The sequence below is a fragment of the Homarus americanus genome, unplaced genomic scaffold (genome assembly GCF_018991925.1).
Source record: "Homarus americanus isolate GMGI-L3 unplaced genomic scaffold, GMGI_Hamer_2.0 scaffold15966, whole genome shotgun sequence".
Classification (NCBI taxonomy): Eukaryota; Metazoa; Arthropoda; class Malacostraca; order Decapoda; family Nephropidae; genus Homarus; species Homarus americanus.
Genome location: NW_024741224.1, coordinates 42,492 through 110,000, shown reverse-complemented (window position 1 = coordinate 110,000; position 67,509 = coordinate 42,492). Strand labels below are relative to the sequence as shown.

Below are 67,509 nucleotides of genomic sequence, written 5' to 3'. Positions count from 1 at the left end.
CCCAGAACTTTATATCTTAATTATCTAAAATTACCTTCAGATAATAGACCAGGATTATCGTACATAACCCGTCTGGATAATACCCCCTTCCCCTTATAATTCAACCCCTTCCCCTTATAATTCAACCCCTTCCCCTTATAATTCAACTCCTTCCCCTTACTTATAATTCCTTCCCTTATGAGTCAAACCCCTTCCCCTTATAATTCTCCCCTTCCCCTTATAATTCAACCCCTTTTCCCTTTTAAGACTCTGGGGTGTGTTTTATCTCCATTATAAGACTCTGGGGTGCTATCTCTCCCCAGACAAGAGTGATGATGATTTTTGAGGCGGGTGGGTCATATTGTTTCTTTATGGGGATAATTGTAGGTAATGCTCGCTAATAAACTCTTGGCTGAGGCTTGGTCGGTCCGCTGAGGGTAGGGGAGGGTGTTGGGGAAAGGGGGTGTTGGGGTGGAGGTGTTGGGGGAGGGTGTTGGGTGGGGTGTTGGGGGAGGGGGTGTTGGGGTGGGGGAGGTGTGGGGGGTTGGGGGAGGGGTGTTGGGGGGGAGGGGTGTTGGGGAGGGTTAGGGGGAGGGTGTTTGATGGTGTGGGGGAGGGTGTGTTGGGGGGTGTTGGGGAGGGTGTTGGGGTGGGGGGTGTTGGGGAGGGGGTGTTAGGGGAGGGTGTTGGGGTGGGGGTGTTGGGGGAGGGGTTTTAGGGGAGGGTGTTTGATGGTGTGGGGAGGGGTGTTAGGGGGAGGTGGTATTTGATGGTGTGGGGGACGGGGTGTATGATGGTGGGGGAGGGAGGAGGGGGTGTCTGTCAGTCCGATTGTCAGTAGATCAAAACATTTATTTCTTTGTCTATAGTAAATACGTGAACGTGTAGAGCTGTCACACACACACACACACACACACACACACACACACACACACACACACACACACACACACACACACACACACCTCACTCACCCTTCTGGCCAAATAGACCAAACCACGCAGACAATAATACCCAATCATCAACAAGCGCCCGCTGACCACCTCCCTGCCCCTCCCCCTCCCCATCCCTCAAAGCCATTAGCATATCAACTACCAATCAGAGTTCGATAAAACCCACCTTGAATTGACAATCAGGTTCCTTTGTATGCCCATAACAAGAGTGTGCCTTTATCAGTCCTTATTATCATCATAGATATACTGACTGGTCTTATCGCCTCAAGAGTCCCGGTGTCTCTCCTCTCGGTCTCTCCTCTCGGTCTCTCCTCTCGGTCTCTCCTCTCGGTCTCTCCTCTACTCTGATGTTGCTCAGAATATGGTGGATCAGTTTACTTTCACCCGTCTGATTATGGAGGCCTCATCTGGCGTCGATCACACACGTACACACAATTATACATACACAGACAAACACACGCACACACGCAAACATACACACGCACATATGAGGGTGTTTATGAAAGCCTACTCCCACTGTGACGTCATCAGTCAATGTCTGTCATTCGTCAGGGTCACACCTGGTCTGGTGAGGGCGTGGGAGTGTGTACAGTAGGAGGGAGGAAGGAAGAGGAGAAGAAGGAGGAGGAGGAAGGAAGGAGGTGGGGAAGGGAAGGGGAGGAAGAGAGAAGGGGGAGGACGAGGGGAAAAGAGGGAGGAGTATTAGGTTGGGTTGGGTTAGGTTGGGTTGGTTAGGTTAGGTTAGGGTTAGGTTAGGTGTTGGTTAGGTTAGGTTAGGTTAGGTTAGGTTAGGTTGGTTGGGTTGTTAGGTTAGGTTAGGTTAGGTTAGGTTAGGTTAGGTTAATTAACAACCAGGTAAAATAAACTGTCTATTCTTCAGGTGATCCCCCCTCCCCCCCCTCCCCCTCCCCTCCCCTCCCCTCCCCCCCTCCCTCCACCTACACAACATATTAAAGATTTCTCACCTGGAAATAAAAGAAGAAGTTTGGGGAAGTCTGGCCTTGGGGAGGGGGGGAGGGGAAGGGGGAGGGGGGAAGGAAGAGGTGGTATTATAAGACTCATAAAGGAGTTTTAAGTAGTTAGCTGTGTGTGAGGTGACAGCCCCCTCCGCCCCTCTCTCTCTCTCCCTCCGGCCCCCCCCCTCCCCGCCAGTCCATCACTGAGAGTGGCTCTTCAGTAACACACACCTGCAACTTGAGCTGGGCCAAGAGGGTCAAGTTGAACTTAACCGAGTTGTTAACTTTGTGTGTGTGTGTGTGTGTGTGTGTGTGTGTGTGTGTGTGTGTGTGTGTGTGGTTGACCTAGGTTAGTCAGGTTTGGTTGGTTGTGTGTGGGGGTGGTTGAGCCAGTCAGTGCCGAGGTAAAAGCATATACATTACAGGTGTCACTGCTCTCTCTCTCTCTCTCTCTCTTCTCTCTCTCTCTCTCTCTCTCATTTCCATCACCTACCTCCCTCCGTAGCTTCACCTCTCCTTCTTTCCCTTCACCTCCCCTTCCTTCACCTCCCCCTTCCTTCACCTCCCTCTTTTCCTTCCCCACTCCCTCCTTCTTCACCTCTCCCTCCTCCGTTCACCTCTCCTCCCTCTTTTCCTTCCTCTCTTCTCCCCCCCTTCCCCCTCCCTCATACTATAACCCTCCAGAAATATATCTTTAACCTGCTTTAGATTAAAATCTAAAATGCAAATTCCCCTTCCCTCTCCCCTGTATATAAATAAGCACAAGGCATGAAGGGCTGGGTAGAGTGGTCTCTCTCTCTCCCTCCCCTCTCTCTCTCTCTCCCTCTCTCTCTCTCGCTCTCTCTCTCTCTCCCCCTCCCCTCTCTCCTCCCTCCCCTCTCTCTCCTCTCTCTCTCTCTCTCCTCTCCCCCCCCCCTCTCTCTCTCTCTCTCCTCTCTCTCTCTCTCTCTCTCTCTCTCTCTCTCTCTCTCTCTCTCTCTCTCAGGCTGGTCGTGACAGGGACCACTTCACGTCTCCGCCTGAACCAACAAAACACTATGTCAATAGATTTTGCAAACAATATCTTTTCTGGGAAACTCTGGTCCTTCTCTTCTTCCCTCCCCCTTCCCTCCTTCCCTCCTTCCTCCTTCTCTCCTTCCTCCTCTCCTTCCCTCCTTCCCTCCTTCTCGCTTTACCTCCCACCTTTCCCTCTTTTTTCTCTCCCTCCTTCCTTCCATTCCCCTTCTTAAACACACACACACACACACACAGACAGACAGATAGACAGACAGATAGACAGATATATAGACTCACCTGGTCATGGTTCGGAGGACACACACCTGTCTACACCTATGTATCACTGTCTCTGTCCACACCTGTCACTACACCTGTCTGTTACGTGTGTGTGTGTCTGTTGTGTGTGTACGTGTGTCTGTGTGAAAATATGTAAGCATGTGTTTGTATGTGTGTGTGTGTGTGTGTGTGTGTGTGTGAAAATATGTAAGCATGTGTGTGGTGTGTGTGTGTGTGTGTGTGTGTGTGTGTGTGTGTGTGTGTGTGTGTGTGTGTGTGTGTGTGTGAGGCGAGGCAGGTGTGAAGTGCAGGGCATGACCGCATGTAGGAGCTCCGGCTGTTGAAGATAATGTAATAACGCCGGGCTGAACATGGTTTGCCCCTCCCCCAGCCCCTCCCCTCCGGCCCCTCCCCTCCGGCCCCTCCCCGCCAGCCCCTCCCCGACACTCCACGTGGAGATTCACCAACATGCCTTCTCATTGGCTACTCCCTCGACCAATCCCGAGCCCCGCAGTCCCCCATCAACAGAGATGTATTGATTATCTGTCTTTTCAGAGTCTTGCGCCACCATGTGGTAATTGGCTTCTTTCCTCTGACGCCTCCCCATTGGCGGGCCGGCCGACCAATCAGAGGCGAGAATGAGCTCACTCCGTGGAGGGCGCGGCTCTCAGGGTGCGGGAGAGACGTAGTGAGGAGGAGGAGGGAGAGGGAGAGGAGGGAGGGCGGAGAGTTAGTACAGCTCACACCGGGGGATGGTCTCAAAAGCGGTCGTCGGTGTGGGTCGGTGTCAAATCGGGGCGGAGTCGGGTAGCATAACCGACCGAGGCGGGCCACCACCACCACACCTTCCTTCACCACCACCACCTTCCTCACAACCACCACCACCCCACCCCACTTCCTTCACCACCACCACCACCACACCTACCACCACCACCACCACCACACCTTCCTTCACCACCACCACCACACCACCACCACTCACCCTACCACCACCACCACCACCACCACCTACCACCACTACCATCACTACCACCACCACCATCACCACCACCACCACCACCACCTCCCACCACCACCACACCTTCCTCCAGCCACCACCACCACCACCCCACCACACCTTCCTCCCACCACCACCCCATCACTACCACCACCACCACCACCACACCTCCACCACTACCTCCTACCACCACCACCATCACCACCATCACTACCACCACCACCACCACCACCTACCTCCACCACCACCACCACCACCACCACCACCACCACCACCACCATCACTACCACCACCATCACCACCACCACCACCACCACCACCATCCCACCACCACCACCACCACCACCACCACCCCCACCACCTCACACTAGGGTCATTTACCACACTACATGGGCAATAGAAGGACTAAAGACTATCGCCTCTTCACACAATGTTGCTGGGAATAATACTACTAATTTTACCTTCCCAACCATTACCTTCGTCCGTTTTAGCTTTTTTTTATTATGCTTTTTTAACTTCTTTTTTAGCTGACAACTTCACGCTATTGTATTTATCTTCTTAGTCTTGTGATGTTGAGGTTTAATGAGCTGTGACGTTGGGATGTTTTTATAGCTTATTATGTCTAGCTTTTTTATAGCTTTATGTTTAGCTTTTTTTTTAGCTGACAACTTCACGCTATTGTGTTTATCTTCTTAGTCTTGTGATGAGGTTTAATTAGCTTTGATAGGATTTTTTATTTTTTAGCTTGACAGGTTTATGGCGTTAGGTTTAATTGTGTGTATTAATTTAGCTTTGATGTGAGTTTGAATTGTTTGATGATAAAGCTATATTTTTATTTATCTATTTATTTATTTTAGCTGTGGTCGGTTGGTTAATTAGTCCGACTCAAGTTGTACACACACACACATACACACACACACACACACACACACACACACACACACACTTTTAATCACCGCTAATAAATAGGTAACACGCTCACTTAAGTCAACTTCTACTTATATGCAGAACACATTTGTAAGTAATTATACCTGCTTGTACCACCACTTATGTACATACAAGGTGGTAAAATGATTGCCTAGTTAACTTCCTGTATCTGTATCTGTACTTGTAGGTGTGTGTGTGTGTGTGTGTGTGTGTGTGTGTGTGTGTGTGTGTGTGTGTGTGTGTGTGTGTCATTATCTTCACCTGTACTTGTACCTGTGATATAATAATAATAATAATAATAATAATAATAATAATAATAATAATAATAATAACAACAACAACAACAGTCACGCACAATAACCACAGCAACAACAACAACAACAACAACAACAACAACAACAACTCGTCATTACAATACATCAAAAAAAAAAAAAAAAAACACTCAGGGAACTTAATTAAGAAGGTAAAGGTGCCAATTACCTGCCGTGGAAGATGATAAACACACTGGTGGTACAAGGTATAGTCTCTCAACCTTCACTACATATCGCTGTTGGGCGGTAAGGATGACTCTCTCTCTTTTTTTTTTTTTTTTTTTTTTTTTTTTTTTGTTTTTTATTTTAGGAACTGAAAGAAAACCAATTAGTGTGTGACAGTAGGGGGGAGGGTGGTGTGTACGGACGAGCACCTGGTGTAGTCAGGTGTGACCTTAAGGTGGTGTGTGTGTGTGTGTGTGTGTGTGTGTGTGTGTGTGTGTGTGTTATCTACGAGTTGTTGATAATTTTTACAAGGGTTGGGGAATTGGTCTGTTCTTATAATGATTAGCAGAGGTCGTTTGGTCTGAATGCGGTTGTGGTATCTAACAGTAATTCGCGGACGAGGGATCTCAGGTGGCAGCAGGTACAGTAACTTTATCCCTAACTGCCAGATGGGGGTCATGGTAATAATCAGGAGACAGTTGAGAGGGTTATAGTCAGTGCCTGGTGTAGGAGAGAGAGATAATAATTCATCCACTCCTTCAGCGCCTTCTTCAGCAGACTCTTTTTAGGAATCCTGGCTGTGTAGCATTAAATGAAGCGGACCACAGGCAGGGGAAGCATAGGTGAGTTTAGGAAGTATTAATGTTGTGTAAACACTTGAGAACTCAGATGCGGGAGCTCTTGAAGGACTTAAGTCGACGGAGAGTAGGAGGAGGATTTGATGGTTGTGCTGACGTGTGTGTTTACCAGTTCAGTCCATAGTGACGTCGAGGAGCTTGGTGTGTGTGAGAGAGAAGAGAGCTCACAAATATCCAGTAGTCAGTTCATCTTACTCCCTACAAAGGCTACTCAACTTCCCCCCTTCCTTCCCTCCCTCCCTCCCTCCTCCTCCCCTCCCTCCCCTCTCTCCTCCTCCCTCTCACCCACACCACCTCCGCAGTGATTCCACCACACTACCACCACCACCACGACACACCCAACACCACCTCAGTTCGTATCAGATTGCTTGAAGACGTTAGTTGGTGGCCTCTGCCGCTGTCTGGCCACTCCTGCGGAACTTGCGGCAGGGGCGGTGTGGCTGTGGCCATTGTGGCGATGTGGCCTCACTAGGAGGTGTTGTTCAGGCTGCTGCGGTTTATGAGGGTCTACTGGGGGCGGGGGGGGGTGGGGTGTGCGGAAAGGTCGAAGGTGAGGTAATGGTTTTGTTGGGTGGTGAGGAAGGAAGGGGGTGTTAGGTGATGATGGTGGTGATAGTGGTGGCGATGGTGGTTAATTTACTGTTCACACCCCCACCCCCTCACCCCCTCACCCCCACCCCCCACCCCACCGAACAGATGGTGAGGCAAATTATCACATTACAAAAATACAAACCAATACAAAATCTTCATTACGGACAAAAACAAAAAAACAGAGGTGGATTTTTATAGCTAAGGACGAGGTGTTAAATTTGTCGAATAAAACACAGATAGAATCAATAGGTCTCAGTAATTGGATGAAAACAAATCAAATACGATAGATAAGAATAAATAATGAGAGATAAACACGATAGAATAAGGAAATGAGCGATATAATGACGATAGAATACGATAAAATACGTAAATATTTGGAATCATAGGAATTGATATACAAAAGTAAAAAAAAATCCCACAAAAGTAAACAAAAGCTACAAGTTAAACAAAATCCATAAAAGTAAAAAAAAAAAACCCAAAAGTCAACAAAAATCCCATAAAAGTAAAGAAAATCACAAAAGTAACAAAATCAGTAAACAAAATCCCCACAAAAGGCAAAATCCCAACAAAGTAAACAAAATCCCCACAAGTAAACAAAATAAAGTAAACAAAACCCCAAAAAGTAAACAAAATCCCCACAAAAGTAAACAAAATCCCAACTAAGTAAACAAAATCCCACAAAAAGTAAACAAAATCCCATAAAGTAAACAAAATCCTCACAAAGTAAACAAATCCCACAAACACGGTACCCCTCATGCCTTCCCCGCCTCAAAAAAAAAAAAAAAATTACAAATCAGACGAACATCGGATAAAAAAACCGTGGACCGAGAATTAAACTGTGAAAAAAAGAGTCAATCAGACGCCAGCCGCATCAACTCATCAACCCAGCTTATTCAGGTTTGGCTACCGTGAACACACCCTGTCAATTTCCACCCACGGGAGAATGGGGCGAAATGGGGAGAAGGGGAGGGAGGGTGTTAGTGGATGGTATTAAGTCAAGGGAGGTGAAGGGGGTGGTGGGGGGGTGAGGGTAGGATATTTGGTGCTTTTTATATATTGTAAACAATGGGATTAAAATAGGCATGGAATAGGCAGGGGAGGAGTTGAAAGGAGGTGGAAGAGGAAGGTTTGGGGAGGATTTTGGAGAAGGAGAAGGAGGGAGGTTGTATTGGTGTTTTTGTTATGTGTTTGTAAATAAAGGGGTGGGGAGTGAATAGGTATGGAATAGGGAGTTGAAATGGGGATTGATGAAGGGAGAAAGACAGAGAAGGGTTAATATGTAGCTATGGTGTTAAATCACTTTGAAAAATAGGGAGGAGTGGATGAATAAGAGGAAAAGGGAGAGAATTGGCTAACCATTATGGCATGTAGGGTGAAGAAGAAATAGGTACAAAATAGGGAGTTGGAAGGAAAATTGACGAAAAAATTGGTGGAAAGGGAAAAATAGGGAGTTGGAAGGAAATTGACGAAAAAATTGGTGGAAAGGGAAAAAATTGGGTACCTATTTGTGTGACTTGTAAATAAAACAGAAAGGAATTGGGGCAAATTATATTGAAATGGTAAAGAAATAGGTTGAGAATATTTCCAATTAGATAATTTAGAATATTTACCGTCTCGTTGGTTTACCGTCTCGTTGGTTTACCGTCTCACTGGTTTACCGTCTCGTTGGTTTACCGTCTCGTTGGTTACCGTCTCGTTGGTTTACCGTCGTTGGTTTACCGTCTCGCTGGTTTACCGTCTCGTTGGTTTACCGTCTCACTGGTTTACCGTCTCGTTGGTTTACCGTCTCGTTGGTTTACCGTCTCACTGGTTTACCGTCTCGTTGGTTTACCGTCTCGTTGGTTTACCGTCTCGTTGGTTTACCGTCTTGTTGGATATAAGTGTTAGAAGCAGGAACTGAAGGGAAGTGGAAGAAGAAGAGAGAGAGAGAGTTGGTCGGATGTGCAAGATAAACAGTCCAGATAGGTATAGAATAGGGTGATAAAGGAGACGAATCGGAAAGAACAAATGAAGGTAGGGAGGAAGGGAGCTTACCAAGGAGTTAATTCTTTACTACAAGAAGAGAGAGGTCACGGGATGCCTTTTGTGTTGTGTAGAAACAATGCTAAGAATAGGGTCACTTTAAGGGTATGGTATTGTGGTGGTGGTGTGTGTGGTGGTGTGGTGTGTGTGTGGTAGGTGGTGTGGTGTGTGTGGTGGGTGGTGTGGTGTGGTGTGGTGGGTGGTGTGGTGTGTGTGGTGGGTGGTGTGGTGTGTGTGGTGGGTGGTGTGGTGTGTGTGGTGGGTGGTGTGTGTGTGGTGGGTGGTGTGGTGTGTGTGGTAGGTGGTGTGGTGTGGTGGGTGGTGTGGTGTGGTGTGTGTGGTAGGTGTGTGGTGTGTGTGGTGGGTGGTGTGGTAGGTGGTGGGAAGGTGGTGTGCTGGTGATATAACCATCGCTTGTCATTTTACTCACGTGTAGAGATCAAGGGGCTTCCACTCTCTCTCTTCTCTCTCTCTCTCTCTACACACGACTCGGGTACTGATACGACCAGAGAGAGAGAGAGAGAGAAGAAGAGAGAGTGTCTTTATCTGACTTTATTTACCTTAATGGACACCCACCCAGGACTCCATCTAATGGGCCTGTGTATAGGAACCCCTCCATTGTCCTTTAAAGTCTTGTCAAAGTCTGTGTTTGACCCCAGTACTGTTCGTCTTTTGAGTATGTTCTTGGTCCGTTTGACCCCAGTACTGTTCTTGGTCCGTTTGGTACTGTTCTTGGTCCAGTTTGACAGTACTGTTCTTGGTCCCGTTGACCAGTATGTTTTGTTTGACCCAGTATGTTCTTGGTCCACAGTTTGACCTCTTTGGTCCCTGTTTGACTATCTCTTGGTCCCACAGTTTGACCCCAGTACTGTTCTTGGTCCCATAGTTTGACCCCAGTACTGTTCTTGGTCCCAGTTTGACCCCAGTACTGTTCTTGGTCTAGTTTGACCCCGTATGTTCTGGTCCTAGTTTGACCAGTACTGTTCTGGTCATTGACAGTACTGTTCTTGGTCTTTTGACGTCTGTTCTTGGTCCGTTTGACCCCAGTACTGTTCTTGGTCACTGGTTTGTTTTAGTTTGACCCCAGTACTGTTCTTGTCCGTTTAAGTACTGTTCTTGGTCTGGTTGACCAGTACTGTTCTTGGTCCAGTTTGACTGATACTGTCCCATAGGTCTAACCAGTCTCTGTGTGAAGACTCCTCAACCTCCTTCCCCCCTTCCTCCCCTCCTCTCCCTCTCCCCCTCCCCTCCCAGCCCCTCCCCTCCCATCCCTCCTCCCTCTCCCCTCCTCCCCCCCTCCCCTCCCATCCCATCCCCCTCTCCTTCCCCTCCCTCCCCTCCCATCCCCTTCCCTCCCCTCCCCTCCTCCCTCCCCCAAGGTGAGTCACTCTAACCAGGTCTATTCACACCTTTGCGTTAAATCTCACCAAATAGACCCAGATCTCAATTCATTAAGGTGGTAATTAAAGGTGAGTATCAGGTGTTCCTACAGGTGTTATCTTGACCTACATCATTCACCTTGTCCTACCTGAGTGGTGGATCATAAGCTGGTAAACAAGACTCACCTGTAACACGTCTTCACTTACCTTGACTCCCTGGTACCAATGATGTCTGGTTAGGTTAGGTTAGGTTAGGTTAGGTTAGGTTAGGTTAGGTTAGGTTAGGTTAGGTTAGGTTAGGTTAGGTTAGGTTAGCTTAGGTTAGCTTAGATTAGGTTAGGTTAGGTTAGGTGTCTTTCCAGTTATCTACAAACCCAACTACATTTCTCTCTCTCTCTCTCTCTCTCTCTCTCTCTCTCTCTCTCTCTCTCTCTCAGATTCTTTATAATGAGGTTGTCTACATCTGTTTACCTTCAATTACTCTTTCAACCCCTTTATAAAGATTCTATCACCATCACCCCCGCTGTCACATTATCAGTGTTGTCCCGCTGTGGTTGTTGATTTAACTGTGATTTTTTTAAGGGTGATTTAATCCTTCTTCCTGAGGTGATTGATGGAGGTGTTGTTATTGTTATCTTGTTCTTTATCTCTCTTATCTGTCTCCGTACCGGTAATGAGAGACAGAATGAGAGAGGCAGAGACAGACAGACAGACAGGGAGAGACAGAATGAGAGAGGCACAGACAGACAGACAGACAGACAGGGAGAGACAGAATGAGAGAGAGGCACAGACAGACAGACAGACAGGGAGAGAGAGAATGAGAGGCACAGACAGACAGACAGACAGGGAGAGAGAGAAGATAGAGAGAGAGAGGCAGAGACAGACAGACAGACAGTGAGAGACAAGAATGAGAGAGGCACTGACAGACAGACAGACAGGGAGAGAGAGAATGTCTTGTTGATGAGTCTCTACAGCACATGAAAGTCTTTGTTGTGTTCTCACCTCACCCACTGTGGCCAGGAGGGGAGGGAGGAAGGTGAGGGAGGAAGAACGATGAGGAGAAGTAGGAGAAGAGATAGAAGAGGATGAATGGTAAGGAAGAGATAGGAGGGAAGAAGATGATAAGGGAGGAAAGAGAAGGAGGAGGGAGGAGGAGGAGGGAGGAGGAGGAGGAGGAGGGAGGAGGAGGGAGGGAGGGGAGGAGGAGGGGGAGGGAGGAGGAGGGAGGAGGAGGGAGGAGGGTAGTAGAGGAGGAGGAGGAGGAGGAGTAGAAGGAGGAGGAGAGGAGGAGGAGTAGAAGGAGGAGGAGGTAGAAGGAGGAGGAGGAGGGAGTAGAAGGAGGAGGAAGAGGAGGGAGGAGGAGGAGGAGGAGGAGGAGTAGAAGGGAGGAGGAAGAGGGAGAGGAGGGAGGAGGAGGAGAAGAGGCTTTCCCGCCTCTATTATACTCTAAAGCTCTTTATTCCTATCATACCTTGAGCCTTATTACCTGTATCACTAATCACATAATTAAACTCAATACCTCACACAGATTAAGCTCTCAGGACAAAGCTCTTATTAAGCTCTTACATAAAGCTCTTTTTAAGCACTCTATCCAAAGCTCTAAACAGTATCTCTCTATAATCGTACTTCATAGTTTGTAAAAAACAGTAATACACAAAATTATTTATACTTTTATATACTTTTGTTGAGACTGAAAATATATAATACTCTACTTTGGCGTTTTCTCTTCACAAGAGGAAACTATATTAAAAAGTTTGTCCTTAGGTGAAAAAGTCAGACTCTCTCTCTCTCTCTCTCTCTCTCTCTCTCTCTCTCTCTCTCTCTCTTCTCTCTCTCTCAATTGAAGCGTGTAACTGGCAAAACAACAGTAAGAGGAATGCTTTTTTTCCTGGTCTAGTTGGAATGTACCTCGAGTCTTTGAACTTGCAATCAGACCACAGCAATTTTGGCACGATATTTCTGCCTTTTTCCATACTCCTATTTTTGTGGACTATTTTATTTTTTACTGTTTTGCCTTTTTTTTTACATTTTGTTTTACTTTTTAATTTTTTTTTTTACGTTCTCTTGCCGACTGTGATGACTTCAACCAATTTTGGGGGTTATTTTATATTGGGATTCGAGTGAGTTTTGTGTTTTTTTTTTATATATATACGTGAAGGTTTTATTTTATTCGTGTTTATATGTACAGACACACAGACAGATATATGTACTGGTATATATACAGTTTATTTATTGCTAAGGGTGTTTCAGGGTTGGCCTACTGTGGGTTTCTAGTTCACTCGGTCGCCGTTGTTTTGATGAGGGGCGCTGTTGTTGCTATTAAGTCAGGATAGGAATTCGATTCAAAGCTTTTTAATTTTTTGTATATGTTTGTATGTATGTATGTATGTATGTATGTATGTATGTTACTAAGTTTTTGAGGTGTGCTTTTCCACTATCGTGCTCTAGTTCAATTACTCGCCGCTGTTTTGATGAGGGCGCTGCTGTCAGTCCTCCTGGGGGTTGCCTAATATAACCCCGTAGTTCATTTTCACCGTCGATATGGCGAGGGCGCTTTGGTCTGCCAATTTTGAATGGCTTAATATAACTCTATAGTTCACTTGACCACCGTTGGTTGGTGAGGGCGCTTTGGTCATTCCGCCTGAGGGTTGCCTACAGTAACACCGTAGTTCAATTACTCACCGTTGTTTTGGTGAGGGCGCTGTGGTGACTAAGCCGTGGGTTTAGCAGCATTATACCGCGGGAGGCGCTGACGAAGAGCTAATGAGGAATTTCATGGTTGCTGAGACCCAGATGGAGTGTGTGTGTGTGTGTGTGTGTTGTGTGTGTGTGTGTGTGTGTGTGTGTGTGTACTGTATTTATTAGTAGTTTTATGTGTGTGTAAAATGAACACACACACACACTACACACACCTCCATGATACATTCCTTTAAAATATTTATATATCGAAATCTTCATCATCATCAACAATAAAACAAAACCGGTATTGCCTTTCATAAACATTCAGAAATATTCATGTCCTATTTTTTACTTTTTACTTTTTACTTTTATTTACTTTTTTCTTGAGTAACAATATGAACTAATTGACTGTAGTGTCTGAACGAACGTCGTCATATAACATTAAAACAGTTCATAAACCATCTATTTGTGTGTGTGTGTGTGTGTGTGTGTTTGTGTGTGTGTGTGTGTGTGTGTGTTTTCATTACTCACATCCTGTTTACTCACTAATGTGTACACCTGTTAAACCCCGCTGTCTCCACTACACACCTGTTCTACCTCCACCACACACCTGTTCTACCTCCACCACATACCTGTCACTCACCCCACTCTCCCCTCTTACACACACACACACACACACACACACAAACGCTACTAATCCTTTGATAATAATTAATCTTCTTATATCAATTATAACGACTCATGTGAGAGTTTTCGCAACACAAAACCAAATTATTTATTAAACTCAACACAGGAGAGTAAAGTGAGATGCATAGTTAGGTTAGGTTAGGTTAGGTTAGGTTTGGTTTGGTTAGGTTAGGTTAGGTTAGGTTAGGTTAGGTTAGGTTACGTCACTAACACGTCACATTTCCCACTCGTCCATAATAATTACATCCCGTTTCATAATTTTTACACAATCGATTTTTTCTAAATGATAGATGAAATGTAATTAACTTTAACGTAATACAAATAATTATCTCTTTAGTAACACTGGAATATAATTTTTATTACTAATATTTAAATGTTTGGTGATAATTACTATACATAATTTGTTTCAGTGTTAAATAATTACTTTTTAATAAGGTGATTACAATTATCTTTTAAGTGAAGATTTATTTAAAATTTTGTGTTAGAAAATGATGATTATTCTGTACAGTAAAATATTTTTTAGATAATTATGATAATTAAGCACAAAAAAAATTAAATTATTTATATCCAGGAAAATACTTTAATTACTTTGTAAATAATTATCTTCCTTGTAAATTGGAAAAATCCTTTTGTTATTCTGTTATATCCAAAGACTTATATAAATAACTAATTCTATTATGCAATAATACGCAATACGCAAGAATTATATTTACATTCACACTAATACGTAATAAGCACCTTTGAAAATAAATAAGACTTTTTTCCATTACGATACAATACATGGTTTTGATAATAATTACGCTTGACTTTTAAAATACTTTCAAATGCACATCTTCAACACTTTCTGAACTAATTACTCTTACCCAGGTGTGTGTTGTGTTGTGTTGTGTTATAGTGTTGTGTTAGAGACATAGTAGGGAAGACGGGGGTAACAGACAAGAGAGAGAGAGAGAGAGAGAGAGAGGGAGAGAGAGAGGTTCACCCAGGTAGCTTGCCAGTAATGACCTGTTGATTGGCCACACCTGTCTCCCTCATCGATTAATCTTATGTTAAGGAGAGAAAGGTAGAGTGATCACACACACACACACACACCCACACACCCACACACACCCACACACACACCCCCCACACCCCACACATCCCCCCACACCCCCACAGGTGAAGCAGGTCGATACTCACTTGTTAACCGTTTGACCTTCTCTTGGAGGAGGAAATTGGGTTTCCTTTGACGACTTAATGAAGCCTTGCTGGGCCCGCTGAGGAGGAGGAGGAGGAGGAGGAAGAGGGAGGAGAAGAAGGAGAGGAGCTAAGGGGGTAGGAGAAGGAGGGAGAAAGATGAGGGAAAAGGAGTAGGAGAATGACTGGACTAGAGAAGGGAAATGAAGAAGGAACAGGAGGAGGACGAAGGAAGAAGAGGAGGAAAAGGAAGAAGATGAAAGAGATGGAAGGAGGAGGAGGAGGAGGAGGAGGAGGAGGAGGAGGAGGAGGAGGAGGAGGACTGATATACCTGTGTGGGGTTATGTTAACACCTTTGATGTACAGAATTACCTAATTAAGCCAGGTGTTAATGAATTAATAGCAAACGTGAAAGCTAATACCTGTGTTAATATCTATCGAGGATAATATAAGGTATTTCATATTTATTATATAGGAAAGAAAAACGAGGCCCACAATACGTTTTCTTTTACACTGTGTCGTAATAATGAGGTTATGATTAGACATCCAAGTTTATTTCACCTAAAATACTATGATAAAGATGAAATAAGGTTAATACCATCAAAAAATAAAAATATAAATGATAATAAATAAATAAAATAAATATGTTAATAATAAATGAAGAAATAAAGTAAAAACTAAATAGAACCCCCTTCGAACCCCCCTGTCTTGAAGTATATAATTTATTCAAAAGTAAAATCAAATAAAAACAAATATATAAACTTTAATTTTTTAGGTGTCAGTAAATTTTATTCCAAGTTATTAGTGGTTGATATTAATTTATTTTTTCCAGGTAAGTGTGACAGAGGGAGGGGGGGGGCCAGGTACACATCAGGCAGGTAAGACATTGATTAACACTACCCTGCCATTTAATTAGGTAAACAAAAGGTAAATTGATGTCATTTAATTAATACAAAAAGGTATATTGATGTGAAGGTTTGTGGTGTGTTGTTTTAGTCCTCCAGGGTGTGTCCGTAGGCTGTCCGTGATCTGTTCGTGGCGTCCGTGGCTGTCGTGATCTGTCCGTGGGCTGTCCGTGGGCTGTCCGTGGGCTGTCCGTGGGCTGTCCGTGTCTGTCCGTGGGCTGTTCAGATCTGTCTGTGTCTGTCCGTGGTCTGTCCGTGATCTGTTCGTGGCGTCCGTGGTCTGTCCGTGGGCTGTCCGTGATCTGTTCGTGGCGTCCGTGGGCTGTCCGTGATCTGTCCGTGGGCTGTCCGTGATCTGTTCGTGGCGTCCGTGGGCTGTCCTTGATCTGTCCGTGGGCTGCCTGTGGTCTGTTCGTGGCGTCCGTGGTCTGTCCTTGGATCTGTCCGTGGTCTGTCCGTGGGCTGTTCGTGGTGTCCGTGGGCTGCCCTGGCCGCTCTGGGATCTATTCATGGCCTCTAGAATGTTTCGTGTATTTCCAGAATTTTGCAACGTTTTTAAAATTGTAACTTTTTTTACTAGAATTTTGCAACGTTGAGAATTGACGTTTTGGGTGTGGTTATGTTAGCGTTAGGTTATGTTAGGTTAGGTTAGGTTAGGTTGTGCTAGGTTAGGTTAGGTTGTTAGGTTAGGTTAGGTTAGGTTAGGTTAGGTTAGGTTAGGTTAGGTTAGGTTAGGTTGTAGTTAGGTTAGGTTAGGGAGGTTAGGTGGTTAGGTTAGGTTAGGTGGCTAGTTAGGTTAGGGTGGTTAGGTTAGGCCAGGCCAGGCTAGGCTTGTGTTTGTGCTTGTGTTTGTGCTTGAAGTGGGTTGTGCTTCAGGCTCAGTGGCCAGGCCAGGCCAGCTAGGCCAGGCCAGGCCAGGCCAGGCCAGCCAGGCGGCCAGGCCAGGCCAGTGGCCAGGCCAGGCCAGGCCAGGCCAGGCCAGGCCAGGCCAGGCCAGGCCAGGCCAGGCCAGGCCAGGCGGCTAGGCTTGTACAGCGGTTTAGGCCAGGCCAGTGGCCAGCCAGGCCAGGCCAGGCCAGGCCAGGCCAGGCCAGGCCAGGCCAGGCCAGGGCCAGGCCAGGCATAGGCTTGTGCTTGTGCGGCCAGGCCAGGCCAGGCCAGGCCAGGCCAGGCCAGGCCAGGCCAGGCCAGGCCAGGCCAGGCCAGGCCAGGCCAGGCCAGGCCTGCCAGCCAGGCCAGGCCAGGCCAGGCCAGGCCAGGCCAGGCCAGGCCTGGTTGGCTAGGCCAGGCCAGGCAGGTTGTGTTGTGCCAGGTGGTTGTGCCAGGCCAGGTGGCCAGGCTAGGCCAGTGGTTGTGCAGTTGTGCTGCCAGGCCAGGCCAGGCCAGGCCAGGCCAGGCCAGGCCAGGCTAGCCAGGCCAGGTGGCTAGGCCAGGCCAGTGGTTGTCAGGCCGGCCAGGCTGGCCAGGCCAGGCCAGGCCAGGTTGCCAGGCCAGGCCGGTGTTGAGGTTAGGCCAGGCCAGGCCAGGCCAGGCCAGGCCAGGCGTTGCCAGTGGGGTTAGGCCAGGCCAGGCCAGGCCAGGCTAGGTTGGTTAGGCCAGGCCAGGCGGCTAGGCCAGGCCAGCCAGGCCAGCCAGGCCAGGCCAGCCAGGCCAGGCCAGGCCAGGCCAGGCCAGGCCAGGCCAGGCCAGGCCAGGCCAGGCCAGTGGCCAGGCTCAGGCCAGGGGCGGCCAGGCCAGGGCCAGGCCAGGCCAGGCCAGGCCAGGCCAGGCCAGGCTCATGCTAGCGCCAGGTTAGGCCATGTTAGCGCCAGGCCAGGCCAGGGTTAGGCCAGGCCTTGCCAGCACCAGGCCAGGCCAGGCCAGGGCAGGCCAGGCCAGGCCAGGCAGGTTGTGCCAGGCCAGGCCAGGCCAGGCCAGGCCTTGCTAGGCGGCTAGGCCAGGCTAGGTGGCTAGGCCAGGCCAGGTGGCTAGGCTAGGCTAGTGGCCAGGCTCAGTTTGTGCCAGGCCAGGCCAGGCCAGGCCAGGCCAGGCTGAAGCCAGGCCAGGCCAGTGGCCAGGCCAGGCCAGGTGGCCAGGCCAGGCCAGGCCAGGCCAGGCCAGCCAGGCCAGGCCAGGCCAGGCCAGGCGGCCAGGCTAGGCCAGGGTGGCCAGGCCAGGCCAGGCCAGGCCAGGCCAGGCCAGCCAGGCCAGGCCAGGCCAGGCCAGTGGCCAGGCCAGGCCAGGTGGCCAGCCAGGCCAGGCGGCCAGGCCAGGCCAGGCCAGGCCAGGCCAGGCCAGGCCAGGCCAGGCCAGGCCAGGCCAGGCCAGGCTAGCCAGGCCAGGCTAGGGTGGCTAGGCCAGGCCAGTGGCCAGGCCAGGCCAGGCCAGGCCAGGCTAGGCTAGGCTAGGCTAGCTAGGCCAGGGTGGCTAGGCTAGGGTGGCTAGGCTAGGCTAGGGTGGCAGGCTAGGCCAGGTGCGGCTAGGCCAGGCCAGGCTGTGCCAGCCAGCCAGGCCAGGCCAGGCCAGGCCAGGCCAGGTGGCCAGGCCAGGCCAGGGTGGCTAGGCCAGCCAGGCCAGGCCAGGCCAGGCCAGCCAGGCCAGCCAGGCCAGGCCAGGCCAGGCCAGGCCAGGCCAGGCACAGGCCAGGCCAGGCCAGGCCAGGCCAGGCCAGGCCAGGCCAGGCCAGTACAGCCAGGCCAGGCCAGGCCAGGCCAGTGGCCAGCTTCAGGCCAGGCCAGGCCAGGCCAGGCCAGGCCAGCCGCCAGGCGCCGCCAGGCCAGGCACAGGCCAGGCCATGCCAGCGCCCAGGCCAGGGCCATGCCAGCGCCAGGCCAGGCCAGGCCAGGCCAGGCCAGGCCAGGCCAGGCTGTACAGGTTAGGTTAGGTTAGGTAAGGCTAGGTTAGGTTAGGTTATGTTAGGTTAGGTAGGCTAGGTTAGGCTAGGTTAGGCTAGGCAGGTTGTGCTTGGTAGGCAGGTTAGGCTGGTTGTTAGCAACTAGGATGCTAGGGTTAGGTAGGCTAGGTTAGGTTAGGTTGGTAGGTTAGGCTAGGTTAGGTGGTTAGGTTAGGGTTAGGTTTTGTTAGCACTAGGTTAGGTTAGGTTAGGTGAGGGTGGTTAATCTTCATGTGAAATATGTCAGGTGTGCTAATCATCAGGTGATTCCTTATATATTTTATTTGTCTTTTATAACAACGGACTATGTTGAGGGAAGTCCGTTATATCGAGGGTCTATGTTGAGGGAAGTCCGTTATATCGAGGGTCTATGTTGAGGGAAGTCCGTTATATCGAGGGTCTATGTTGAGGGAAGTCCGTTATATCGAGGGTCTATGTTGAGGGAAGTCCGTTATATCGAGGGTCTATGTTGAGGGAAGTCCGTTATATCGAGGGTCTATGTTGAGGGAAGTCCGTTATATCGAGGGTCCTTTCCTCCCTTCCTCCTACTTTCCTTCCCTCCTTCCTTCCTTCGTCTCATTCCTATGTCTTCACCACCAACCTCTCCTCCTCCTCCTCCTCCTCCTGACCTCTTTCGTAATACTGTCGTTGTGTGTCGTTCGTCCAGATTAACGAAGCCTTACGCAGTCCCTCCCTCCCCTGTCCCCCTCCTCCCCATCCCCCCTCCTCCCCCATCCCCACCTCCCTCCCCATCCCCACCTCTTCATCCCTCCCTCTTCTCCCCCTCCCCCTCTCCCTCCTCCCCTCCCCCCACCGGTGTATGGTTTATATTCGTGATCTGTTTACAGGTTGGAGGTCACGTGATAAATGAGGCTCTGATTAAGGAAACTGCCTAAGGTTTCTGGTTTTATCCTGTGGGGGGTGTGGGAGAGGGTGTGGGGGGGGTGGAGGGGGTGGTTCTGTGGGAGGTGATTTCTTTTACCCACGTACCTCAGCTAGTTCCATTGTGCAACCCATAGTCCTCCTGTAACCTGTAGCACCTGAAGTATTACAGAGTAGAGGTCACAGTTTATCAGACCCCAGTGTGTTTAGCATGAACAACCACTCCTCCACCACACCACCACACACACCCCTCCATCACACCACCACACACCTTCCACCACACAATCCCTGGTAGCTGACTTCCACCAACAACCACCATGAACCAATTAGCGTACACGACTCACCAGGTGATCAGCAGGACGTGACCTGACCTGACCTGACCTCCAAACTACCGTACCTGACCTTACATCCACTCTGTGTTAAGGGAGGAGACAGGAGCAGGGGGGGGGGTGTGGTAGGAGGGGAGAATAGTGGTTTTGATGAGGAGGATGGAGAGGGGAGGGGAAGGTGGGAGGGGTAGGGGGGAAGGTAAGACAGCACCTGTGAATTCATCCCAAATGAAGTCCGGGTGAGTTGGAACGCTGTTGCTGACATGACATTGGCTGACTTCTCTCACCAACTCTTAAATGTATATACCAGTAAATGAGAGATTAAGTTTGTTTTTCTCTCCATCACTTAATTCTCCCTCAGTGACGTAAACATTTTCTCTCAGTTAAATAAAATAGTTTGTGTTACTGAATGATTTTAACGCACGAGGTGGCAATTGGTTAACATTTCTGACAACATTTTTCACAACATTACTGACAACATTTTTCACAACATTACTGACAACATTACTGACAACATTACTGACAACATTACTGACAACATTACTGACAACATTACTGACAACATTACTGACAACATTTTTGACAAATTACTGACAACATTACTGACAACATTACTGACAACATTTTTCACAACATTTCAAACACTTGTCTCATTATACGTTAAAAACTATATTATTTTCTACAACAATACTTACGAGTGTGTGTGTGTGTACGTTTATGTAGACTTGTGTGTATATGTGTATGTTTATGTATGCATGAGTGTGTACATGTGTGTGTGCGTTTATGGATATGTGCGTATGTGTACGTATATGTAGGTAAGATTGTGATATATACACTACCCGGGGTCACTACTGAGGTGAGGGAGAGTAGAGATGGTGAGGGAGATAGTGAGGTGATGGATGGACTGAGGGAGGGAGGAGGGGTAGATAAGGAGGGGGGAGGGAGGGAGGGAGGGGAAGGCAGAGAGGGAGGGAGGGAGGGAGCCTGTTGACTCATCCTCCCTCATTGTGTTCAACCTGAAGGTCTAATCCAGGCTTTTGTTACGATGGACAGTGAGCCTCCATCACCCTAGTCCCTCCTCCATCACCCTAGTCCTTCCTCCATCACCCTAGTCCCTCCTCCATCACCCTAGTCCCTCCTCCATCACCCTAGTCCCTCCTCCATCACCCTAGTCCCTCCTCCATCATGCCTCCACCCCCCTCTCTCACACCTCTCACTTCCCCTTCATCTTTCCTCTTCACTCTCCCTTCTCTAACCCCTCTATACCGCCTCCTCGCCCCTCTCACCCCTCCTCACCGCCCCCCTCACCCCCCCTCATCCCTCCTCACCGCCCTTCACCCCTCCTCACCGCCCCTCACCCTGCCGACGCTTGCCAGATGGGTCCTATGATCAGATTTCGGGAGTCTTCCCTTGTGACTACCACCACAGGAAATGATTTTGGCCGCTTGGGATGGTGGTGGTGAGGGGGTGGTGGTGAGGGGTGGTGGTGAGGGGTGGTGGTGGTGAAGGAAGAGGGGGGGCTTATGTGGTGGTGGAATGATTTGGAGGTGTGTGTGTGTGTGTGTGTGTGTTTTGTGGTGTTGGAGGGAGTTTTGGGGTGTGTGGTGGTTGTGGTGGAGGGAGTGTTGACGATAATGTTGGGGTGTGTGGTGGTGTTGGATGTAAGTGGTAGGGAAAGTACTTGGTGATGAATGTTGAGGCAATGATAGTAGTGGTGAAATGGTGATGAAGTGGTAAGGTGTTGATAATGAAGGCGGTGCTGATAATGGTGGTAGAGTAGGTCGGTGGTGTTGATGGTGAAATGGTGATGAGATTGTGGTGGTGAAGTAGGTAGGTAGTGGTGATGAGGTGTTGTTGGTGGTGATAGTGAGGGAGGTAGGTGGTGGCTTATGGTGGAGAGAGAGACGCTTACCTGGTGGTGTGTTGGTGTTGGAGGTGAAACTGAAGTCAGGTTTAATTACAGTGGCACAGTTCATTATCAAGGGGAGGATTTTACCTGACAGTGACTGAAAGGTGTGTGTGTGTGTGTGTGTGTGTGTGTGTGTGTGTGTGTGTGTGTGTGTGTGTGTGTGTGTGTGTGTGTGTGTGTTTGTGTGTGTGTTATCTAATTTAATCTCAGGTGATTGAGTGTAAGTTGATTAAGTCCTTCAGGTGATAACTCTCTCTCTCTCTCTCTCTCTCTCTCTCTCTCTCTCTCTCTCTCCCACACACAGGCAGGGAGGCGTGAGTGTAATACCATTATGTGGCTGACTTTAACACTGGTACCAGAACCCCCTACCTATTTTTAGATTCACCTTCCACTACACTCAGACGGACACGACCACACACACAAGCATACGATAAATGTAATGTATTGTAATGGAATGCGTGTAATGCTTGTAATGTGACACTAACATGATGCACTGTAATGATGACTCTGTAATGTGGCTGTAATGTTATGTGGTGGTTTAATGTGGTTTAATAACTTACTATGAATTATATGTTGTTTTAATTTTGTGTTGTTTGATGTGGTAATGTGATACTCTTTTAATATTCGTTTTTAACATATTATTACCAGGTATGATGCTGTAATAACCTTGTAATGTAATACAGTATAACAATGGAGCCGCTGTTTGATTGTTTTATCCATTAATGTTAACAATTGGTGTTTTTGTTGAGTGTGGGTTTTGTGTCAGTGAGCAACATCTGTTAAAACGTGTCAACACCTGCCAACATCTGTAACACCTGTCAATACTGTAACACCTGTCAATACTGTAACACCTGTCAATACTGTAACACCTGTCAATACTGTAACACCTGTCAATACTGTAACACCTGTCAATACTGTAACACCTGTCAATACTGTAACACCTGTCAATACTGTAACACCTGTCAATACTGTAACACCTGTCAACGCCTCAACACCTGTCAGCACCTGTCAACATCTGTCAATCACAAGGGTACAAGCAAACTGAAACACGAACAAAATGCGACATGTTGGGTTTGGTTAGTGTAACGTTGGGTTTGGTTAGTGTAACGTTGGGTTTGGTTAGTGTAACGTTGGGTTGAGTCCAGGGATGGGGAGACATACAAGAGGCTAAGGGAGAGTGAGCTACAGGGAGTGGGGAGAAGATGGGGGGAGGATAAGTTAAGTACCCAGTAAAACATTTTGTCAGCTGAGGACCTCCTGTGTAAACTTCCGCCTTGGAGGGACGACCTAAGGGGGGAGGGGTGAAATACACACACACACACACACACACACACACACACACACACACACACACACACACACACGGAGGCCATACATGTGTCACATCAATAACACCAAAAACTGATTATTTAAGCTTGATCCAATTTTAAACCGTTTAGTTCGCCGCCTCTGTGCCAATTACCCTGAGAACTAAATTTCATTACCTGTGTCAGACTAATAAAATATTGGGGTTTAATTCATTTTTTTTTTATTTATACAACACTGGGCCGATAACTTTACCCCGGGCAGCAAATTATACAACACTGGGCCGATAACTTTACCCCGGGCAGCAAATTCCGACCCCTTAAAAGAATCACTGTGAGAGTAGAGAGAAAATATTGTGTTGGACCAAAAATTGTTTATTGGTTAGGTTCCTGCCTGAGGGTGTCATGGTGGAGAGTGTTGGTGGTGCCATGGTGGAGGTTTGGTGGTGTCATGGTGGAGTGTCACAGACAGTTACCAGGAAGGAGTGCTAGGAGGAGAGTGCCAGGTAGGAGGAAGGTAGGCACAGGTAGGAGGAAGGCCAGGTAGGAGGAGGGAGGAGGGCTGCAGGAGGTGAGTGGCCAGGTAGGGAGGTAGGAGGGCAGGTAGGAGGAAGGCCAGGAGGAGTGCCAGGTAGGAAGGTCAACCTCTGAAAATTTATTTGCATATAACTAAAAAAATGTAGCCTTGTAGTAGGTGACATTTTTACACACACACACACACACACACACACACACACACACACACATTCAAGATAGATTAGTTTACCCCCAACAGTTTTCTTAATCTCAGAAAATGGGTTGTGAGTTAGTGAACAGAGAGGTTATGAATATTCAAATGACTTTAGGGAGGGGTGAGGGGGGGGGGAGAGAGGGGATGGGGAGAGAGGGGATGGGAAGGGGGGAGGGAGGGGATGGGGAAGGGGTGAGGGAGGAAGGAAGGGGAGGGAGTGGGTGTGTTAGGTGGAGGAAGAGGTAGGGTATAGGAAGGGATGGGAAGGGGTGAGGAGGAAGGAAGGGGGTGAGGGAGGAAGGAAGGGGAGGGAGGAAGGGAAGGGGTAGCCATAATGACGTCAGAACATTAATGGCGCTAATCTACTATGGCGTTTATACTGTACCGTCATAGAGGTGCTAATCGACCTCGTTTAATCGACCCTCGTTATGTGTTATTTAAATCACAAAATTATATATAAAAATATATGAATAAATTTGTTAACTACAGAATATTTAGCGTTAATGATGTGTTTAAAATGAAAAGAAAATTAACTCATAATTTTAATATGAATTTGTTTTATTGTGAAAAAAGGTGAATAAATTTGTGTTAAATTTGGCGTTAAATTTGGCGTTTACCTTTCATGAAATTTTATTGTGTTTTTTATGATTTTAGTAATGTGGTTATGACCGTTTCTTGTCTTCTGTCGACGTGTGTTTGTGTGTCTGTTTGTTTGTGTGTCTCTGTGTGTCTGTCTGTTTGTGTGTCTGTTTGTTTTAGTCGTCCTTCCCACCTCTTACCACCCTGGCTTAAAATACTCCTCCCTCCCCACATCCTCCTCCCCGACATCCCTCCCTCCCCGACATCCTCCTCCCCCCATCCTCCTCCCCACATCCCTCCCTCCCCCCATCCTCCTCTCCCCACATCCCTCCCTCCCCCCACATCCTCCCTCCCACATCCCTCCTCCCCACATCCCTCCCTCCTCAACCTCCCTCCTCTCCTCAACCTCCTCCTCCCCCTCTTGTGGCTTAACTCTCTTCCTCAGGCCCCCCACTCTTGATGGGGCTAAGTGATGCCTCTGTTACGGCCTCTCCTCCTCAACCCCCCCCCAGGAAGGACTCCAGGCCCCGCAAGTGGAGGGGGCTGATTGAGGAGGACTGGGTGGAGATGGGGCTGGTGGAGATGGGGCTGGTGGAGATGGGGCTGGTGGAGATGGGGCTGGTGGAGAGGGGCTGGTGGAGGCTGATGGTGGGATTGGTGGAGAGGGGCTGATGGAGGGGATTGGTGGAGAGGGGGCTATGGAGGAGGATTGGTGGAGAGGGGGCTGGTGGAGGGGATTGGTGGAGAGGGGCTGTGGAGGAAGACTGGTGGAGAGGGGGCTGGAGGGGATTGGTGGAGAGGGGCTGATGGAGGAGGACTGGTGGAGGCGGTGGAGGGGGATTGGTGGAGAGGCTGATGGAGGAGGACTGGTGGAGAGGCTGGTGGAGAGGCTGATGGTGGAGGGGCTGGTGGAGGGCAGGGATGAACCGTGTGTGTGGAACGTTTATTGGTGTTAGGGAGAGGGAGGGATGGGGGGTGGACCATAACAGGAGGGGAGGTAATGGGATGGGGTGAGGGGAGAAGGGTGATTGGTGTGTGTGTGTGTGTGTGTCATGACCACCTCTCTTCTACTAGGGGTGCTGGAGATAATATTCTTAGAAAACATAAGTATTTCTGGGTGGCAGGTGGTGGTTGTGGTGATAGTGGTGATGGTAGTGGTGGTTATGGTGATGGTGGTGGCAGCTGTTGTTGGTGGTGGTGATGTGGTGATGGTAGTTGTGGTAGTGGCTATGGTGGTGGTGGTAGTGTGGTGGTAACGGCTGTGGTGGTGGTGGTAGTGGTTGTGGTAGCGGCTGGTGGTGGTGGTGGTAGGCTGTGGTGGTGGTGGTAGGCTGTGGTGTGGTGGTAGCGGCTGTGGTAGTGGTGGTAGTGGCTGTGATGGTGGTGGTAGCGGCTGTGGTGGTGGTGGTACTTTTGGTGGTGGTAGTGGTTGTGGTAGCATGGTGGTGGTGGTGGTACCCTGTGGTGGTGGGTAGTGGCTGTGGTGGTGGTGGTGGTAGCGTATTGTGGTAGTGGTATGCTGGATGGTGGTGGTAGCGTGTGGTGGTGGTGGTAGCGTGTTGGTGGTGGTAGAGGCTGTGGTGGTGGTGGTAGTGGTGGTGGTAGCGGCTTGTGGTGGTGGTAGTCGTGGTGGTGGTGGTAGTGTTGTAGTGGTGGTGGCCTGTGGTAGTGGTGGTATTGTAGTGGTGGTAGCGGCTGTGGGTGGTGGTAGCGGCTGTGGTGGTGGTGGTGGTATGGTGGTGGTGGTAGTGGTGGTGGTGGCTGTTGTTGGTGATGGTGATGTGGTGATGGTGATGGTGGTAGTGGCGATGGTGGTGGTGGTAGTGGTGGTGAAACAGCTGTGGTGTGGTGGTAGTGGTTGTGGTAGCGGCTGTGGGTGGTGGTGGTAGCGGCTGTGGTGGTGGTGGTAGTGGCTGTGGTGGTGGTGGTAGCGGCTGTGGTAGTGGTGGTAGTGGCTGTGATGGTGGTAGCGGCTGTGGTGGTGGTAGCGGCTGTGGTGATGGTGGTGGTGGCTGTGGTGGTAGTGGTAGCGGCTGTGGTGGTGGTGGTAGCGGCTGTGGTAGTGGTGGTAGCGGCTGTGGTGGTGGTGGTAGTGGTGGTGGTAGCGGCTGTGGTGGTGGTGGTAGCGGCTGTGGTGGTGGTGGTAGCGGCTGTGGTGGTGGTGGTGGCTGTGGTAGTGGTGGTAGCGGCTGTGGTGGTAGTGGTGGTGGTAGCGGCTGTGGTAGTGGCGGCTGTGCTGATGGTGGCGGCTGGCGGTGAGTTCCCGCCGCGTTCCCACTGTAAACATTGAGACATTTCTGCAAATATACTCACCATCTGTTTGTTCCGGAACTAAATGGTTTTATGTGCGCGTCCTCTGTGTGTGTGTGTGTGTGTGTGTGTGTGTGTGTGTGTGTGTGTGTGTGTGTGTGTGTGTGTGTGAGACGTGCTAAGCGGTGTTTTTTCATCCTGACCCACACGGTATGCAGGGCTGACAGTGGTGCAGGGCTGACAGTGTGGTGCAGGGGCTGACAGTGTGGGACAGGGGCTGACAGGTGGCAAGGGTTGACAGTGTGGTGCAGGGGCTGACAGTGTGGCAGAGCTGACAGTGGCAGGGGCTGACAGTGTGGTGCAGGAGCTACAGTGTGGTGCAGGAGCTGACAGTGTGGCAGGGGCTGACAGTGTGGGACAGGGTCTGACAGTGTGGTGCAGGGGCTGACAGTGTGGTGCAGGGGCTGACAGTGTGGTGCAGGGCTGACAGTGGGGCAGGGGCTGACAGTGTGGGGCAGGGGCTGACAGTGTGGTGCAGGGCTGACAGTGTGGGACAGGGGCTGATGGTGGCAGGGCTGACAGTGTGATGCAGGGCTGACAGTGCGGTGCAGGGGCTGACAGTGTGGTGCAGGGGCTGACAGTGTGGTGCAGGGGCTGACAGTGTGGTGCAGGGCGACAGTGGTGCAGGGCTGACAGTGCGGTGCAGGGCTGACAGTGTGGTGCAGGGCTGACAGTGTGGTGCAGGGCTGACAGTGTGGTGCAGGGGCTGACAGTGTGGTGTAGGGGCTGATAATGGTGCAGAGGCTGACAGTGTGACAGGCTGACAGTGTGGTGCAGGACAGTGTGGGACAGGGCTGACAGTGTGTGGGGGACAGTGTGGTGCAGGAGCTGACTGACTGTGTATGTGTTTGGTGAAACAATGACCACATTACCACCATCAGGAACCTCTCAAACAACTCTCTTACCACCCACACACTTGTTTTTACCTCTTGTTTATGTTGATGTAAACAACTATAAACAACTCAACTTTCCACTGGGAAGGTTGTGATGACTGTCTTTTCCTCCTCATATTGTTTACAGTTGTCAAGTGCATCAGCAAACAGAATCACTTTATTGTTTGCCGCCTTGTTTATTTGTTTACATTTTTTCAAGGTCAACAATTAGGTAAAATAATCCAATAAGTAAAATTAATAAGCAAATAAGCAAGAAAACAAAATAAATTACCAAAACAATCTAAACAATTAAGTAAGATAATCAAAACATACACACAGCCATTACTGCTAACATCATTTCATGTGATATTAATAAACAAGAAGATTATTATGTCCATTTACCTGTACGTGAAGCTCTTCTGCTCCACACACACATCAGTATGCAAATTAGATACCAAAAATATACCTTGAACTTTAATATTGTTGGGTTAGGTTAGGTTAGGTTAGGTTAGGTTAGGTTAGGTTAGGTTAGGTTAGGTTAGGTTAGGTCGATAGGAAAGCAAATTAATGGGGATGTCATCTCTCTCTCTCTCTCTCTCTCGTGTATGCAAATGTCAAGAACCAGTTCACACCTGTAGACACTGCTAGGATTCGTCATTGCTGTCATCTGATACTAATTAACGCTAGTCTGGAAAGATATTCCCTCAAAGTTCGATTGATAATGACACGTCAGTCTGTCTCTTGTGCCGACAGGTGTACGAGTCAGGTGATACGTTAATTACATTACACTGCCAGAACATTGTGTTTAATCATTGTGAATGAGGAAGATTTACACATAGGTAGATTAAATGTTTGTAAAAAAATAAGTTCGTCTTGGATCCGTTTAATGTGAGTGATTGTAAAGTGTCAGAGGTGTTAGAGTCAGGTTTATTGGGATCACAGGTAAGCATTGAGTTACCTGTGTGTTGAGGTTGTATTAACGCCAAGGTATACTTATAGGTGTATGTATGTGTGTGTGTGTGTGTGTGTGTGTGTGTGTGTGTGTGTGTGTGTGTACAGAGAGGAGAGAAGTTAAGACCTTACACCTGTGTTGATGGCCATGCTTACCTGTATTCTGGTGGTGGAGGGGGGCGTCCGTGGTGGTAGTGGTGGAGGGGGTGTCCGTGGTGGTGGTGGAGGGGTCGTCCGTGGTGGTAGTGGTGGAGGGGTCGTCCGTGGTGGTGGGAGGGGGCCGTCCGTGATGGTGGTGGAGGGGCGTCCGTGGTGGTGGTGGTGGAGGGGTCGTCCGTGGTGGTGGTGGAGGGTCGTCCGTGGTGGTGGTGGAGGGGGGCCGTCCGTGATGGTAGTGGTGGAGGGGTCGTCCGTGGTGGTGGTGGAGGGGTCGTCCGTGATGGTAGTGGTGGAGGGGTCGTCCGTGGGAGGGGTCGTTCGTGGTGGTGGGTGGTGGAGGGGTCGTCCGTGGTGGTGGTGGAGGGTCGTCCGTGATGGTGGTGGTGAGGGGTCGTCCGTGGTGGTAGTGGTGGAGGGGGTCCGTTATGGTAGTGGTGGGGTCGTCCGTGATGGTAGTGGTGGAGGGGTGTCTCTTTGGATTGTAGTCGATGGTGTGGTCCAGTGGTGGGTAGTCGATGATGTGGTCGATGGTGGTGGTCCGTGGTAGATGGTGTGGTCGACACGGGGTCTCAACACAGCGACGGGTATAAGTAAATATTATCCCAGCATTCCCTCCAAAGGTTCTCTCAGTGTATACAAACAGTGTCACTTACCTGTCAATACTCCTACCTGTGCAGTAATGACCCACACTTTTACTCCCTCTTCCTCCCTTCCACCTTCTTTCCTCCCTTTCTTCCTCTCCACCCTTTCCCCCATCTCCCATCTCCTCCTTCCCCTCTAGTGCCACCAAACGACCTATATTCCATACACTATATACACATCAAGAAAACGCCATTTTTGTGCAACATTTCGCTATAAAAATCTAAGAAGAAAAGGTCACAGTATATATACGGGTCATGAAGAAAAAAAAACGATAATATTTTAAGCTAAACATTAAAAAAAAAAAAGGTCATTTGTTTTATATTTATTGAAGTTCTAAAAAAAAAAATAAGAAAATGTCCAAGAACGATTGATAAATATTTGTGAATTATTGAACTGTGGTGATAAACAGAAGTACATTAATTTAGTGGTATTATTTTTACCTGTGTTCTGTTATCGGTAAAGGTGTGCTGTTATTAATGTGTTACGTGTTATGTTATTGAATTCGGTTTGTTGTTTGTGGTGGTGTAAAGTTGATAAGATTAGAATGTACAGGTATTGCTATTTTTATTATTATTATTATTATTATTATTATTATTATTATTATTATTATTATTATCATTATTATTATTGTTATTGCTATTATTATTATTACTATTATTATTCGGTAACAATGGCAAGTTATAATGGAGACTACAGCCTACAGTAATTACAGGTACATAAATTTCGTATTGTTGACGTTACACAAACAGCACTAATTAGTATGTGTGTCTGTTATTGCTACATAATATTGCATTTATGTTCTGTAAAGCTACGTGCAGATACAGGTAGAGATACAGGTACAGGTAGAGATACAGGTACAGGTAGAGATACAGGTAGAGATACAGGTACAGGTAGAGATACAGGTACAGGTAGAGATACAGGTACAGCTAAAGATACAGGTAGAGGTAGAGATACAGGTACAGGTAGAGACAGGTACCTCTCACAGTCCCAGCCAAGAACTATGCTGAGATGGTACGGCTCTTATTTATCCAGGTGTTGCATGTGTGTATATCCTGGCTATACATACATACATACATACATACATACATACATACATACATACATACATACATACATACAAAATAAAGACACTGAGTTGGTATAAAACATGCAAATGAATTAGTGTGTGTGTGTGTGTGTGTGTAGATCAAATATCAATACACACACACACACACACACACACACACACACAAATCACCAAGTATTCCAAACATTCACAAACAGTATACAAATATGTGAGCTTCATTGTTGTATAATTAAAATAGAAATATGTTTAACTAACGTGGAGCAGTAAAGCTGTCGGCAGGTAAGATAATTGGACACGTTGATTACATATTTAGGAGGTAATGTTGGTCTCTCTCTCTCTGGTGCCGCTGGGCTTAGCAAATTTTACACATTACATTAAATAAATAATTCTTTCCTGACCAGTTAATTGTATGAGCTATAATTACCTGTTCATGTGTTAATGGTGGTTAGGTTAGGTTAGGTTAGGTTAGCCTACTCTTCAGGTGAACAATTTAGTATTGATTATAACGAAGGTCGTCAAAAATTAACCCCCAGGACAGGTGACCCGACTAGGTTCTGAGGCTGATTAATTAATTAGCCAGGTAAGACGCAGGTGTAGGCGAGGCAGAATTAATATAATGAATAGATGATAAATAGATGTTGTATAATAGATAATAATAAAACTAGTAAAGAATAATTAAATTTTAAGTTGTGACTACCGACTCGAGACACAGTCAGTGTATTTGGGTTTGGTAAAGGGTTGTGGGTGGCAGGTGTGTGGGGTGACTGGTGTGTGGGGTGACTGGTGTGTGGGGGTGACTGGTGTGTGGGGGTGACTGGTGTGTGGGGGGTGGCAGGTGTGTGGGGTGACTGGTGTGTGGGGGTGACTGGTGTGTGGGGTGACTGGTGTGTGGGGGTGGCTGGTGTGTGGGGTGGCTGGTGTGGGGTGGCTGGTGTGTGGGGGTGACTGGTGTGTGGGGGTGACTGGTGTGTGGGGTGACTGGTGTGTGGGGGGACTGGTGTGTGGGGGGACTGGTGTGTGGGGGTGGCAGGTGTGTGGGGTGTGGCTGGTGTGTGGGTGGCTGGTGTGTGGGGTGACTGGTGTGTGGGGTGGCTGGTGTGTAGGTTAGGTTAGGTTATATGCTAAAAATATGCCAGGCAGTTAAAAATATTCCAGGCAGTTATGTTAATGTAATGTTAATATTTGTTGCATAATATATACTGTCTGGGTATTCTATTTGACCGCGGATTTATAACAAATAACACGGCGATATAGAGCGATAAATAGTGAGGGTTATATTAGCGATATATAGTGATAATAGTGATATGTAGGACGACAATAGCGATAAATAGCGATAATAACGATATATAGCGATAATAACGATATACTGTATAGCGATAATAACGATATATAAAACTGCAATAGCGATAAATACTCGTAGTTTAGGTCAGTCCAATTCGTTTGAGAGTCTAAAGTGAGGTTTGATCCCTGGAGGTTGACCTTGAGGGCAGTAACTCGAGTGTGAGGTCAAGGTGAAGGATGAATCATGTCCAGGTGGGGTCAGGGAGTAGAGCCGAGAGAGAGAGAGAGAGACCTGTGTTTTCTCTAGGCGTATGTATGTATGCATGTATGTATGTAGGTATGTAGGTAAGTAGTTTGTATGTATTTATGTATGTATGTATGAGGGTTATTCACATGATACAAGCTTGGCGTCGTTCATCCTGGGCCAATAAATATATAACTACTCCTGGGAAATAAAATCTTGCCTTGATAATATTTACTCTGTCTCAACTATATTCCTGTGACGGTACGGTGGTGAGAGAGTGAGAGTTGTCACACATAGGAAAACTCATCCTGCTAGCTTTATAATATCTGTTTGGTCAGGTCAGGTTAGGTCAGGTCAGGTCAGGTTAGGTCCACACAAGTCAGTCAGGCTACCACTGTCCTGACCCCTCCCCCCACTATGCATGACTGTGAATGGTCATTAACAGTCATGAGGGACCGTATGTATACATTGTCAGGACCCGAGTGGTCATGTAGACGTCATGTGCTTTTATGGTGATCAAACTGTGTGTGTGTGTGTGTGTGTGTGTGTGTGTGTGTGTGTGTGTGTGTGTGTGTGTGTGTGTGTGTGTGTGTGTGTGTGTGTGTGTGTGTGTGTGTGTGTGTGTGTTTTCTGCTCACCAACTTATTTTCCTTTTCCTTTCTCTCTCCAGCTGGGGGTGAGTGAGGAGACTGGTGGGGATGGTGGCGGCAGCCGGGTGCACAGGTAATCTTCAGTAATGAGGCCGCCCACCTACTGAAACTAATTCAATCTTGAAGCACACATTTCTGCCACACCGACCATGTATAGTGGTGCTATGGTGCATGGGGTGTATGTGGTGGTGGTAGTGGTGGTGGTGGTAGTGGTGCTATGGTGGTGGTGGTGGTGGTTGTAGTGGTGATGGTGATAATGATGATGTGTTGTGGTGCTGGTGGTGGTAGTGGTGGTAGTGGTGCTAGTAGTTATGCTTCCACTCAATTTGTTACTGATTGCGGTGCTGCTAGTAGGAGTGGTACTAGTAGCAGGGGTGGTGCTATTAGGAGTGGTGTTAGTAGAGTGGTTCTGCTAGTAGGAGTGGTTCTGCTAATGGTTTGAGTGGTTCTGCTAGTAGGAGTGGTTCTGCTAGTAGGAGTGGTTCTGGGTAGGAGGTGGTTCTGCTAGTAGGGAGTGGTTCTGCTAGTAGGAGTGGTTCTGCAGTAGGAGTGGTTCTGCTAGTAGGAGTGTTCTGCTAGTAGGAGTGGTTCTGCTAGTAGGAGTGGTTCTGCTAGTAGGAGTGGTTCTGCTAGTAGGAGTGGTTCTGCTAGTAGGAGTGGTTCTGCTAGTATGGTTCTGTAGTAGGAGTGGTTCTGCTAGTAGGAGTGGTTTGAGTAGGTGCTGCTAGTTGAGTGGTTCTGCTAGTAGGAGTGGTTCTGCTAGTAGGAGTGGTTCTATGACCCAGTTCTTATGTTCTGGCAGACAAGAGTGACAAAAAACTACCCGACAGCTGGTGTGTGTGTGTGTGTGTGTGTGTGTGTGTGTGTGTGTGTGTGTGTGGAGAAGATGAGGAGAGTTTGTCTTTGTTGAAATGTTGTCACGTGGATAAATGTTTTGTCTACTGGCTATTGTTTACTTGGGCAGTGTTTACAGTTGGGTGTATTTGTATTATTATTGTGTTTACAGTTGTTGATGTTTTGTTTACACTTGGATAATTTTTATTGTTTTGGTGTTTACAATTGGGATTTTTCAGGGGGTCTTGTTTACAGTTGATCTTTTTTCTTGTTTGTGTTTACAGTTGGGCATTTTTAGAGTCGAATTGTTTACATGTGGTCATTTTTAGTGTTGAAGTGTTTATAAGTTAATTTTTTTATAAGAAATGTTTAGTTATAAGAATTTTAGTGAGAAATGTTTACAGAAAAGCATTGATAGAACATTTATATTATTCGTGTGTTGTAAAAAAAATGTTTATTAATGAACATTGTCAGTGTGGGAAGTTTATTTGTTACAAAAATGTTTACAAATGTTTGAGTTCATTTTCTCAGGTGTTGATGTTCACAGCTATATAATGTATGGTAAATATTATGTTGTGAATTGTTAACATCTAGTGAAGGGTGTTTGGTTCATGTGGTAGTAGTAGTAGTAGTAGTAATAGTAGCAGTAGTAGTAGTAGTAGTAGTAATAAAACCATTCAATGTATAATATAAGCCCAATTTATAAAGCTTTTTCGTAATTAAAATCATTTATCATTACAAAAAGACTAATAACAATCATTACTCTTAATAAATGTCAGAAGTAATCTACATTTTTTTCCCACGAGCATTAAGTGTGAAGTAACCCGCAGGTAATCCTCACCTTGGAAAAAAACACTAATTAATGTATCTTAATTACACGGTGTTGGTAATTAGTACACAACACCTTTTATAAGACACCTGAGTATGATGTATGTCCCCACTACCTGTGCGCCCAAGGGAGTGTGTTGATTACCCGGCTACCTGTGCTTATTTACCTAGATACCTGTGCTTATTTACCTGGCTACCTGTGATGTTTACCTGAGCATTGTTGCGTTAGATTTCCTGAGTAATTATATTTTTGTGTGATTGTTTCGACTACCTGTGCTCTCTCTCTCTCTCTCTCTCTCTCTCTCTCTCTCTCTCTCTCTCTCTCTCTCTCTCTCTCCCATTACTTCCTCAACCCTCGCCTTCTCTACACCCACCGCTACCCCTTCCACGCCCTCCACGCCCCCTTCCATGCCTTCCACGCTCTCCACGCCCTCTTCCATGCCCTCCGCCCCTTCCATGCCTTCCCGCCCTCCACGCCCTCTTCCATGCCCTCCATACCCTCCAAGCCCTCCGCCCTCCACGCCCCTTCCCGCCCTCCACGCCCCTTCCACGCCCTCCACGCCCCCTTCCACGCCCTCCCCCCCTTCCACGCCCTCCACCCCTTCACGCCCTCCATGCCCTCCACGCCCCTTCCATGCCTTCCCTTCCGCCCTCCACCCCCCTTCCCGCCCTCCATGCCCTCTACGCCCCCTTCCCACCCTCCACCCCTACGCCCCTTCCCCTTCCACGCCCCTTGCACCCTCCATGCCCTCCCACTTGCCTTCCACGCCCTCCACCCCCCTACCATGCCTTCCACGCCCTCCGCCCCTTCCATGCCCTCCATACCCTCCACGCCCCTTCCACCCTCCATGCCCTCGCCCCCTTCCCGCCCTCCACGCCCTCGCCGCCACAACTCCACACAACTGCATAGGGGCTGGGTCACACCTCGGGGAAATTAGTGCTACTAACTTGATGATGAGTCTCTCTCTCTCTCTCTCTCTCTCTCTCTCTCTCTCTCTCTCTCTCTCTCTCTCTTTTTTCTCTCTCTTTTATTATACCTAGACAGTACAGGTATACAAACAATGGTATACATAAGTCAACCCCCCAATCAACACAAACCTAAATTTAATCTAACCATCAAATCACCTTTAAAACTATACTAAATGACCTCTAACCTTTTACCTTTTGACCTTGAATAGGGTGACCTTGGATGATACTAGATGACCCGGAATGATATTGGACAACACTGGATGACATTGGATGACCTGGAATGATATTGGACAACACTGGATGACATTGGATGACCTGGAATGACATTGGACAACACTGAATGACATTGGATGACCTTTTTTGACCCATTAACGACCAAATCACATTAAGGTCTTGAGAGGTTCATTCTGTGGGACTTGAAGGAGGAAGTTTGGAGTCAATAGCTTGGTAGTGAGGGTATTACAGGTGTAGGTGAGATAATTACAGGTAAAACAGGTAGGTGTTGATGGTGGTGGTGGTGGTGGTGTATGAGAGAGAAGAAGAGAGAGAGAGGTGGAAGCTAACAGAAAAAATAAACAGATTAACGGGAATAAGTTAACAGGAGAATAAACAGAGATAAACAGGGGACAAGATAACAGATGGTATTGCGTGGGGGAGTTTAAGCTCAGTAACGCCTGAAGCTTAGAAATACATAAACGATGCGTCTTAAGCTGGTACTGGAGAACTTTACTGTGCATTAACAGACTCTTACATGGGATTATGGGAGGTGTGGAGGGATAGTGGAAGAGAATGTGGGAAGGAAGAGGGAGAGAAGGAGACATTATTGGGAGGTGTTTGGGAGAGGGAGAGAAGGAGGTGGGGAGATGATGGAGGGGGGATAATGAGGTAGGAGGGGTAGAAGTGGAATGGGGAGGGGTGGGGTGGGGGATGGGGGAGGGTCCCTATGGGGTCGTATGGTCGTCCTGATACCATCTCTAGGACAGGTGTGTGTGCCTCCAGGTGTTGCCTTTTACCTGTGTTGATATAATTTCCTCTCTCTCCTCCTCTCTCACACATGGGGTTGAGTGCTTGTTATGTTGTTAGAGAAAGATGACTCCTAACTGGTGAAGTGTGATGCTGGCTTGTGGAGTCGACGAGGATAACGACTATATCAGAGAACAGCTGTTACGGTAGTTAAGAGGGTGATTGATAATGATGTGAGGGCAGTGTGTGTGTGTGTGTGTGTGTGTGTGTGTGTGTGTGTGTGTGGTCGTCACCTCCTCCCAACTTCTTGTCACGTGTATTGAAGGAAAAATTATTTACACACGCACACCTCCCCTCATCCTCCTCCTCCCTCATCCTCCTCCTCCCTCATCCTCCTCCTCCTCATCCTCCTCCTCCCTCATCCTCCTCCTCCTCATCCTCCTCCTCCTTCCTCCTCCTCCTCATCCTCCTCCTCTCATCCTCCTCCTCCCTCATCCTCCTCCCACCCTTATCCTCCTCCTCCTTATCCTCCTCCACCCTCATCCTCCTCCTCCCTCATCCTCCTCCTCCCTAATACATACATACAAAATCACACACCAATTATACACAGAATCATGCAATAGTACACAGACTCATACACTCACACACACAATATGATACACTAATACACACACACATTCATACACGCACGCACACAGTCATACAAAATAATCACGTGTTCTGATTATGCAAATTAGATTCAGGAGTAACTTGTTCTCTGAGGGGAAGAACTGGACTTGTCGTAACCCGGGTGTGGAGTGCTTGTAATGCTTGTGTTGTGTTTTTGCTTGTTGATTCCTGCTGTGTTAAGTGCTTGTAGTGCTTGTTAAATGGTGTGCTTGTAGTTCTTGTTAAGTAATGTGTTTGTTGTGTTTGTGTAGCTTCGTTAAGTTGCGTGCTTGTAGTTTTATCATTGAAGGAGTGCTTGTAGTCATGTTCTTGTCGCCTTGTGCTTGTAGTCTCGTGATTGTAGTCTTATACTTGTAGGAATGCTTGTGTAGCCTTTTACCTGAAGTGCCTATAGCCTCCTTGTGCCAAGTGCTTGTAGTGTGTGCTTGTGTATCTTTCATGGTAACCTCGTGCTTGTAAAAAGTGCTTGTAACCTCAACCACAAGTTGCTCCTCAAACATAATACAACGCGAAGGATAAAAAAAAGTATACTGTGTGTGTAGGCTTCTATGCCATCCATCAAGCAGACAGTCAAGTATACTATCTGTATATCTGAGAGAGAATTAAAGCTGCACACACACACACACACACACACACACACACACACACACACACACACACACATACAGTTCACATCTTCATTATTAAGAATTAGAATGTTTTAGTGTGTGTGTGTGTGTGTGTGTGTGTGTGTGTGTGTGTGTGTGTGTGTGTGTGTGTGTGTGTGTGTGTGTGCATTAGTTATTATTATTATTATTATTATTATTATTATTATTATTATTATTATTATTATTATTATTTATTATTATTATTGACTTAGAACTATAAATAACTTATGATAATATACTTTAAAATTATAATAAGACTTTGTAATCAGTATAGGCTTCATAATCCGTAAATAAGACTTTGTAATCAGTAATAAGGCTTCATAATCCGTAAATAAGACTTTGTAATCAGTAACACAAACACGAGTTGGGAAGGTTCGTGACGTCAGCTCGTCTAGGGTTCAATAACACAGTAAAACTCACTTTGTTGACGAGATGATGGGGGCTGTTAGTGTAATTATTTGATTATGTAAATGTTGCGTGTGTGTGTGTGTGTGTGTGTGTGTGTGTGTGTGTGTGTGTGTGTGTGTGTGTGTGTGTGTGTGTAATAATAATGAGTAGTGGTAGTAGCAGTTGTATTAGTAACAGTAAAATAATAATAATAATAATAATAATAATAATTACGATGGGCAACAAGTCATAAATATTGGGTTAGGTTAGGTTAGGTTAGGTTAGGTTAGGTTAGGTTGGGGCCTATTAAGACTGGGGCCCATTCGATATTTGGTCGGACTTGATTCATACACGTTTTTGGCCTTTCTTCTAATTTCTTATTTATCATCAGGGTCATCCAATGTCATCCAGAGTCATCCAATTTTATCTAGTATTGTCCAATATCATTCCAGGTCATCCAATGTCATCCAAGGTACTTTATGTCATTCAGGGTCATTCAATGTCTTGTCATTCAGGGTCATTTCATCCAAGGTACTTTATGTCATTCAGGGTCATCCAATGTCATCCAAGGTCATCCAAGTAACTCCACCACACTAATAAGGAAGGTTCAAGCTCCTCACCACCACACCTGTCCGTCTCAAGGTGTTCTCCCCAGGTGTGTTAAGTAGTGACACCTTGCTGCGATCTTGTAAGGCTGACACAATGTTAAAATCCTCCGAGTCTGTGTTGAAGCTCTGGCCAAAGGCTTTGTGACGTGTAACCTTACTGTAGCTTCTGAATTCTTGTTGCTGTAACCTGCCCTGATGTAACCTGTCCTGCTGTAACCTGCCCTGATGTAACCTGTCCTGCTGTAGCCTGCCCTGATGTAACCTGTCCTGCTGTAACCTGCCCTGATATAACCTGTCCTGCTGCCTGATGTAACCTGTCCTGCTGTAACCTGCCCTGATATAACCTGTCCTTCTGTAACCTGCTGTTTGGGCTGTAATTTCCGTAAAAGATCGTCGTGTTTTTTTGTTAAAGGTGACAAGTTTTCTCCTGAGGTGTAATTTCTGCTTTAGTGGTCCAGGTGTGTGTGTGTGTGTGTGTGTGTGTGTGTGTGTGTGTGTGTGTGTGTGTGTGTGTGTGTGTGAAATGTCCTAGGTCTATAATAATTAACCTGACGAGTGTTTAAAGAAGCACCTGGAGTGTTGACTTAGCTCACCTTACCTGCCGTGTGTACCTGTGCTATTTTTTATTATGGTACACCTTTTTTTAATTAGTAGATGTACCTGTTCATACTAAAAGACTTCAACACGAGACGAAAGGAATTTCATCAAAGGATTGGCATCACCTGAAGATTAATCACCCTATTGTTACCTGGGAGGACTGAGGGTTAGGTTAGGTTATGTTATGTTAGGCTAGGTTAGGTTATGTTATGTTATGTTAGGTTAGGTTAGGTTAGGTTAGGTTAGGCTTGGTTAGGTTAGGTTAGGTTATTTTTTAAGGTGAAATAAACTGAGGTGCTAATATTCAGGTGACCCAAAGACTATCGTATTGTGAGTAAAAGGCAATTATATGTCTTTTTAAACCTTGTATGTTTTATTTTACGTTGATTTAATTCTCCTAATACTTCTTACAAACATCAATAATCACCAAGATTACTTAATATTAATTGTGTTATTCTTCCGAGTTATTATCAGTAAAGGCAAACTACAAAGACCATTGTAAACACGATATCAAGAATCAAAGCTTGTCGTAAATATGTACCACTCATGTAAGGTGTTATCAGCAGGCTTCTTATTATGATAACATAACTCGTATCACCTACTAACAAGCGCTCAAGCCCTTCAGAAGCCTCCTCAACGTGGACCAATCATCTGGGAGACTCGTTAACACCAACACAACACCACGATCGAGTTCTTACACACGATCCAGACGAAGTTATACAAAGCGCGCCATTAAGACATCCAGTTTTTACCGCGCAAAAGTCGTCGGCGCGGGAAAAACTCTTCTTTTTTTCCTCCTTATTGAACCTCACCCCACCGAACCCGACCGAACCCCACCGAACTCAACCCGAACCCGACCCGAACCCCCACCCTATCCTACCTAATTAACGGTTCATTTATCCAGAAAGTACCTCTTTAACGACCCCATCATCACGAACTTTTTCTTCCACCTACACGGAGGAGGAGGTCGTCAAGCCAACACCGTGTCGTGAGGTTTAATCAACTGAACATATATGAAAGTCAATCGCTAGGAGGAGGAGGAGGAGGAGGCATCAGCTGACTATAGTAAACATTGCTTCTTCCCGCCAAAATAGTGTTGGACTAGACTGCCTGGCGCCTCGTATGTAAACAAACTATTCCTCCTCCCGATTGCTCTGTGTGTGTGGGTGTGTGTGTGTGTGTGTGTGTGTGTGTGTGTGTGTGTGTGTGTGTGTGTGTGTGTGTGTGTGTGTGTGTGTGTGTGACGAATTTATAATACGAGAAGATATTCTGTACATAAAACAAACGAAAGAAATGCATAACTACGGTTTTTAGTGAGATCAGGTTTTACACACACACACACACACACACACACACACACACAATAATGATAATCTTAATATATATATCTGCAGTGTTTAAGGTTACCAAAACATATTGACAATAAGGACTAGAATCCTCTCTCTCTCTCTCTCTCTCCTCTCTCTCTCTCTCTCTCAGACCTTGGGTGAGGAGACAGCCCTTGGGCCATCTAGTGAGTGAGGGAGGAGGGAGGTGAGTGTTGAGGAGAGGATGAGGAGATGAGATGGAGTGGTAGGAGAGTGAGGATGAGAAAAGGAAGGATGAGGGAAGGAGTAAGGAAGGACTCATATGTGTAAGTCAGATAGACTCATCATCAAGTGCTTTAACTCACTAACCTAACCTAACCTAACCTGCTGTATCTCACCTGTGTGTGTGCGTGTGCGTGTGTGTGCGTGCGGGAACTTGTCTTCAGAGTGCGAAAGTTTATATGGAAGGTGGTCGTGATTGTGTGCTGGGGAAGGAAGGAAGGAAGGAAGGAAGGAAGGAAGAAAGAAGAGATTGATGTTATGTTGTTTTTAGCCGTGTTCCTCTTCCTCCTTCACCAATTCTTCTTTTTCTTCTTCTTCCTCTTCTTCTTATGCCTTCTCTTTATTCCTCCTCCTCCTCTTCTTCTTGTTGTTATTACCCCTCTTCCTCCCCCTGTCTTCCTGGTTCAAAGAGAGAGAGAGAGAGAGGTGGAAATAATTATCAGGTTTACTGAGGCATATTATAACATGTCAGCGAGTATACTGTTATGTCCTGGCCTCAGATATACTGTTAATTTGTTATGTTATACCAGAATATACTGTTAATCTGTTATACTCATATTAGCGGGTATACCGTTCATCATGGCCACTACACTCACTCAAATTGGCCATCCACACCTGTCATGGCCACTACACTCCTCAAATGGCCAACCACACCTGTCATAGCACACACTCCCTCAAATAGCCAACCACCTGTCATGGCCACTAAATGCCTCAATGGCCATCACACCTGTCATGCCACTACACTTCCTCAAATGGCCCCACACCTGTCATGGCACTAAATGCCCTCAAATGGCCAACCACACCTGTCATGGCCACTAAATGCCCTCAAATGGCCAACCACACCTGTCAGGGCCACTACACCTCCCTCAAATGACCATCCACACCTGTCATGGCCACTAAATGCCCTCAAATGGCCAACCACACCTGTCAGGGGCCACTACACTCCCTCAAATGGCCATCCACACCTGTCATGGCCACTAAATGCCCTCAAATGGCCAACCACACCTGTCAGGGCCACTATATCGACCCAAAGTCATTCTCTGACACACCAATTCACTGCTTAACATAACGACTGGTGGTCTATTATGTAGGAGTAAATTAAATTAATGAATAAAATCACCAAGTTATTCATGAAGGGAAGTGTAGAATATCCCCGTGATTGAATGTACTTTAGTGTTGTGTTAAGTAGTGTGGAAGTAGTGGAGATGTCAAGGTATGTCGTTTATTGTTGGTAAGTAAAAAAAGAAAACAGGAAAAGGGGTAACTTAGGTAAATCTTTTGTGTCCGTGTGTGTGTCTCTCTCTCTCTCTCTCTCTCTCTCTCTCTCTCTCTCTCTCTCTCTCTCTCTCATTTTAAGATCGAGAGAGATGTGTAACAGATACTTGAATTCCATGACTTGAGAGACAGAGAGACAGAGATAAGAGAGACGGTAATGAAGATTGATGTTGTATGCAGAGGTGTGTGTGTGTGTGTGTGTGTGTGTGTGTGAAGATAATTTTTTGAGTGACTGTAACATCTAAAAGTAATTACGTATTATAATTTCCACAGGTATTCTTAATTAAATGTATTAGGTGATATATTAGACAGGTTTAATTATGCCATTGTATTTAATATATATAAAATGTATTGGCTTTACTGCCTTCACTCACTGCCTTTATTCACTGCCTTCATTCACTGCCTTCATTCACTGCCTTTATTCACTGCCTTCATTCACTGCCTTCACTCATTGCCTTCCTCACTGCCTTCACTCACTGCCTTCACTCCTGCCTTCATTCCTGCCTTCATTCACTGCCTTTACTCCTTCATTCTACCTTCACTCACTGCCTTCATTTACTGCCTTCATTCACTGCCTTCCTCACTTCCTCCTGCCTTCATTCACTACCTTCACTCACCTTCATTCACTGCCTTCATTTACTGCCTTCATTCACTACCTTCACTCCTGCCTTCATTTACCGCCTTCCTCCACTGCCTTCCTCACTGCCTTCCATTCACTGCCTTCATTCACCTGCCTTCATTCACTGCCTTCATTCTGCCCTTCATTCACTACTTTCACTCACTGCCTTCATTTTACTGCTCCACTCACCTGCCTTCACTCCTGCCTTCATTCCTGCCTTATTCTGCCTTCATTCACTGCCTTCATTCACTGTCTTCACTCACTGGTAATAACAGTTAGTTGGTTTCATTACACTGATAACTAAATATGAAAGCAGCAGTGATTACAGGTGTTTATGCAGGTAAACTTGTTATGGAAGATTACCTGTGTGTGTGTGTGTGTGTGTGTGTGTGTGTGTGTGTGTGTGTGTTGTGTGTGTGTGTGTGTGTGTGTGCGTGTGTGTGTGTTGTGCCTATCCGGTCATTTCTTCATCCTCCCCATCTCCCCACCGAACCCCATCCCCTATCCCTCCCCACCACCCCTCCCCATCTCCCCAGAGCCGCTCCCCACCCATCCCCACCCTTCATCCCTCTCCTCCCCACCCCTCCCCACCCACCTCCCCACCCCACCTCCTCTACCAACCTCCCAAACCTTCCTCTCCCCAACCTCCCCTCCTCTCCCCATCTAGTCTGGGGAGTTTTTCCGCATTATCCGGCCTTCTCCAGTGAGCGCGTCTGGGTGGGTCGCTCCGGTAACACGTGCATTAGGCCGGTCTAGGGCCAATTACAGTCCGCTTCCACTATTACAAATCGGATTAGAGGAAATTGGATTATTTAGTGTGTGTGTGTGTGTGTGTGTGTGTGTGTGTGTGTGTGTGTGTGTGTGTGTGTGTGTGTGTGTGTGTGTGTGTGTGTGTGTGTGTGTATGTGTGTGTGTAAAACTTTCTTTACCCTTCGTTATTTCCTTGGTCCGTTTTGTTCCTCTCTCTCTCTCTCTCTCTCTCTCTCTCTCTCTCTCTTTTTTTCTCTCTCTTTTCTCTCTCGTGTGTGTATGACGTCACAATATATACAGAGTCTAAGTAGTTATGGAAATATACACAAATTATTCATGCAAGGGAAGCTGTGGCCGCCTTCCTCTTCCTCCTCTTCCTCCTCCTCTTCTTCCTCTTCCTCCTCTTCCTCTCTTTCTCCTCCTCTTCTTCCTCTTCTTCATCTTCCTCTTCCTCCTCTTCCTCCTCTTCTTCCTCTTCTTCCTCCCATCCCTTCTAATCTCTCTCTCTCTCTGCAATTTTCTTCCTCTTCCTCCTCTTGCCATCATCTCTTCCATTCTATCTCCTCTCCATTGCTCTCTCTATCTCCTTCGTCTTCTCTTCTTTTTTCTTCTTCTTTTCCTTAACTCCTCTTCTCCTCCTCCCCTCCCTCCTCCTCCTCCTCCTCCCCTCTCTTATCTCCTCTCTTCCTCCTCTTGCTGGAGGCTGAGTAGGATCAATCACCTCACTGATTGCTTTCCTCTCCCTGTAGGCTGTGGATGTGCCTCTCTCTCTCTCTCTCTCTCTCTCTCTCTCTCTCTCTCTCTCTCTCTCTCTGAAGGTCTGGGTTTGAGGAAGTGTGTGTGTGTGTGTGTGTGTGTGTGTGTGTGTGTGTGTGTGTGTGTGTGTGTGTGTGTGTGTGTGTGTGTGTGTGTGTGTGTGTGTGTGTGTGTGTGTGGGTTTCAGTATTCGTGTACACATGTCTGAGGGTGTGTGTGTGTGTGTGTGTGTGTGTGTCAAGAGGGAGAGGGAGGAAAAATATATGTAATGGAAGGGCGGACACAGAGAGAGAGCCGCCCTTCAAGAGGATGGTATAACAGGTGGGGAGGTGTAGTAATGAAGAGAGGGAGGGAGAGAGGAGTAGTGAGGGAGAGAGAGAGGAGGGAGAAAAGGGAGTGTTAGGTTGAGATTGGAAGAGAGGAAAGATGAAGGGGGGTGAGTGAGGGAGGGAGGGAGAGTGAAGTGAGGGGAGAGGAGGGGTGAGGAAGGAATGGCGGATGAAGTTGGGAGAAAGACGGTGAGGAGAATGATGAGGATGTCATTCAGGAGGTGGGGGTAGGAGGAGACAAGAGGAGGAGAATAGATGAGAGAGAGAGAGAAGGAGAGATGAGAGATAAAATATTTGGTGAGAATTCAGAGTGAGAGAAGAGATAGGGTGTGGTGGTCATTCCCCATCCCTCTCCCCCTCCTCCATTCCTCACTCCTCCCATCCTACCCCCACCCTCATCCTCACTCCTCCTCCACCCCCTCATTCCCCATCCCTCACTCCCCACCCCATAAATCCTCCCCATCCACGCCTACCAGCAGCCCCCACATCCCCATTACCAGTATCCACCCCCATTATCACCCATACCACCCCATTATTGAACCTATCGCCCCTCCTCCTCCCATTTTCCGCCGTCCGTCCACCCCATTAACATAAGTGCCTTCCATTCCATTACCAGAAACACCCTCCCCACTTTTTTGTCACCTCCATTTCCCCATCTCAGGACCCACTTTTTCTAAACCTTCATTAAAACAACAGTACCCCTCCCCTCCCTCCGCCCCATTGCCCTCCCCTTCCCCATCACCCCCAGTCTCTCCCCCCATCCCCCTCCCTCCCCTCCCCCCTCCGCCCCATTGCCTCTCCCCCCCCCATACGCCCCAGTCTCCCCTCACCCCAGTCTCTCCCCCATCCCCCTCCCTCCCCCCTCCCTCCGCCCCATTGCCTCTTCCCCACACCCCCAGTCTCCCCTTCCTCCCTCCTCCCCCCATTGCCTCCCCTTCCCTCATAATTCTTGCCCTCTCCCCTTCCTCCTCCCTCCGCCCATTGCCTCTCCCCATACCCCAGTCTCCTCCCCCCTCCATTCCTCCATACCCCCCAGTCTCTCCCCTCATCCCCCCTTCCTCCCCCTCCTCACAGTGGTGTAGAGACAGACTGAGCAATCTTGGGTGATTTATATGTCAGAGTAAACAAATTGGCTTTCATCCCCTTCCTCTCCCTCCCCACTTCCTCTCCCTCCCCACTTCCTCTCCCTCCCCACTTCCTCTCCCCATCTCCGCCCTACCTCTCACCCATCCTTTGATTTTTCTTTCTCCCCCACTCCTACTTTCTCTCCCCACCCCATTTCTCACCTCCTCTCCCCAACCTATTTTTTTCCCTCACCCCATGTTTTTCTCCTTCCCTCCTCCTCCTCTTTCGTCTTCTCCCCTTCCCTCCTCCTTTCTCACCTCTTATTTTTTCTCCCCACCTCCTGCACCTCTCCACCACTCCCCCCTCCCCACCTCTTTTTTTCTCCCCACCTTCAGTTCTTCTCCACCACCTCCCTCATCTCTGTCTCCACTCTTTTCCCACTCTCCCCACCTTGCCTTCTCCCACCTCCTGTTCTCACCTTTTTTTTTTCTTCACCTCCCCTCCCCCACCAGCAGGCGTGCTCTAGGATCACTGCCTTTTCCGATTGGTCTAGCCTGCGGGGATTTTCATTTAAATGGGCGGATTTGAAGGGCGGGCTGAACACGTATTAGAGGCGGGTTGTTGGGAGGGGGGGGGGGGGTGGGGAGGGGGAGAGGGAGGGGGGGAGAGGGATGGAGGGGGGAGGGAAGGAAGTGGGGAGAGGGAGGGAGGTGGGGGAGAGAGGGAAGGAGGTAGGAAAGAGTGTGTGTGTAAAGGTGAGAGAATGAGGGTGAAGGAAGGTACGCTGAGAGAGAGAGAGAGAGAGAGAGAGAGAGAGAGAGAGAGAGAGAGGACCTAACCTGACCTAACCATTTGTCTACCATCGGCAAGTCCATCGTGTCCGGTAATTTGTTGTTTTCTGTTTATTGGACAGTGAACAGTGGTGAGGTCTGTCTTGATGATGATGTCACTGACTTCACTGTATCTTATCTGCCATCCTTTAGCTCTTGATGTATCACTGACTTCACTGTATCTTGTCTGCCATCCTTTAGTTGATGGCAGATGCTATAGACCTCACTTGACTGCCCTCACACTGCCACAAGAATACTCCTGTATGGTGTGGAGTATGAGCAGTGAGGTGAAGGAGGAGGAGGAGGAGGACTCTTGGGGGCTAGGTTAGTCCCCAAGGAAGACCCTCAGGGAGGAGAAGCACCCACTGGCTAGAAGGGATCCTGTGGAGGTGTTGGGGAGTCCTATGGAGGTGTTGGGGAGATATCCTACAACACAGTGGGTGGCGCCCTCAGCTCGCCCTGGGTCGTGCTCTCCTGCAGCAGTTGAGGAGACGGAAGGATCTTCATTACCATTTTATTGGACGCCATGCAGGAGGAGAGGCACGCAGGTAATGTGACCCAGAGACCCAACCGGATACCTCCACCTCTTACAGGGTCCAGAGTGTTCACTGTTCCCACTGAGGTACACGGCGGCGTGCTAATTGACTGACTGACTGACTGAACTGATATAATTTATACTTTAAAATACTATTTACATTACTTATATACACAGCCTTGTATATAAGCCTTTAGTAATGAAGTGACCCTACACCTGATGTATATTAGTATGGAATATGTATGATTATGTATTGAGGTTATATGTATACATTAAAATGGATTTGTATATTAGAGGACATTATTTTTTATGTATATGTCAAAACTAAAACTTATATGTATGTATGTATGTATGTATGTATGTATGTATGTATGTATGTATGTATGTATGTATGTATGTATGTATGTATGTATGTATGTATGTATGTAATGTTTATTTAGGAACAACTCTTAAAATTTATACATAGTTATACATAGTTAAGATATTCATAACAAACAATAAACCATAAAATCAATGTATAATCACAGGCAAACAAACACATCACACGTATACTTAATTGTTTGTTTGTTTAGACACTGGTGTATGTAAACAATGGCTGATTCTATAGTTTACTTTAATACTTATCACCTTCCCTCAGACTCTGTTTACATTACCTGTTTACCTTAATTATGTTTCAGGTATCTTACTCACCTATCTGTTTACCTTGTTTATCTTGTTTATGTTGTTTACTTGTTTGATTTGGTTTTACCTGTTTACCTCATGCGTATTTTTGCGTTATTACGTTATAAATCGTGCGTCATGCGTATTATGAACATTATGCTTATTTGCGTATATATATATATTATGCGTTATAAGCCACACGTCACCATACATATACCATGCGTATTACCACCATCAACATCTCACTTATTCGCGTATCTTAATGTGCGTAACAAGTCGTGCGTCATGCGTATAAACTCGTTATCCATCTGGTTTTCATGCGTATCAGAAGCGTAGTGTAAAAATTCTGATGCGTCATGGTCCGTCCGTTGCTGATCATGCGTTATGCGTATTATGAAGTAAATTTAGATGGAGGGATTAGTCAAGCTAGTAGGATTATGGCGTATTAACTCCGTCAGTTTATAGGTCAGTCAGTCAGTCAGTCAGTCAGTCAGGTTCTTCTCTCTCTCTCTCCCTCTTCCCCATCACTAAATCTTTTATTCTTTATTATTCCTCCCCATTTCCCCCCCATCTCATTTAATCCCCATCTCCCCATCTACTTCCTCCCCTCTCCCCTCCTAGACCTCCCCCCTCTCCTCTCCCCTCCCCTACCATTCCCCCCTCCCCTCCTTCTCTTCTCTCCCTCCTCTCTAGACCTTCTTCCTATCCTCTTCCCCTCTCCCGTACCATCCTCACTAGCCTCCCCCCTCCCCTCTCCCCCCTCCCCACCCCCCGAGGAGCAGGTGAGGCAGGTGGTCAGAGAGTACTACTAGGAGTCAGTTTACGGTGAGGGGGAAACTGAGGGGAAACTGAGGAGGAGAGACAACGAGGGGAGATGAGAGAGGCACTAAAGGATCTAAGGGGAGACACTAAAGAGAGGGGAGAGTAAGGATTGAAGGAGGAGGGACTGAGGGAAGGGGGGGGAGTGAGGGGAAAGGGGGTGGTAAGGAAGGGGAGAGGTGGGAAGAGAGAAGAAAAGGAGGGAATGTAAGGTAGAAATCTCTCTCTCACTCTCTCTCTCTCTCTCTCTCTCTCACCTTCAAGTATTTCACGCTTGAAGGTGTCTCACGAGTCCTCATTACCAGCAAGTACTTAAGACTGCTTCAACATTGTCACTACACAGTCTTCCTCTTCCTCCTCCTCCTCTTCCTCTTTACCTGTATTTCATTTCCTCTTGGTTTTTCCACGTTTCCAAAAATACAATCAGATAAAAATGAAGAATACCCTTGTTATATAAAGTCTCTCAGCACGACTCTATATCTCTCTTAGCACGACTCTATATCTCTCAGCACGACTCTATATCACTCAGCATGACTCTATATCTCTCAACACGACTCTATATCTCTCAGCACTACTCTATATCTCTCAGCACGACTCTATATCTCTCAGCACGACTCTATATCTCTCAGCACGACTCTATATCTCTCAGCACGACTCTATATCTCTCAGCACGACTCTATATCTCTCAGCACGACTCTATATCTCTCAGCACAGCTCTATATCTCTCAGCTCTATATCTCTCAGCACGACTCTATATCTCTCAGCACGACTCTATATCTCTCAGCACGACTCTATATCTCTCAGCACGACTCTATATCTCTCAGCACGACTCTATATCTCTCAGCACGACTCTATATCTCTCAGCACGGCTCTATCTCTCCCATCACTCACTGTATCTCACAATAAAGTCTCAGTGCAGTTATTCAGGTCCTCCTAAACTTCTCTTATATTTTCCTAATCTTCCTTTCTTGTGTTTTATCTAACCTAACTTAACCTAACGTAACCTACCCTACCCTACCCTAACCTACCCTACCTAGCATAGCCTAACCCCTAGCCTCACCTAACCTGCCTACCCTGCCTGCCTAACCTGCCCACCATAACCTAACCTAGCCTGCCCTGCCTAACCTCACCCCTAGCCTAACCTGCCTACCTAACCTGCCTACCCCTGCCTACCTACCCTACCCTGCCCTACCCTACCCTACCCTAACCTACCCTACCATAACCTAACCTACCCTAATCTAACCTTCTCATTATATACCACTGATGACTTTACTCCCTTCACCTGTCCCCAGCAAACCTTTCCAATTTTGTTTCCCCGTAAAGCTAAGTTATCCACGTTCCTTTCTCTCACACTATTTGGTCTAGATACATCTTTCTTATCCTCTTGTTTATATCCACGTTTATTCAAATATCCCCCAATTCCTCTTTTCATTTATTCCCCAGCTAGTTTATTCACTCCCCTTCCTCCTCTTCCTCCCCATCTTCCTTTGAGCCCTATGTCCTTCGCTCTCTTCTTCTCCTCCTTTTTCTTTTCTTACTTACTGTATGACGTCAGTCTCACACCCTGGAGTTAGGTCAGGTCAGGTCAGGTCAGGTCAGGTCAAGTCAGGTCAGGTCAGGTCAGGTGCTCCAGGCGGTGTCCATTATTCAGGAGTAAGAAATTTTACATGTCTTACAACCCTCAAGTTCTCAAGGAGCCACCAGGGAGGGAAGGAGGGAAGGAGGGAGGTAAGGAGGGAGAGAGAGCGGGAGGGAATGAGGGGAGAGAAGGAGGGAGGGCGGAAGGGAAAGAGGAAAGGAGATAGAGAGGGCGGGAGGGAAGGAGGAGGGTCACGCATCTTTACTACACCTTCAACATCTTAATACCTACCTGGTTGACCCGTGTACACCTGAGGTCATATATTCAGATTCGTATATTATCCCCCCCCCTCCCTCCCCTCTCCCTCCCCTTAAGTGAGGATTTGAGAATGTAGCTTAACAGGTTCACTTAAGTAGGGCGTAAAAATGAAAGTGGTAAAGTGGTATTGAAGGGAGAGGGTGACTTAGATTCTATTGTGTTTTAACCATTTTGTTTATTTACCTTTTGGGAGGGAGGGGGCAGGGAGGAGGGGGAACTTTAACACATGAACCTATTATAATCCTGATTTACTGAGTTTCTTGTATTTTAAAAACATCTTGTAGGGAAATAAAGATATTGTAATGAATAGTTTCAGTGGTATGGTGTGTGTGTGTGTGTGTGTGTGTGTGTGTGTGTGTGTGTGTGTGTGTGTGTGTGTGTGTGTGTGTGTGTGTGTGTGTGTGTGTGTGTGTGTGTGTGTGTGTTTTTCCTTATGTCTGTCTGTCTGTCTGTGTATCTGTCTTCTCGTTGTACTCAGTGAATGTTCTAATCTTTGTTTTTAGTTTTAACACACACACACACACACACACACACACACACACACACACACACACACACCACCCATTCTCTCCCTCCCACCCTTCCTCTCTCCCTCACACACACACGTCACTCAAGCTCTTCAGTGAGCCTGTAATTGAGATGAAGATCACTGGCTTTGACACAGCAATCAGGCGTGCAGCAAGGCCCTCTGTGTGGGGTGGCTGCCGGCGACCACTCTGGGGGAGGAGGCAAGGGGGGGGCTACTCAGGGGGAGGCGAGGAGGGGCACTGCTCAGGGGGAGGAGACGAAGGGGGAGACTACTCTAATTGTCTTTACTCAGGCTATTTGTCGCAGCTGCTCTCTCTCTCTTCAGTGCCCCTTTTAAATTATCATCACAGTTTGTTTATTACTGTGTGTGTGTGTGTGTTGTGTGTGTGTGTGTGTGTGTGTGTGTGTATGTGTGTGTGTGTGTGTGTGTGTTTTTAGTGACTTAGGAATTAAATTATACGATTATTTTTATTTTGTTTCTATTCTCGTATAAAATATTTCGTCGTCTTTATCATAATTTTGTTCTTTGTATTTTATTTTTATTTTATTTTTTTAATGATATAAAAAAAATAATATTTGTATTTTCTTCTCTGTTAAAATGTATTTACAAAGACATTAGTATTTTTTTTTAATCCTAATTATTTTTTTTTGTTAAGTGAGATTAAATATATAAGAAATAATGGAGAAGTTAAGAGTCATTAAATGTCAATTGCTTCTCCTTTGTCTGTTTGTGTTGGGGGAGGGAAGGAGGGAGAGTAATGCATAATATAGATGGGAGAAAGAATAAGGAAATGTGATGATAATTTTAGTATTATTGGAGGAGGAAGAGGAACAGAGGAGGAATAACAAGGAAGAGGGATATGAATAAGAGGAGGAGAAAGGGGAAGAGAAGGAGGAGAAGAAGGAGAAGAGGAGAAAAGAAGGAGAAAGGAAGAGGAAAAATGGCTAAGAGGCGTCATCTGGCTGAAGGTTGTTTATTATAATATATGATAATAATATATGTAATAATAATAATAATATGAAAAGCATGTACTTATGTTGATGATGAGAGAGCAGATATCAGCAACCACCACCTCAACACCTGCTATTAACAAGGCCTGGGGAATCTACGCCAGGTGAGGGGAGAGAGAGTGAAAGGTGAGGGAGAGGAGGTGAGAGGAGGAGGTGAGGAGGAAGGGAGGTGAGAGGAGAGGAGTGAGAGGTGAGGAGGGGAGGGAGGTGAGGAGGGAGGAGAGTGAGAGGAGGAGGGAGGAGGGGAGGGGTGAGAGGGAGGGAGGTGAGAGGGAGGGAGGTGAGAGGAGAGGGAGGTGAGAGGGAAGGGGAGAGTGAGAGGGAGAGGTGGTGGCGGTGAGAGGGTGGAAGGGAGATAATGAGAGTGAAGTCAATGAGTCAGTCAGTCAGTCAATCAGTCAGTCAGTCAGTCAGTCAATGTCAAGTAACATCACCATAAGCAGCAGGATGTTACCCTCGAACACTCGCTCAAGTGTGTACCCAAATAATCCTCGCGGTGTTTAATTGAACTACAACTCGACCTCAAATACTTATCGTGAATTGGGAGGTTTGAGTGGCACTTGAGGTGGGTTGGGTGGGGAGGGAGGAAGAGAGGGAGGTGAGGGAGGGTGAGTGGAGAGGGTGAGGGAGGAAAAGAAAGAGTGGAAGAAATAGAGAATAAAAGTCTTGGTCGAGGAAGAAGGAGGAGAAGGGCACACGGAAGGAAGGAAGGAAAAAAGAAGGAATGATAGTCGGGAGGGAACAGGATTGTGAGGTGAGGGAAACCTTTCTGTGGCTCCTTGGGGGTCGCTAGATGAGAGCAGAGGGTGACGGGAGGGAGGAAGATAGATTGGGAGGAAATATACTGTAAGAGAGAGAGTGAGGGGGAAGTGAGGGAGGCAAGAAAGGAGGAAGGAGAGAGAGAGACTGGATGAGAGGAGGCAAGAGGGAAGGAGGGAGAGAAGGAAGGAAGGAAAGGAGAGGGATAGAGAGCAGAGATGGGGGAAAAAAAGATGAGAGTAAGAGAAGAGGAAAGATTAAAGTATGAAGAGATTAGAAGGAAGGAGATAAGAGAATGGGGAAAACGAAGGAGGGAAGGAGGAGATAAGCAATAAAAAAACAACCAAAAAAAAAAAAGGAGAGAGAGAGGAAGGATATAAATTACTCTCAGAGGACGATAAATTCTGATAGAAGGAGGAGCAAGAAAGAAGAGGAGGGAGGGAAGAAAGAGGAAGGTAAGGAAAGAAGCGAGGGATGGAAGGAAGGAAGGAGGAAGGAGGTGTGGATAGGGAAAGGAGAGACGAAAACAGGAAGGAGGGAGAGAGAAAGAAGGGGTTAGGGAGGAGGGGAGGAGGGGCGCCAATACGTAATAAGATAGGAAATCAGCCAAAAATAAGATTAACTTAATCACTAGAGGATTCAGGGACACTAAAACTAGAGCCACAGTTTGTTGGGGGAGGGAGAAGGGGGTGGGGAAGGGGGTGGGAAGGGTCTAGGGTAAGGGAGAAAGGAGGGAATTAGGTAGATGTCTCCACAAGAGTCATGGCCCACAAGAGTCATGGCCCTCAAGTCATGGCCCTCAAAGTCATAGCCCTCAAGAGTCATGGCCGATAGATTCATGGGCCCGCAAGAGTCATGGCCCGCTTGATTTATGACCCAAGATTCGTGGCCCAGATTCGTGGCCCTAAGTCTCATAGTCCCTAGTTCATGGCCCGCAAGATTCGTGGCCCTGGTCGTGGCCCACAAGTCTCATGGTCCTAAGTTTCATGACCCACAAGATTCGTGGCCCGCAAGATTCATGGCCTTCTTGATTCATGGTCCGCTTGATTTATGACCCACAAGTTCATGGCCTAAGTTTCATGGTCCGTAAGATTCATGGCCCGTAAGATTCATGGCCCGTAAGATACATGGCCCTGCACACATCTCTTGCTGAGCCGAGTTAAATGGACTGAAAACGCGGAAATATTTCAAGTGGAGGCGAGGCTGCTCTCTCTCTCTCTCTCTCTCTCTCTCTCTCTCTCTCTCTCTCTCTCTCTCTCTCTCTCTCTCTCTCTCTCTGACAAAGTGAGATGGTGGTTGTTGTGATTGACGATGCTTAGTGTTGGTGATTGGTGGTGTGGTGGTTGGTGGTGACTGCTGATGACTACTGCAGTAAGACTACCACCAACTATCACCACCACCATCAACCACCACCACCACCACCACCACCACCACCACCATCAACCACCACCACCACCACCACCACCACCATCAACCACCACCACCACCATCAACCACCACCACCACCAACCACCACCACCACCACCACCACCACCACCACCACCCACCAACCACCACCACCACCACCACCACCACCACCACCACCACCACCACCACCACCACCACCACCATCAACCACCACCACCACCATCAACCACCACCACCACCAACCACCACACCACCACCACCACCACCACACACCACCACCAACCACCACCACCACCACCACCTTTCATTAATCCCCGGTGTCTCAGTGACTCCCCGCATACAAAGACCTTTCCCCCTCATCCCCTCACCCCCCCCTCACCCCCTCTCACCCCTCCCCCCTCCAGAAGGCGCACATCACCACTCTTTGTTTTCTTTCCCTCAACCGACGCCGTTCCTTTGTTATCTGAGGAAACAAACTGAAGACGTAAATCTCTCTCTCTCTCTCTCTCTCTCTCTCTCTCTCTCTCTCTCTCTTTTGTCTTTTATTGTATTATTCATCTTTTTCTTCCTTCTTTCTCCTCCTCCTCTTCTCTTTCTCCTCCCTTTCTCTTCCTCTTCCTACTTCTTCACGACGATTGCTTCTGTTTGCTCGTGGTGGTGGCGTGGCAGTGGCGGCGGGCGAGGGGCGGGCGGGCGGCGGGGGCGGCGGCGGTGGCGGTGGCGGCGGCGGCGGCGGCGGCGGTGGTGATGGTGGTAGTGGTGGTGGTGATGGTGTGGTGGTGGGTGTGGTGATGGTGGTCATACTAAGCTTTTGAAACCCTCCTCATTAACACTGCTAGTCACCTCCTACTGCCCCCTGCTCCCTCCCCTGCCCCTCCTTCCCCTTCCCCTTCCCGCCCTGCTCCTGCTTCAGGGGTGTTTCTCCCTCACTTGGCTCAGTAAACAAGCTCTTGTCCTCCCTCCCTCTGCCTTTTTCCTCCCTTCCTCCACCCATTTCTTCTCCCTTCCTCCACCCATTTCTTCTCCCTTCCTCCACCCATTTCTTTCTTCTTCCTCCACCCATTTCTTCTCCCTTCCTCCTTTCCTCTCTCACTTCTTCCCTCCTTTCCTCCTTCCGTCTTTTCCTTCTTCCCTCTCCTTTCCTCCCTACCTCCCCTTAATACCTTTCCTCCTCTCATTAATCTCCCCCTCCTCCTCCCCCCTCCCCCCCTCCCCCCCCCCTCCCTCGTTCATCTCTCGTAACTGTGACTTAATTCTCTCTTCTTTGGATCAGGGGGGGGAGGGGAGGTGGAAGGAGGGAGGGAGGGAGGGAGAGAAGGGAAGGAGAGAGGAGGGAATATAGGAGAGGGAAGAGAGGGGAAGGGAGAAGAGGGGGAGGGGGAAGAGAATCCAACCCCACTCTTTCCCTCTCTCACTCATTCTATTAAGACACTGATGCCTCGCTAATTATTCAACACCAAACTTTATACTGCTGTCTCTCTCTCCAGTTACCATTGACTGTTGACTGGTGGTGTTGACTGGTGGTGTGGACTGGTAGGTTGACTGGTGGTGTGGACTGGTAGGTTGACTGGTGGTGTAACTGGTGGTGTGGACTGCGGTGCTGGACTGCGTGGGACTGGTGGTGTGGACTGGTGGTGCTGACTGGTGGTGTTGACTGGTGGTGTGGACTGGTGGTGTTGACTGGTAGGTTGACTGGTGGTGTGGACTGGTAGGTTGACTGGTGGTGTGGACTGGTGGTGTGGACTGGTGGTGTGGACTGGTGGTGTGAACTGGTGGTGTGGACTGGTAGGTTGACTGGTGGTGTGGACTGGTGGTGTGGACTGGTAGAAGTGACTGTTAACTGTGACTGGTAGGTTGACTGATTTATTACTTTTGAGATGTTATGAAATCGTGTTAGATTTATTGAGCCTTGCCAGATTAATGCTCTCTCCTCCTCTTCCTCTTTCCTTCCTTCCTTCCTTCCTTCCTTCTTTCCTTCCCATCCCTCTTCTCCCTCTTTCTTCCTCCTTCTACCACACCCTCCTTCCTCTTCCTCATCCTCCCACCTCCCTCTTTCCACCTACTCCTCTACATCTTCCTCCTGCTCCTTCTCCTCCTTCTTCCTCCTCCTCCTTCTTCCTCCTGCTCCTTCTCCTCCTCCTTCCTCCTCCTCCTTCTTCCTCTTCTCCTCCTTCTTCCTCTTCCTCCTCCTACCTCCTCCTCCGCCGTAGTTGCGCCCAGCCGTGTTATTGCCCATCACTCGCTCTGTTTGGCGTGATGGACCTTCCCAAAATCAAATTCTACCTAGAGTTTGGGGTGTGAGACGTAAGGAAGGGAAAGTCACCCATCTCTCTCCCCTTCTTTCTTTCCTTCCTCTCTCCCCCCTCCCTTTTACCCCCTCTCTCCCCTTCCTTCTATACCACCAAAAGAAAACACCCAACAACCTAATCTAACCTAACCTAATCTCAACCTAACCTAACCTAACCTAATCTCAACCTAACCTAACCTAACCTAATCTCAACCTAACCTAACCTCAACCTAACCTAACAAGGAAGAATCGTTGGTCTTGATGGCGTCAAAATTGCGTTGAGACTCTAGCATAGGGAGGTGCGTTAGGGAGGTGCGTTACTTTGTTTACACACACACACACTCTCTCGGTTGGGAGGAATGGAATTAACTTGAGGATTTTACAAAGTTGATATTGTGTTTTAACTTGTTGGTACGTGGTGAGGTGGGGAGAGTGTGTGGAGGGGTGGGGAGAGTGTGTGGAGGTGGGGAGAGGTGGAGGCGGGAGAGTGTGTGGAGGGGTGTATGTGGAGGGGTGGGGAGAGTGTGTGAGGCTGGGAGGTGTGGAGGGGTGAGGAGAGGTGGAGGGGTGGGGAGAGGTGGGAGGGGTGGGGAGAGTGTGTGGAGGAGAGGATTAAGTGTGTGGAGGGTGGGGAGAGTGTGGAGGTGAGATTGAGTGTGTGGTGGGGGAGGAGGGATAAGGGCGGACGAGGAGTGGCGTTGCACAGATGAATGACATAGTACATCGCAAATCACACCGCCTCGCCACTACCCCCACCACCACACCTCCTCGCCACTACTCCCCTACCACCACACCTCCTCGCCACTACACTCCCACCACCACACCTCCCTCGCCATTACCCCCACCACCACACCACCTCGCCACTACCCCCACCACCACACCGCCTCGCCACCTCCATCATCACACCCGCCTCGCCACCCCCACCGACACACCGCCTCGCCACACCCCCACCGACACACACCACCTCGCCACTCTACCTCACCACACCTCCTCGCCACTACCACCCCACCACCACACCCCCGCCACCATTCCCCACCACCACACCGCCTCGCTGCCACCCCCACCACTCATCACACCGCCTCGCCACAACCCCCACCACCACACCGCCCGCCGCTACCCCTCCACCGGCACACCACCCTCGCCACTACCCCACCACCACACCGCCTCGCCACCCCCCACCGACACACCGCCTCGCCGCCACCCTCCACCGGCACTCTCAATGAGGCAGCAACGACAATTTCCGCCGCTGAAACGACTATCAGTTGCTGTCGTGCCGTGACGGAAACGACCTGAAGGCCTCGTCAGTAGCGGCAGGAATGAGGTCGTTAGACTGCGGCCGGTCGTACAGCGCTTGTTATTGCTGCTTATATCGTGCCTAGCCTCCTTGTTCCTGTTGCTACTGTTCCTTGTTCCCGTTGCTACTGTTCCTTGTTCCTGTTGTTCCTTGTTCCCGTTGCTACTGTTCCTTGTTCCCGTTGCTACTGCTCCTTGTTCCCGTTGCTCCTGTTCCTTGTTCCTGTTGCTACTGCTCCTTGTTCCCGTTGCTACTGTTCCTTGTTCCCGTTGCTACTGCTCCTTGTTCCCGTTGCTAAGCACACTCCTGTTCCTGTTCCTACCGCCCCCTTTGCCCTGCTGCTACTGTTCCTGTTCCTAAGTTGCTACTGCTCTGTCCCTGTTGCCACTGTTCCTTGTTCCCGTTGCTACTGTTCCTTGTTCCTGTTGTTCCTTGTTCCCGTTGCTACTGTTCCTTGTTCCCGTTGCTACTGCTCCTTGTTCCCGTTGCTACTGTTCCTTGTTCCTGTTGCTACTGCTCCTTGTTCCCGTTGCTACTGTTCCTTGTTCCCGTTGCTACTGCTCCTTGTTCCCGTTGCTACTGCTCCTTGTTCCCGTTGCTACTGCTCCTTGTTCCCGTTGCTACTGCTCCTTGTTCCTGTTGCTACCAGTTCTTGTTCCCTGCTGCTACTCGTTCCTTGCTCCCTGCTGTTCCTTGTTCCTGCTGCTACTGCTCCTTTTGGTTCCTGCTACTGTTCCTTGCCCTGCTGTTCCTTGGTTCCTGCTGCTACTGTTCCTTGTTCCTGTTCCTTGTTCCTGTTGCTGGATTGGCTAGTACCTGTTTGCACCTTGTCTACTAGCTTCAAATTTTCTCCTTCCTCCTTCCTCCCTCCTTCCTTTCCTTCCTTCCCTCCTTCCTTCCTTCCCTTTCTTCCTCTCCCTCCTCACCTCCCTCCTCTCCCTCCCTCCTTTTCCTTCCCTCTTCTTCTTTCCTTCTCCTCTCCTCCTCCTCCTCTCCTCCTTCCTCTCCCTCCCTTCTTCCTTTTATCGTGTACTTGTCATTTCCTATTTATCGAGTTACCACACTTAATGGATCACTGTCCTGAGGTCTCATATAGCCTTAAGGACGAGAATGAGAGAGAGAGAGAGAGAGAGAGAGAGAGAGAGAGAGAGAGAGAGAGAGGAGAGAGAGAGAGAGAGAGAGAGAGAGAGGGAGCAAGGTAGACAAGCAGATGATGCTATAATTATTTTGGATGGTCATTGTGTGTGGTGGTGAGAGGGGATGGAGTGGTGGTGAGAGGGGATGGAGTGGGGGTGGGGGGGATAGGGGTGGCAGACCTTTAACGGGCGGCAGCGGGTGGCGCGTCCCACATCTGCCGCCGCCCATTTGTGGTCACCCGGCTGTGGACGTCTATGGGTTTATATACTAATTAATGGACGCCCTAAGCTCAGGGACCCAGCCGCCCACCTCGTGAGTCACTGTTCACTGCCAGGATTCACTGTTTAGGGCCAAGATTCACTGTTTAGGGCCAAGATTCACTGTTTAGGGCCAAGATTCACTGTTTAGGGGCCGTGATTCATTGTTTAGGGCCATAATTCACTGTTTAGGGCCATAATTCATTGCTTCTAGGCCACGATTCACTGTTTAGGGCCGTGATTCATTGTTTAGGGCCATAATTCACTGTTTAGGGCCACGATTCACTGTTTATGGCCAAGATTCACTGTTTAGGGCCAGGATTCACTGTTTATGGCCAAGATTCACTGTTTAAGAGGGTAGTTGTGAGAGAAGGAGAATGGTAGAGAAAGAGTAAAGGAGAGAGAGAGAGAGAGAGAGAGAGAGAGAGAGAGAGAGAGAGAGAGAGATGAGGGGATAGTGATGAATGAGGGGGAGTTGAGAGGGATGATGAGGTGATGGGGAACGAGGAACCAAGCAGGATTATAGAAGCTCCCCTCCCCCATTAATCCCCTCCTCCCCTACTCCCCTCCCCTACACCCCTTTCCTCCCTCCCCCCATCCCCTCTTACCCACCCCCCACTAATCCTCTGCACAATGTCCGCTTATTATCTGATCTACGGCTATAATCTGTTTCCCGGACGATTATCGATTCAGTTTCCCACCCCGACGAATGGCCAATCTTGTACTAGAGATGATTGGGGATCTCGTCACAAACCTCCCTTCCTCCTCCCTCCTCTCCTCCTCCTCCCTTCTTCCCCTTCCTCCCCTTCCACCCTTACCGAGGATTAGTGACTTTCCTTTTCACTCAGGAATTAACTCCACGGATTGGCTAATCACATCATCAGCCTAAAGGATCATTCTTGGCCCATGGTGATTGGCCAGTTTCATCAACAAAGACTGACCAATCTCCTCTCAGTGTGTAGACGAAACCTGGTGATTGGCCAATCTTACACTTAGTTGAAGGGGATTGGCGAATCACATTTCCGAACATAAACCGACCCAATCCGGCCCAGAAGACTGTACATTAAATTTAACCATTAATGATTTGTCATCAATGATTCTAATCCCCGGAAATTAGGACGAATCTTTCCTTAATGACCGGAAGATGAGGGTTGGTGGCTGAACGTTTTAGAGAGAGAGAGAGAGAGAGAGAGAGAGAGAGAGAGAGAGAGAGAGAGAGAGGCCGGTAAATAGCGTGGTAATTAATTTATTGGGTCCGCTCCTTTCAGACCTCAGAGGCAGATGTCCAGCACAGAGGGTGACAGAGACCACAAACAGAGACCCTTTATGGTCCACGACTGTGCTGTTACGTCACGTGTTATGGTCTGGTTGTGACATCATGGTCTGGCTGTGACGTCATGTGGTTAGGTTGGGTTAGGTTGGATTAGGTTAAGTTGGGTTAGGTTTAGACTAAGAGAGGATTAGCGTCTCGGTAAACATTGTGAACCGAGACTGTGACTTTACATACACAGAGCTGGTGCTGACGGTTTGTTTTTAATCCTGACTACTGAATAGGAGGGTGGTAGGGGTGGAGAGGAAGGAGGGAGGGAGATGTAGAGGGAGGGAGGGGTGGAGGGAACGTGACATATGTGAGAGGAGGGAAGATTAGCCTTTAATAGTACTGTACAGCTGCCAAGTGTGATTGTGGTTATGACATAAGGTGATTTAACCCGTCACACTATCCCCTTGCGTCACCGTCACACTATCCCCCTGCGTCACACGTCACACTATCCCCCTGCGTCACTGTCACACTATCCCCTTGCGTCACCGTCACACTATCCCCCTGCGTCACCGTCACACTATCCCCTGCGTCACTGTCACACCCATCCCCCTGCGTCACACGTCACACTATCCCCTTGCGTCACCGTCACACTATCCCCCTGCGTCACACGTCACACTATCCCCCTGCGTCACACGTCACACCACCCCTCTGCGTCACCGTCACACCTCTACACCCCGTCACACGTTACCACACACACACACCTACGTCACACTTCCGTCACACTTCACACCTCCCATCACACACTTCCGTCACACGTCAACAGCCCCTCTTTGTCCCGTTACCTCTCACACCCCTCTCGTCACACGTCAATAAGCACCCCCTTTCTTAACCCTCACTCTCTCCCCTCTCCACCCCCTCTCTCACTCTCATTCTGGACACCCCATCTTTTTTCCTCCTCCTCTCTCCCTCTCTTCTTTCATTTTCCCTATTCCTCACACCCCACGACACCTTCCCTTCCTCTTTCACGCACACCTTCCCTCCCTCCCTCCCTCCTCCCTCCCCCCTCCCTTTCTCCTTCTCTCCTCTCCCCCTCCTCCTCTACCCTTTCTCTTTTCCTCATCTCCCCTGTCCTGCCCTCCCTTCCTTTCTCCTTCTCCTCCTCCCTCCCTCTCTCTCCTCTCCCCTTTTCCTCATACACTTACCTCCCTTTCCCCTTATTTCCCCTTACACTCCCTCCCCTTCACTCCTACCTCCTCCCTCCCCTTCACTCCTACCCTCCTCCCCCTCCCTCACCCTACCTTCTCCCCCTCCCCCCTTTCCCCTACTCCTACCCTCCCTCCCCTTTCACACTCTTACTCCTCCCTCCCCCTCCCCCTCCCTCTGGTGTGCCGGTCAATGGTCGTCGCAGGAATAAACCACGATCGGGAAGGGGCGTCCCAAACGTGACACTGGACGCCGGGGAAGTTTATTACGGAGGTTATGAGATACAGTGCCAGATGAATGAGGGGGAGGGGTGGGGAGGGAGGGGAGGGAGGGGGTGGTGATGGCTTGATTTTGCTGCTTGCAGCGGCTACTTTATTGTGCACCCCACACTCATCCTGTGAGCGGTAGCGCAAAAGGATTACAGAGTAGGGTTTACAAAGGGTCATAATAATTAACCCCGGTTGTCAGGATATTATGGCACCGAAAGTTACACAGTATTTCATTTACATTATTTGTTTAGTTCTATACATAGAGGGTAACTTATTCACAAATGCGTGAGAACAGGCGTGTGAGGCAGTATGTCTGGCCTCACACTTTATTATTCACATTTACGTGGGAGGTATTCAAGCACATTGCGTATTTGGTTCTGTACATGAGAACTGATATAGTTACTGAGTGCAAAAAAGTGGATACAATCTTAATATGTCGGCTATCTTGCCATTAGAGATGAAGTGTTGTGCCATTTCACACACAGTGTGCTTGGACCTGTCCCTAAAAGGTTCTATCTTCACACAGTCGAGGACGTAGTGTTCAAGTGTGTGGCCATATGTATGGCCACACACTTTACATTTAGTTTTGTTTACATCTGCTTGAGGAACATACTGCCAGAGGTACTTATATCCTAACCTTAATCTAGCGGTTACAACATCTTGTAATCTAGTGATCTTGTTACTTGCTCCATATACATGTTTCACTTGATACATCTCATCATGGTAGCCTATGGATCGACTAGTGCCTGTTTGCACTTGTCTACTTGCGTCAAACTCATCAATAAGTTCTTTCCTAATTACAGTTTTAAGGGTTCTTTTTGACAGACCCAAATTGTATTCAACGGTGTCTTTGTTAGACGCGAGTTTGGCGAGGGCATCAACTCTGTCATGTTTTATGAGGCCTATGTGAGAGGGGATCCACAACAGTTTGACCCTGACACCCCGGTCAACAAGGCACGCATATTTGTGTCTGGCTTCAGAGACAAGATCGTGACAACCTGAGTCGAGGGTACCAAGGGCAAGTAGTGAGGATAGAGAGTCAGTGATGATGAGACTGTCAGTAACAGTGGTTTCAATGAATTTAATAGCTGTGAGTATGGCAACTAATTCAGTTTGTAGAGTGGATGCCCAGTTGTTAATTCTAACTCCTTTCTCAGTTATATTACCGTCAGGTTGAGTCACAACAACAGCACTTCCAGCCCTCCCACAGGCGGTGTTTAGAGATCCATCAGTGTAGATGGTCTGTGTGATATTATCATCAGTCTGTAGAGTGTGTATGTGTTCAAGGGCTCTCAATTTGGCAGTGTGTTGGAGATAAATGCTTTGTATAATTAATTTTTTAGGCGGATACGTCGGTATTGTGATATCGAAGGGAACTGTCCGCCAGGGTGGCAGGAAGCGCTGTTGTGTCTCAACTTTGTACAGGTGGTCTAGTCCAAATATCTTCATATGTGTAGCTGTAGTTTGGATCCATTTAGACTCAGTAGTCCCATGGTTCATACATTCTAGCAATTTTAAGGAAACAATGTTATCAGGATCACCACGCAGAAGCCTCAGGGCTATCATGAGGTTGACTTCAATTATTCTATCTTTAACACTGGGTATACCTAGTTCTTTCCTCATATTAAGTACTTTAGTGCTCATGGGACATCCTAGGATAATTCTGAGGGCTTTATTTTGCATTTTCTCGAGCTTGTCAACTCCTTTCCCGTCACGAATGACCAGGGCTGGTGCGTGGTAATCTATCAGAGATCTTATATAGCCTAGGTACATTGTTTTAACAATTCTAATATTAGCACCATAGTGCGGGCTGTACCCCGCTACACTTCTAAGAGGTCTCAGTCTGTCAGTACATTGGCGGGTTAGCTGTTGTATGGCAGGTAGGGTACAAGGGACGGAAACACCAAGATATTTAAAAGAAGAAACATAGTCAATAGTGTTGTTACCTATCTTGAACTTGGCGGGGCCGCGTTTGCGGTTACCAGCTTGTTTGTTGAACACCTTAGTTTTGTCAGTGGAGATAATAAGACCGAGGTGTTCACAGGCTGCGTATACATGGTTCAGGGTGGTTTGCATTTCACGATGAGTTTTAGTATGTATAAGAATATCATCAGCATAGCTGATTGAGATATTGCTGGGGTTGTCTGGTATTAAATTTAATAATGCATTCATAAGAACATTGAACAAAGTGGGGCTAAGTACTCCACCTTGAGGGGTACCAAGTTGCATATCTTTAACTTCACTTTTGTAACCCTGAAACAGTGCAGCAGCCCTTCTGTTGGTTAGGTAACCACTTATCCAGTGTAACAGCCTACCTCCTATATCCATTTTGGCTAGTTCGTACAATATCAGTTGCCTATTGGCAATATCAAATGCAGCTTTTAGGTCAAGAAATGTGGTGTATCTGTGCCTTTCATCACCATGCACAGTTAGGAATGTGGTGATGCAATTATGTACACCTTTACCATGGGTGAAGCCATTTATGTTAGGAGACATGTGTTCTCTGATTCTATATAAGAGTCTGCCAAGAACCATCCTCTCAAAGGTTTTACACAGGCAGCTGGTTAGTGATATGGGACGAAAGGCATCAGGCTGTCCTGGTGATGAATGAGTGGGGTGAGAGGGAGGGTTGAGGGGTGTTTCCTTATATTCCTGGGTTTTTTTTATTCTTCCTTCTCACCTCCTCCTGTTGTTTCTTTCTTACTTCTCTTCCTCCTTCCTTCATTCCTTCCTTTTATTCTTCCCTTCCTTCTTCTTTCTTTCATTCCTTCTTTAATACTTTTAAATTCCTCCTCCTACTCCTTCTTTTCCTTACTCCTTCTTATATTCTTCTACTCTTCTTCCTCCTATTCTTCCTCCTCCTCTTCCTCTTCCTCCTCCTCTTCCTCCTCCTCCTCCTCTCCTCTCCTCCTCCTCTTCCTCCTCCTCTCCAGTGGTATGTCTTCGGCAGCCTCCATGGACTCTCTCTTTTATGCTACACAATATGATATGTAAATGAAGCGATTCCCAGGATAATGGTGCCATATGGGGGGAGGGGAGGAATGGTGGCACATGGGGTCGTATTCCGGGGTAATGGTTCGCCAGTGCAGTTGGCGAGTTGTCCGGTCTTCTCGGACTATTCCTTGACACTGGGTCATGCAGCTCGTTAACTCAGGGTGTGGTTGTTGTGTTGGCGACAGCTTCTACACCTTAAACAAATTCACGCCAAGGTGGCCCCTAGTCCTGGCCATCCCGGACCACGAGACGATGTGTATTTTCCCCCTCTGAAAACTTAATGATCTCAGAGTGTGTGTGTGTGTGTGTGTGTGTGTGTGTGCCTCAAGTCTGTCAACATCTCTGAGGCCAAGACACACTGTGTGCTTATATGAGATGCTTCAAGGCTTGCTGGGGGGATGAGGGTGGGTGTGTGTTTAGGGGTGAGGGTGGGTGTGTTGGGGGAATGAGGGTGTGTGTGTGTGTGTTTGGGGGGTGGGGGGATGAGGGTGTGTGTGTGTGTGTTTGGGGGGGTGGGGGATGAGGGTGTGTGTTTTGGGGTGAGGGTGTGTGGGTGTGGGGGTAGGGGTGATGAAGTGTAAGGGTGTATAGGTGTTGCCACTGACAGTCCTCTCATCACTGACTCCTTATCCTCACTACTAACACCCTAAACCCAGAGTGTCACCCGCTTGTCGATGAAGGCGTCAGGATCAAGTTGTTGTGGATCCCCTCTCACACAGGCACCAGTCAAGAGGATAGTGTGAGGGGGGGTGTAGGGGGGGTGTAGGAGGGGTGTGAAGTGTAATTACTCAGGTGTGTTACATAAGGACAGGTAGTATACGCTATTCACACTTACACCTCTCCTTCCCTCCCTTACACCTTTCCTTCCCTCCCTTACACCTCTCCTTCCCTCCCTTACACCTCTCCCTCCCGCCCTCCCTCCCTCCCTCCCCTCTCACAATAACAACCATGACCCTCTCTCTAACAGCCTCGTTCAACACCGCCATTACACCTCCTATACTGCCAATTCATTAACAGATGACCGTAACTGTGGCCCCCCGTAACGACCCGTGGCACCGTAACGACCATAGTTCCCCATAACGACCCGTGGCACCGTAACGACCACTGTGCCTCGTGTGGCCTTTGACAGTCTATGATCATGCTAACTACCATTGTTACTGAGGTTGTAGGCCATGTGGGGTCTGTTAGTAATGGGCCCCAGTCCTAATGGGCCCCCAGTGCTAAAAGGACACATGTTTAATCATCAGGTGAAATAAACCAGGGTGTCTAATCTACAGGTCACCCTCTTCTCTAAATCCTTCCTTATCATACTACCTCATCCACACTAACCTAACCTAACCTAACCTAACCTAACCTAACCTAACCTAACCTAACCTAACCTAACCTACCACTACATCAACAAATTCTCAAACTAACTTAAAAATTCTGACCTTACGAATTCTTAACTCTCTTCTTGTAACTCTGAGTGAAGGAGGATTATCTCTTGGCTTATTGTCTCACGGTCGTAAATTGATCGAAATCTCTCTGAATTCTTGTTCATCCTGGGAAGAAATTTTATCTCGTGGGGAATCTTGAAAAAATAAAAAAGTTAGGTTTTTGTTTTGAAGGGGTTGGGGGTGGGAGGGGGGGAGGGGGGTGGGAGGGAAGGGAGGGGGGGTGGGAGGGAAGGTGGGGGGGGTGGGAGGGGAAGGGAGGGGGGTGGAGGGAGGGGGGTGGGAGGGAAGGGAGGGGGTGGAGGGAAGGGAGGGGTGGGGGGTGGAGGAGGGGGTGGGAGGGGTAGGGGGAGGAAGGGGTTAGTTGAAGATTATATTGTATGTGTATGTGTGTGTGTGTGTGTGTGTGTGTGTGTGTGTGTGTGTTATTTATTTATTTGTGCAGCAACAGGTTATTTGCTTGTTTGTGCTGTTGGCTCTTCACAAATACACAAACACATCTAATAGAACCATAATTTACATATTAGCACCACAATTTACAACATTACGTCTTTAAAACACCATCATTTAAAAGTTTACGTCTTAAAACACCATAATTTAAAAGTTTACGTCTTAAAACACCATCATTTAAAAGTTTACGTCTTAAAACATCATCATTTAAAAGTTTACGTCTTAAAACACCATCATTTAAAAGTTTACGTCTTAAAACACCATCATTTAAAAGTTTACGCCTTAAAAACACCATCATTTACAACGTTACGTCTTAAAACACCATCAATTAAAAGTTTACGCCTTAAAAACACCATCATTTACAACTTTACGTCTTAAAACACCATCATTTACACCCACACACCTAATGACACTATAATTTCACTGTTGTCCCACTCTTTACTCAGCTCGGCAGTGTTTTACAAGTAGTTAAGATAAGCACAGTAATAATTTGCAATGCAGATGTGAAGTTGCTTAGATTATACGCTGTTAAGTTTTAAAACACCCGAAACTGTGTGCTGGTTGAAGGTGGATGGTGCGGGTTATAGAGAGAGATGGATATATTTAACCCACCCAATCCGCTAATACACTAACACGCTACCCATCCTGCTACCCACCCCGCTACCCACCCTACTACCCGTCACCGCTACCCACCTCGCAACTAACTAACCTCCCCATCTACCCACCCCAGATTTCTTCTACCCCCTCATTCACCCCTCTCACCGTTCTCCCTATCTACCCACCCCCAGATTTCTTCTACTCCCTCATTCACCCCTACCTCACCGTTCTCCCCATCTACCCTTCCCAACCAACACTCCCCAACCTAATCTCCCCACTCAACACACACACTGGTCATAGAGTTGATGTATCTACCCCACTTAGACGATGAATTACAGTCATTGTGAATAATTGGCATTTTGTCTTCATTATCGTCTTGTATAACTGTGTGTGTGTGTGTGTGTGTGTGTGTGTGTTTGTGTCTGGTAGTTAGATATAAGTAATTGTTAAGTCACTATATTCTTGCTTGCTTACTTATGAATTACACACACACACATACACTCACACACATACACATACCGCCACCACTGACTTCTCTACTCACGCGATACCCGGAGGCAGGAGTACTAAAGTATTATT

The 67,509-nt window shown here is 47.8% G+C and overlaps 1 protein-coding gene across 1 annotated transcript; it reads right to left on the bottom strand.

Annotated features, from left to right (window-relative positions):
* Positions 1-26,859: 26,859 nt before the first annotated feature.
* LOC121875809 (coiled-coil domain-containing protein 86-like) lies at positions 26,860-34,537 on the bottom strand. The gene is made up of 2 exons (XM_042380502.1): positions 34,424-34,537; positions 26,860-27,312 (listed from the first exon to the last, which is right to left on the bottom strand). Exons 1-2 carry the CDS (start codon positions 34,535-34,537, stop codon positions 26,860-26,862), a joined length of 567 nt encoding a protein of 188 aa, XP_042236436.1.
* Between the last annotated feature and the right edge of the window lie 32,972 nt (positions 34,538-67,509).

What these genes read in the sequence shown, in the direction of transcription:
- LOC121875809 (XM_042380502.1), bottom strand. Translation starts at nt 34,537, where the DNA reads ATGGAAGGGGCGGAGGGCATGGAAGAGGGCGTGGAGAGCGTGGAAGGC. An exon ending in AGAAGGCGAGGGTTGAGGAA is followed by an intron (nt 27,313 to 34,423) that starts GTAATGGGAGAG and finishes CCACACTGTCAG; the next exon opens with CCTGTCACACTGTCAGCCTC.